At 40.3% G+C, this 72089-nt stretch overlaps 1 protein-coding gene and 1 long non-coding RNA gene across 2 annotated transcripts; both read left to right on the top strand.

The window, feature by feature from the left end:
- Positions 1-26031: 26031 nt before the first annotated feature.
- On the top strand, positions 26032-43158 carry LOC306652624. The gene is made up of 4 exons (XR_013761498.1): positions 26032-26246; positions 39899-40013; positions 40176-40349; positions 43126-43158. It is a non-coding gene; the product is annotated as an uncharacterized lncRNA (long non-coding RNA).
- Positions 43159-44090: 932 nt separating this feature from the next.
- On the top strand, positions 44091-50553 carry LOC306652623 (spastin-like; the record flags this gene model as incomplete). Its single annotated transcript, XM_079125415.1, is given in 4 exon segments — positions 44091-44164; positions 44530-44667; positions 47800-47934; positions 47936-50553. Coding segments are annotated over 4 exon segments (1707 nt in total). The 3' UTR covers positions 49296-50553.
- Positions 50554-72089: the final 21536 nt, after the last annotated feature.

The following is a 72089-nucleotide window of genomic DNA, read 5'->3' as shown; positions in this document are numbered from 1 at the left end:
CCAAAACCAGGTGAAAGATGCACAGTGGAAGAAGGTTGTGAAGAATTATTCACATAAGCATCCTCATGAGAGACCTGTGATCTCTGTCCTAAGGACAGTAGAGTGAGGTCGTGGAAATAGTACTCCAAAGAAATGCAGGTGAGTGGGCATGAAAGCTCTCTTGGAGCACATTTGTAAATTGAAATGTTTCAGTGGAAATGGGTTGCATGTGAAGCAGGTGCTGTTTTCCAGTGTTGATTCATTTTGTGAGGAGAGAAGAGAAAAGAAAGAGTGGAGAGGATTCTGAATTTGTTTCTTTCATTTGCTTGGAATTTCCACAATCCACCAGTACTGTGGACTCAAACCTGTGTCCCCAGCTTGAGAAGCAGGCACTCTACTTGATCGGCTATATTGCCACTACAGGACCGACCTCTGAGTTACAACACTTGATCACCTACAGTCCTACTTTGTGAAAATGTATGCAGGCAAGCAATCATGACCAAGCCAAACAATGCCTAAGAAATTCTTAATTCTCTTGTTCACAAAAATCCAGCAGGATCTTTTTTGAACGTCAATACCCAAGGCTAGGTGTATGTCGTTCGGGAAACATGATTTTCTTCTTCACTTAAGTAGGAAAACGGATGTATCTGATCTCTGAACAGAAAATTTTAGCAGGTTTCCAAAAATGCCAGCTGCAGGGGCTGAGGCAGGACTATTTGGGATTGAGTATATGCTCAATTGGTAATATGAATGTAGATTTTGGGGATCATTCACACATGCATACCTAGCCATTATATTCGCAATCTACTGACAGTTTCCTCTATCCTATTTTTTTCTTATTTTTCCTTTTGTCATTTTTTTTAAAAATTCTAAACAGCATAGTGCTGTGATTAATAGACAAGTCAGTTCAGGTGATAGATCTTGCAACATTCTCTCAGGAAAGGGTGAGGCAGAGGTAGTTGTTCCCCCTGTGTTATGCCTGTTTCCATCAGTGAGGGAGTGATTCAGTAATTTAGCCACATGCTGTTAGGGATATAAACAGGCAAAGGCAAGTGGTGATGCCTCATTGGGACTGGGGTCCCAGAAGGGAAATGTCAAGTCAAAAAAGAAAATATTCCTCAACCAATTTCAATCTTCTGATTATTATTATTTCAGTTATTTCTCTCAAGATACATTACAGAGTGATAAGTGGCAGAAAGTCATATCCTTGATCCTTCATTCATTCAGGTGCAATCCATTCCACTCAGAAAAACGCATCAATTGCTTACCAGTTCTCCTGTGAAATGAGAACCATTCATGGGAGATCTCCTCTAAGCAAAGGGAGGGAGCAGGCATTGGGCAGCTAGGTTGTGAGGGGTGCGGGGCTTCTAGGCTCCAGTAGTAGAAAGCACTTGGTTGCACTCCACAGAGGGTTTGTAAAGCATTGGGCAATATGAATTTTGAGGAGTGGCTCACGTGACATGGCCAGCACCACAGATTTCAGATGAGGTCACAGAAGAGCGGCCTGAGAACACAGTGGTGTCATGGTTCCCATGGTAACCAGAGACCATTCCGCAACCAGCGGCTTGAGGCCAAAATTCAAGACAAGCACCGGTTCAGCTGTGAGGGTAAGAGGATAGACGAAGGGAGCGGCTGCCAGGGTCCTGAATTTTTAAAGAAGTAATACTATCCTTGTTGCCTCATCAATGAGAAACTAGGCTGTAATCCTTAAGCAGCCCCATGGGCGATAAATCCCTCCATGTCCAGGCAATACAAGTGTTCCCACTGAAGCCTGACAACTCGCACTTCCACCCGGGCCCTCTAGGTGGCTCTGTGCTCCGTGGCTGGCACCATTCATGCTGAGAGCCCTCTGACTGGCTCCTGCTGCAGGCTATAAGCCCTCACAAGTTCCAGTGGAACAGGCTGGGACCAAGCGGTGCCTGAGAGGACATAGCTCAACAAGCTTAGCACCAGCAACAGTGGATTTGCTCTCTACCACACTCCTCCAGGACTGGGAAAACCCGGGTCTTCTTCAGAGTCAGGAAATTAGCCTATAGACCTAGCAGACAAACAGAGTGATGGGTGGTGAATGCTCAGCTCAGAACACCTTGCAGTGCTGCGCCCTGGCTTAAGTAATCATTGAATTGGGACATACCACATTCCATCTATCGGGTTTCCCCTTCTAACCTACAATGTCTGGAAAGGAGACAGCTGTTACGTGGGATGTCCATGTTCCATGTGAAGGTGTGTGGCTCCTCAGGTGGCTCATGTAGAAAGGAGGGAATCATTCACTCAGCATGTCGGATGGAGGACAGGACGAAGCTAATAAGTAAAGAGAGTAGTTGCATGCTCACCCCAACTGCCAGGCCCCTCCTTCTTGGCTGCTGCATTAAGAATAGGCTGTACCCAGATGCTTACTGGCTGGGATCTCTCCAGGGGCACATCAAAACTCCTCAAGTTTCAGAAAAGTCTTGCCAATCTGTATTCATACAATGCTTCCTCCTCTTGACCAGACAAATGCCCCTCTGTCTCAAGGGCCTGTGGGGTATTGTCAGGAGTCCTCTCAACAGCCCCAGGAGGGAGCACACTACAAGCCAGTGAATGAAATAACAGCCTGGTGAAGGCATGATGATCACAGTTTCACAGGGCATAACACCAGGTTTGAACATAGACTACGCTGAACGTTGAATGGTGCAAAGCTTCCAAGCTGAATATACAAAAGGGGACAGTAAGGACGTTTGGGGGGCAAGAAAAGCTGGAGGTTGTTCATGCTGGAAAACTACTTCAGAGAAGAGACACTATGAAACTGACCATTGTTCATGGTCAACCCACAAACTCCACGACATATATTCTGACTCATCATTCACTACAAATACAGGAACTAGTTACTGCCCTTTCACTCTTTATGCAACCATGAACACCGACCCTAATTTCCCTTGAAAGTACATCAATGCCCTTGCAAATTCCTGTCTCTTTTCTGTAGATCCCACAGGACAGCCGCATATATGTATGCTGATTTCTAATTTTTTTTCTGTCACAAGAACCATGAGCAAAGGCTTTCCTAACATCCCAGCACCTACCCCAGGACCTACAATTTGAACCCGTTGATCCTTGTATATGCAACTCTAATCCCCATCTCTGTGAATGAAGAGTGCACCACAATCTCAGAAACTTAATCCCCAAAAAGTATATGAATATTCAAGTTTGAGCACCCTACATCTGCACAACCTGAATATTAAAATGAAGTGGTTCCATAATGACCAACATTTTAATGTAATTACTGAGAAGGAAAGCTTTCCTCAAGCAGTTGCAAATTGTCAAATCCGTTTTCTTTCTTCACTTGTTTCTATCTACTGCCAACGTGCTTATGTCTAATGTCTCTGATTTTCTTCTTCCATTGTGAGTTCTTGCTAAGAGTGGTTCTTGTGTCATTCCTTACCATCCAATGCACAATGCATTAATTCCCAGATACCCAGTAAACATGAGAGCAACTCCCAAACCGAGTTGTTATGCTTCACCCAAATCTGCACTGCATCTCTTGAGGGGGTCCATCAACATTAACAAGAGTCTCAAAAAGGGCTCCATTCCTCCTGACACTTCAGCTCCAATGATTTTTGTTGAGTGGGTTGTGAATCCCCTGTGATGCTCATGAATGCTCTCCACAGAGGCTAACATTGATTCAGCCCCAAATCCTCACTTCATTCCTCAAGAAGTCACATGCAAGCCACTGCAAAGCGGACTGTCAGAGAAAGTCCAGGGACAAGAGCGGCGGTCTTTTGTGTTCACTACTTGGTTTTCCAGTTTATATTGAGGTTCACGTGGAAAGTGCTCAGGTGTGGAAGTCCCCTTCATTGGCAGAGAGAATGTGAGTGTTTCCAAGAAGTCTGGAGAGTTCCAGGTCCATGTGCTGTTGTCATTTTGAATTTCCTGCCATGGAAACCTGGTGAAAGATGCGCAGTCAGAGAAGTTTGTGAAGAATTATTCACATAAGCATCCTCATGAGAGACCCGTGATCTCTGTCCTAAGGAGAGCAGAGTGAGGTCGTGGAAGTAATACTCTGAAGAAATGCAGGTGAGTGGGCATGACTGCTCTCTTGTAGCACATTTGCAAACTGAAAAATTTCAGTGGAAATTGGTTGCATGTGAAACGGGTGCTGTTTTACAGTGTTCATTCATATTGTTAGGAGAGGAGAGGAGAAAAGAAAGAGGGGAGAGATGTTGAATCGGTTTCTTTTGTTTGTTTGGAATTTCTGCAATCAACCAGTGCTGGGGACTCAAACCCAGGTCGCCAGCTTGAGAGACAGGCACTCTACTTGATGGGCTATATTGCCACTACAGAACTGACCTCTGAGTTACAACAGTTGATCACCTACTGTCCTACTTTGTGAAAATGTATGCAGGCAATCATCACCAACCGAAACAATGCCTAAGGAATTCTTAAATCACTTGTTCACAACAATCCAGCAAGGATCTTTTTTGCCTGTCAATACCCAAGGCTAGTGGTGTGTCCTTAGGGAAACGTGTTTTTCCTCTTCACTTAAGGAGGAAAACGGATGTAGCTGATCCCTGAACAGAAAATTTTCAGCAGGGATCCAGGACTGCAGGTGCAGGGGCTGAGGCAGGACTGTTTGGGATTGAGAATGTGCTCAATTGGTGAATATGAATGTAGATTTTGGGGATCATTCACACATGCATACCTAGCCAATATATTTGCAATCTAATGACAGTTTCCTCGATCCTATTTTTTTCTTATTTTTCCTTTTGTCATTTTTTTTTTTTTGAAAAATTCTAAACAGCAGAGAGCTGTGCATGACAGAAAAGCCAGTTCAGGTGTTCAATCTTGCCCATCCTCTCAGGAAAGGGTGAGGCAGAGGAAGTTGTTCCCCCTGTGTTATGCCTGTTTCCATCAGTGAGGGAGTGCTTCAGTAATTTAGTCAGATGCTGTTGGGGATATAAACAGCAAATGCAAGTGGTGATGCCTCATTGGTTCTGGGGTCCCAGAAGAGAAACGTGGTGCCAAAAAGAAAATATTCCTTACACAGTTTCAAACTTCTGCTCATTATGATTTCAGTTATTCCTCTCAAGATTCATTACACAGAGATAAGTGGCAGAAAGTCATATCCTTGATCCTTCATTCATTCAGGTGCATTCCATTCCACTCAGAAAAATGCATCAATTGCTTACCAGTTCTCCTGTGACCTGAGAATCATTCATGGGAAATCTCCTCTAATCAAAGGGGAGGGAGGAGGCATTGGGCAGCTAGGTTGTAAAGTGTGCAGGCCTTCTAGGCTCCGGTAGAAGGCACTTGGTTGCACTCCACAGAGGGTTTGTAAAGCATTGGGCAATATGAATTTTGAGGAGTGGCTCACGTGACATGGCCAGCACCACAGATTCCAGCTGAGGTCACAGAAGAGCAGCCTGAGAACACAGTGGCCTCTTGGTTCCCATGGAACCAGAGACCATTCCGCAACAGGGTGCTAGAAGCCAACATTCAAGACAAGTACTGGTTCAGCTGTGAGGGTAAGAGGATAGACGAAGGGAGTGGCTGCAGGGATCCTGCATTTTTAAAGAAGTAATACTTATCCTTGTTGCCTGGTCAACGAAAAACCAGGCTGTAAGCAGTAACCAGCCCCTTGGGCGATAAATCCCTCCATGTCCAGGCAAGATAAGGGTTCCCACTGAAGCCTGATCTCGCACTTCCACCCTCGTCCTCTAGGTGGCGATGTGCTCTGTGGCCAGCACCATTCATGCTGAGAGCCCTCTGACTGGCTCCTGCTGCAGGCTATAAGCCCTCACAAGATCCAGAGGAACAGGCTGGGACCAAGCGGTGCCTGAGAGGACATAGCTCAACAAGCTTAGCACCAGCAACAGTGGATTTGCCCTCTGACCACACTCCTCCAGGACTGGGAAAACTCAGGTCTTCTTCAGAGTCAGGAAATTAGCCTATAGGCCTAGCAGACAAACAGAGTGATGGGTGGTGAGCGCTCAGCTGAAAAGAGCTTGCACTGCTGTGCCCCGGTTTAAGTGATCATTGAATTGGGACATGTCATATTCCATCTGTCGGGTTTCCCCTCCTAACCTACAATGTCTGCAAAGGAGACAGCTGTTACGTGGGATGTCTGTGTTCTATGTGAAGGTGTGTGGCTCCTCAGTTGGCTCATGTAGAGAGGAGGGAATCATTCACTCAGCATGGAGGACAGGACTAACCTAACAAGCAAGGAGAGTTGTTGTATGCTCACTCCTCCTTGGCTGCTGCTTTAGGAGTAGGCTGTACCCAGATACTTACCTGCTAGGATCTCTTCAGGGGCACATCAAATCTCCTCAAGTTTCAGAAAAGTCTTGCCAATCTGTATTCATACAATGCTTCCTCCTCTTGACCAGACAAATGCCCCTCTGTCCCAAAGGCCTGTGGGGTATTGTCAGGAGTCCTCTAAACAGCCCGGGAGGGAGCAGACTACAAGTCAGTGAATGAAATAACAGCCTGGTGAAGGCATGATGATCACAGTTTCACAGGGCATAACACCAGGTTTGAACATAGACTACACTGAACGTGGAATGGTGCAAAGCTTCCAAGCTGAATATACAAAAGGGGACAGTAAGGACGTTTGGGGGGCAAGAAAAGCTGGAGGTTGTTCATGCTGGAAAACTACTTCAGAGAAGAGACACTATGAAACTGACCATTGTTCATGGTCAACTCACAAACTCCTCGACATATATTCAGACTCATCATTCACTACAAATACAGGAAGTATTTATTGCCCTTTCATTCTTTATGCAACCATGAACACCAACCCTAATTTTCCTTCAAAGTACATCAATGCCCTTGCAACTTTGTGTCTCTTTTTTGTAACTCCCAAGGACACCCGAATATACGTTTGCTGATTCCTATTTTTTCTGGCACAAGAACCATGAGCAAATGCTTTCCTAACATCACAGCACCTACCCCACGACCTATAATTTAAACCAGTTGATCCTGGGATATGCAACTCTAATTCCTGGCTCTCCGGATGAACAGTGCACCACAATCTCAGAAAATTAATCCCCAAAATTTCTACAAATATTCAAGTTTGAAGACCCTCATCAGCAAAACCTTAGTATCAAACCCAGAGGTTCCATAATAACAAACATCTTAATACAATTACTGAGAAGGAAAAGCCTTCCTCAAGCATTTGAAAATTGTCAAATCTATTTTCTTTCTTGACTTGTTTCTATCCACTGCCAATGTGCCATATGCATAATGTCTCTGAAATTCTTCTTCTGGTGTGAGTTCTTGCAAAGAGTGGTACTTGTGTCATTGGTCACCATTCAAAGCACAATGCATTTCTTCCCAGATACCCAGTAAATATGAGAGCAACTCCCAAACCGAGTTGTTATGCTTCACCCAAATCTACACTGCATCTCTTGCAGAGGTCCATCAACATTAACAAGAGTCTCAAAAAGTGGTCCATTCCTCCTGACACTTCAGCTCCAATGATTTTTGTTGAGTGGGTTGTGAATCCCCCATGACCCTCCTGAATGCTCTCCATAGAGGCTAACATTGATTCAGCCCCAAATCCTCAATTTAGTCTTCAAGAAATCACATGCAAGCCACTGCAAAGCAGACTCCCAGAGAAAGTCCAGGGACTAGAGCCGCGGTCTTTTGTGTTCACTACTTGGTTTTCCAGTTTATATTGAGGTTCACGTGGAAAGTGCTCAGGTGTGGAAGTCCCCTTCATTGGCAGAGAGAATGCGAGTGTTTCCAAGAAGCCTGGAGAGTTCCAGGTCCATGTGCTGTTGTCATTTTGAATTTCCTGCCATGGAAACCTGGTGAACAATGCTCAGTCAAAGAAGGTTGTGAAGAATTATTCGCCTAAGCATCCTCATGAGAGACCCCTGATCTCTGTCCTAAGGAGAGTAGAGTGAGGTCGTGGATGTAGTTCTCTGAAGAAATGCAGGTGAGTGGGCATGACTGCTCTCTTGGAGCACATTTGCAAACTGAGTAGTGTCAGGGAAAATTGGTTGCATGTGAAAGGGGTGCTGTTTTGCAGTGTTGCTTCATTTTATGAGGAGTGGAGGAGAGAAAAGAAAGAGGGGAGAGGATTCTGAATTGGTTTCTTTTGTTTGTTTTGAATTTCTGCAATCAACCAGTGCTGGGGACTGGAACCCGGTCTTGCACTTGAGTGGCAGGCCCAGTATGCAGTGGGCTATATCGCCAGCACAGGGCAGGTCTCTGAGTTACAACACTAGATCACCTGCAGTCCTACTTTTTGAAAATGTATGCAGGCAAGCAATCATTACCAAGCCAAACAATGCCTAAGGAATTCTTAATTCTCTTGTTCACAAAAATCCAGCAAAGAACTTTTTTGCATGTCAATACACAAGGCTAAGGTGTATCCTAAGGGAAACATTTTTTCCCTCTTCACTTAAGGAGGAAAATGGATGTAGCTGAACAGAAAATTTTTATCAGGGATGCAAGGATACCAGGTGCAGGGGCTGAGGCAGGACTATTTGGGAATGAGAATATGCTCAATTGGTGACTATGGAAGTAGATATTGAGGTTCATTTCCACATGCATACCTAGCCATTATATTCGCAATCTACTGACATTTTCCTCGATCCGATTTTTTCTTATTTTTCATTTTGTCATTTTTTTTTAAAAAAAAAAGTCTAGACAGCATAGAGCTGGGCATAATGGACAAGCCAGTTCAGGTGATGGATCTTGCCCATCCTCTCAGGAATTGGTGAGGCAGAGGAAGTTGTTCCTCCTGAGTTATGCCTTTTTCCATCAGTGAGGGAGTGCTTCAGTAATTTAGCCACATGCTGTTAGGGATATAAACAGGCAAAGTCAAGTAGTGATGCCTCATGTGGTCTGGGGTCCCAGAAGCAAAACGTGGCATCAAAAATAAAACATTCCTCATCCAATTTCAATCTCCTGCTCATTATGATTTCAGTTATTCCTCTCAAAACTCATTACAGAGGGATAAGTTGCAGAAAGTCATATCCTTGTGCCTTTCTTCATTCCAGTGCATTCCATTCCACTCAGAAAAATACATCAATTGCTCAGCAGTTGTCCTGTGACATGAGAACCATTCATGGGAGATCTTCTCTAATCAAAAGGGAGAGAGCAGGCAGCTAGGTTGTGAAGGGCACGGGGCTTCTAGGCTCCAGTAGGAGAAAGCACTCGGTTGCAATCCCCAGAGTGTTTGTGAAGCCTTGGGCAACATGAACTTTGACAAGTGGCTCACATGATATGACCAGCATTGCAGATTCCACCTGAGCCATAGAGGAGTGGCCTGAAATCACATTGGCTTCACGGTTCCCATGGCAACCAGAGACCATTCCACTCCTGGCTGCTTCAAGCCAACATTCAAGACAAGCACCGGTTCAGCTGTGAGGGTAAGAGGATAGACAAAGGGAGTGGCTGCCAGGGTCCTGTGTTTTTAAAGAAGTAATAGTATCCTTGTTGCCTAGTCAATGGGAAACCAGGCTAAGCAGTAAGCGGTAAGCAGCCCTGTGGGCAATAAATCTCTCCAAGTCGAGGCATGACAAGCGTTCCCACTGAAGCCTGACAGCTCGCACTTCCACCAGGGAATGCTAGGTGGCGCTGTGCTCCGTCAGCCGCATCATTCATGCTGACAGCCTGCTCACCTGGCTTTGGCTGCAGGCTATTAGCCCCCACAAGTTCCAGTGGAACAGTCTAGGATGGAGCGATTCCTGAGGGGATGTAACTCAAAAAGCTTAGCACTGGCACCAGTGGATTTGCCCTCTGACCACACTACTACAGGACTGGTAAAACCCGGGCATTCTTCAGAGTCAGATAACTAGCCTAGAGCCCTAGCACCCACACAGAGTGATGGGTGGTGAGCACTCAGCTCACTAGAGCTTGCAGTGCTACGCCGTGGCATATGTGATCATTAAATTGGAACATATCACATTCCATCTGTCGGGTTTCCCCTCCTAACCTACAAAGTCTGGAAAGGAGACAGCTGTTATGTGGGATGTCCATCTTCCATTTGAAGGTGTGTGGTTCCTCTGGTGGCTCATGAAGTGAAGAGGGAATTATTCACTCAGCATGTTGGACAGAGGACTGGACGGACCTAACGAGAAGGAGAGTTGTTGTGTGCTCATTCCAAGTGCCAGGCCCCTCCTCCATGGCTTCTGCCTTAAGATTAGGCTGTACCCAGTTACTTACCTGCTGGGATTTCTCCAGGGGCACATGAAAACTCCTCAAGTTGCAGAAATGTCTTGCCAAACTGTATTCATACAATGGTTCATCTTCTTGACAAGACAAATGCCACTCTGTCACAAGGGCCTGTGGGATATTGCCAGGAGAACTGTATGCAGCCCTGGGAAGGAGCAGACTACAAGTCGGTGAATGAAATAACAGCCTGGTGATGGCATGATAAGCACAGTTTCACGGGGCATTACAGGAGCATTAACATATACCATGGTAAACGTGGAATGGTGAAAAGCTTCCAAGCTGAATATTCTAAAGGGGACAGTAAGGACGTTTTGGGGGGCAAGAAACCTGGAGGTTGTTCATGTTGGAAATCAACTTCAGAGAAGAGACACTATGAAATTCGCCATGAACTTACTGGAAGTGGCCAGTAGTTGAATGGTCTCCTGCCTGCAGCAGGAGTAGGGTGAGCAGGATCTCAGCATGAATGGTGCAGGCAATGGAGCACAGAAACACCATGCGGGCCCAGGTGGAAGAGCGAGCTGTCAGGATTCAGTGGGAATCCTTGTCTTGCCTGGACATGGAGGTATTTATCGCCCATGGGGCTGCATACGGCTTACAGCCTGGCTTTTAGTTGACCAGGCAACAAGGAAAGTATTACTTCTTTAAAAACGCAGGACCTTGGCAGTCGCTCCCTTCATCTATCCTCTTACTCTCGTAGCTGAGCCAGTACTCATCTTGAATGTTGGCTTCAAGCAGCCTGTGGTGGAATGGTCTCTGGTTGCAAAGGAAACCAAGACGCCTCTGTGTTCTCAGGCCACTCCTCTGTGACCTCAGGTGGAATCTATGGTGCAAGCCCTGTCACGTGAGCCACTCGTCAAAGTTCATTTTCCACAAGGCTTCACAAACAGTCTGGGGAGTGCAACCAAGTGCCATCTCCTACCAGAGCCTAGAAGCTCCGCACCTTTCATAACCTAGATGCCCAATGACTGCTCCCTCCCCTTTGATTAGAGGAGATCTCCCATGAATGGTTCTCATGTCACAGGAGAACTGGTAAGCAATTGATGCATTTTCCTGAGTGGAATGGAATGCACCTAAATGAATGAAAGACCAAGGATTTAACTTTCTGCCACTTATCTCTCTGTCATGAATCTTGAGAGGAATAACTGAAGTCATGACGAGCAGATGATTGAAATTGGTTGAGGTAAGATTTCTTTTTGACACCACGTTTCACTTCTGGGACCCCAAACCCCATGAGGCATCACCACTTGCCTTTGCCTGTTTATATCCCTAACAGCATGTGGCTAAATTACTGAAGCACTCCCTCACTGATAGAAACAGGCATAACACAGGAGGAACATGTCCTCTACCCCTCCCTCCTCTGAGAGGATGGGGAAGATCCATCACCTGAACTGGCTTGTCCATTATGCACAGCTCTCTGTGGTTTAGAATTTTACAAAATAAAAAATTACAAAAGGAAAAATGAGAAAAAAATCGGATTGAAGAAAGTGTCAGTAGATTGTGAATATAATGGATAGGTATGCATGTGTGAATGATCCCCAAATCTACATAGTCACCAACTGAGCTTATTCTCAATCCCAAATAGTCCTGCCTCTGCCACTGCTCCTGGCATACTTGGATCCCTGACAAATATTTTCTGCTCAGGGATCAGCTACTTCCATTTTCCTCCTTCAGTGAAGAGGGACAAAATCTTTCCCTCAGGACACATCACTAGTCTTGGGTATTGACATGCAAAAAAGTCCCTTGCTGGATTGTTGTGAACAAGAGAATTAAGAATTCCTTAGGCATTTCTTGGCTTGGTTATGATTGCTTGTCTGCATAAATTTTCAGAAAGTAGGACTGAAGGTAATAATGTGCTGTATCTCAGAGGCCCTTACTGTGCTGGCAATATAGCCCAGCAGTAGAGTGCCTGGCTCTCAAACTCAAGACCTGAGTTCCAGTCCCCAGCACTGGTAGATTGCAGAAATTCCAAATGATCAAAAGAAACCAATTCAGAATCCTCTCCCCTCTTTCTTTTCTCCTCTCCACTCCCCACAAAATGAATCAACACTTGAAAACGACACCCATTTCATATGCAACCCATTTACAGTGACACCTTTCTATTTGCATATGTGCTCCAAGGGAGCAGTGATGCATACTCACCTGCATTTCTTCAGAGTATTACTTCCACGACCTCACTCTACTCTCCTTAGGACACAGATCACGGGTCTCTCATGAGGATGCTTATGCGAATAATTCTTCACAACCTTCTTCCACTGCACATTGTTCACCAGGTTTTGCTGGCAGGAAATTCAAAATGACAACAGCACATGGACCTGGAACTCTCCAGACTTCTTGGAAACACTCCCATTCTCTCTGCCAATGAAGGGGACTTCCACACCTGAGCAGTTTTCTTGTGAACCTCAATGTCAAGTGGAAAACCAAGAGGTGAACACAATAGACTGCTGCTCTTGTCCCTGGACTTTCTCTGAGAGTCTGTTGGCAGTGGCTTGCATGTGACTTCTTGATGAATAAAGTTAGGATGGGGCTGAATCGACGTTAGCCTATCTGGAGTGCATTTAGGAGGGTCACTGGGCATTCACAACCCACTCAACCAATGTCATTGAATCTCCAGTGTCAAGAGGAATGGAGCCCTTTTTTAGACTCTTGTTACTATTGATGGACCCCCTCAAGAGATTCAGTGTAGAATTGGGTGAAGCATAACAGCAACTCGGTTGCCAGTTGCTCTCATGTTTACCGGGGATGAGAGAATTAATGCATTGTGCTTTGGATGGTAATGAATGACACTGGAACCACTCTTTGCAAGAACTCACACCGGAAGTGGAAAACCAGAGACATTAGGCATATGGCACGTTGGCAGTGTAGAGAAACAAGTCAAGTAAGAGAATGGATTTGACACTTTGCAAATGTTTGAGGAACGCTTTTCTTTCTCAATAATTATATTCAAATGTTGGTTATTATGGAAACACTTCTGTTTTGAAATTCAGGTTTTGCCAATGTAGGGTCTTCAAACTTGAATATTCGCAGACTTTTGGGAATTAAACTTCTGAGATTGTGGTGCACTCTTCATTTGGAGAGCTGGCGATTAGAGTTGCATATCCCAAGATCAACTGGTTTTAAATGTAGGTCGTGGGGTAGGTGCTGTGATTTTAGGAAAGCCTTTGCTCATGGTTCTTGTGCCAGAAAAAATAGGAATCACATACGTATATGTGACTGTCCCTTGGGAGCTACAGAAAAGAGACAGGAATTTGCAAGGGCTTTGAGGTACTTTCAAGGGAAAATAGTGTCGGTGTTCATGGTTCCATACAGAATGAAAGTGCAATAACTACTTCCTGTATTTGTAGTTTATGACCAGTCTGAATATATGTCATGTAGTTTGTGTGTTAGCCATGATCAATGGCGAGTTTCATAGTGTCTGTTCTCTGAAGATGTATTCCAGCGTGAACAACCTCCAGCTTTTCTTGCCCCCCAAAGTCCTTAACCTCCCCTTTTGAATGTTCAGTTTGGAAGCTTTGCACCATTCCACGTTCAGCATGGTCTATGTTCAAACCTGGTGTTATGCCCTGTGGAACTGTGCTGATAATGCCATCACCAAGCTGTTATTTCATTCACTACCTTGTAGTCTGCACCTTCCCTGGCTGCTTAGAGGACTCCTGGCAATATCACACAGGCCCTTGAGATAGAGGGGCATTTGTCTGGTCAAGAAGAGGAACCATTGTGTGAATACAGATTGGCAAGACATTTCAGCATATTGAGAAGATTTGATGTGCCCCTGGAGAAATCCCAGCAGCTAAGTAACTGGGTACAGCCTTGTCTTAATGCAGCAGCCAAGAAGGCGGGGCCTTGCTGTTGGAGTGAGCACACAAAAACTCTCCTTGCTTGTTAGGTCCGTCCTGTCCTCTGTCCAACATGCTGAGTGAATAATTCCCTCCTCTCTTCATGAGCCACCAGTGGAGCCACATGCCTTCACATGGAAGATGGACATCCCATGTAACAGCTGTCTCATTCCAGACACCGTAAGTAAGGAGGGGAAACCAGACAGATGGAATGTGATGTGTCCCAATGCAATGATCACTTAAGCCACAGCGCTGCACTGCATGATCTATTGAGCTGAGCGCTCAGCACCCATCACTCTGTGTGGCTGCTAGGCCTCTAGACTAGTTTCTGGACACTGAAGAATGCCCGGGTTATCCCAGTCCTGAAGGAGTGTAGTCAGAGGGCAAATCCACTGTTGCTGGTGCTAAGCTTGTTGAGCTATGTGTTCTCAGGCACCCCTGGGTCCCAGCCTGTTCCCCTGGAAATTGTTTGGGTTTATAGCCTGCAGTAGGAGCCAGTTGAGCTGGCTCTCAGCATGAATGTTGGGGGCAAAGGACCACAGAGCCACCTAGTGATGGCAGGTGAAATTGCGAGATGTCAATGGATGCATCAGTGGTAACCCTTATCTTTTCTGGACATGGAATGATTTTTGGACCACGGTGCTGCACACCACTTACAGCCTGGTTTCTCGTTATCGAGGCAAAAAGGATAGTATTACTTCTTTAAAAACACAGGACCCTGGCAGCCTCTCCCTTCATCTATCCACTTACCCTCACAGCTGAGAGGGTGCTTGTCTTGAATGTTGGCTTGGAGCAGCCAGGAATGGAATGGTCTCTGGTGGCCATGGGAACCGTGATGCCACTGTGTTCTCAGGCTGCTCCTCTGTGACCTCAGGTGGAATTTGAGGCGCAGGCCTAGTCACGTGAGCCACTCATAAAAGTTTACATTGCCCAAGGCTTCACACACTCTATGAGGAGTGCAACCAAGTGCCTTCTCCTTCCAGATCCTAGAAGCCCCATGCCCTTCACATCTAGCTGCCCAATGCCTGCTCCCTCCCCTTTGATGAGAGGAGATCTCTCATGAATGGTTCTCATGTCACAGGAGAACTGGTAAGCAAATGATATGTTTTTCTGCATGGAATTGAATGCACCCAAATCAATGAAGGATCAAGGATATGTCTTTCTGCCACTTATCTCTCTGTAATGAATCTTGAGAGGAGTAACTGAAATCATAAGGAGCAGAAGATTGAAATTGGATGAGGAATGTTTTCTTCTTGACATCACACTTTGCTCCTGGGACCCCAGACACCATGAGGCATCACCACTTGCCTTTGCCTGATTATATCCCCAAGAGCATCGGGCTAAATTACTGAATCACTCCCTCACTGATGGTAGAAGGCATATCTCAGGAGGAACAATTTCCTCTGCCTCACACTTTCCTGAGATGATGGGCAAGATCCATCACCTGAACTGTCTTTACCATTATGCACAGCTCTCTGCTGTACAGATTTTTTCAAAAAAAAAAAAAAAAAAAGACAAAAGGAAAAAAAAAAGAAAAAATAGGATTGAGGAAACTGTCAGTAGATTGTGAATATAATGGATAGGTATGCATGTGTGAATGATCCCCAATATCTACATTCATAGTCACCAATTGAGCATATTCTCAATCCCAAATAGTCCTGCCTCTGCCCCTGCTCCTGGCGTCCTTCGATCCTTGATAAAAATTTTCTGCTCAGGGATCACCTACATCCATTTTCCTCCTTAAGTGAAGAGGGAAAATATCTTTCCTTCAGGACACATCACTAGTCTTGGGTATTGACATGCAAAAAAGGTCCTTGCTGAATTGTTGTGAACAAGAGAATTAGGATTTCCTTAGGCATTGTTTGGCTTGGCTATGAATACTTGCCTGCATACATTTTCACAAATTAGGACTGTAGGTGATAATGTGTTGTAACTCAGAGGGTGTCCCTGTACTAGCGATATAGCACTTCATGTAGAGTTCCTGCCTCTCAAGCTCAAGACCTGGGTTCTAGTCCCCAGCACTGGTAGATTGCAGAAATTCCAAACAGAGAAAAGAAACCAATTCAGAATCCTCTCCCCTCTTTCTTTTCTCTTCTCCACTCCTCATAAAATGAAACAACACTGGAAAACAGCAACCATTTCACATGCAACGCATTTCAACTGAAACCTTTCAGTTTGCAAATGTGCTCCAAGAGAGCAGTTATGCCCACTCACTTGCATTTCTTCAGAGTGCTACTTCCACAACCTCACTCTACTCTCCTTAGGACAGAGAACACAGGTCTCTCATGAGGATGCTTATGTGAATAATTCTTCACAACCTTCTTCCACTGTACATTCTTCATCATGTTTTGGTGGCAACAAATTCAAAATGACAACCACACTTGTACCTGGAAATCTCCAGGCTTCGTGGAAACACTCCCATTCTCTCTGCCAATGAAGGGGACTTCCACTCCTGAGCACTTTCCACGTGAACCTCAATGTCAACTCAAAAACCAAGAGGTGAACACAAAAGACCGCTGATCTTGTCCCTGGACTTTCTCTGACAGTCTGCTTCGCAGTGGCTTGCATGTGACTTCTTGATGAATAATGATAGGATTTGTGGCTGCATCAATGTGAACCTCTATGGAGTGCATCAGGAGGGTCACGGGGACTTAACAACCCACCCAACCAATATCATCGGAGCCCCAGTGACAAGAGGAATGGAGCCCTTTTTTAGATACTTGTTAATATTGATGGAACCCCTAAAGAGATGCAGTGTAGTACTGGGTGAAGCATAACCAGAACTCCGGTTGTGAGTTGCTCTCATGTTTACTGGGGATCTGGGAATTAATGCATTGTGCTTTGTTGGTAAGGATTGACACAAAACCATTCCTTGCAAGAACTCACACCAGAAGAAGGAAATCAGAGACATTAGGCATATGGCACATTGGCGGTGGATAGAAACAAGTCAAGAAAGAAAACGGATTTGACAATTTGCAAATGCTTTAGGAATGCTTTTTCTTCTCTTTAATTCTAATAAAATGTTGGTTATTATGGAGCCACTTCTCTTTTGATATTCACGTTTTGACAATCTAGGGTCTACAAACTTGAATATTTGTAGACTTTTTGGGGTTTAAATTTCTGAGATTGTGGAGCAATCTTCATTCAGAGAGCCGGGATTAGAGTTGCATAAGCCAGGATAAACTGGTTTAAATTATAGGTCATGGGGTAAGTGCTGTGATGTAAGGACAGACTTTGAACATGATTTTGTGCTAGAAAAAATAGGAATCAGCATACGTTTATGCAGCTGTCCCTTGGGAGCTGCAGAAAAAAGACAGGAATTTGCAAGGGCATTGATGTTCTTTCAAGGGAAATTAGGGTCGGTGTTCATGGTTGCATACAGAATGAAAGGGCAATAACTACTTCCTGTACTTGTAGTGTATGATGAGTCTGAATATATGTCATGGAGTTTATGGGTGGACTGTGAACAATGGCGAGTTTCATACTGTCTCTTCTCTGATGTAGTTTACTGTTGGAGGCCGCTGCCCTGTAGGGCCCGCAGTGGTAGCTGGCCTTGCCCTAAGATGGCGCCGAGAATCCCAACTGCAAAGAAAAACAACTTTAAGGAAGTGCTTTCTATTGGCTGACTGATTTCCTCCACATTTTTGCTTAGCTCATGATCAGTACATGTCCTCATTACCCACCATTAAGTGTCCATGAGCCAAATGCCTGACCCATTAGGTGATTGGCTGTTACATCCCATAAAGCTGCATACTTTTCACAGTGAACAGCAGCAGCAGCTGCATGAGAGAGAAGAAGAGAGAGAGCTGTGAGGCGAGGAGAGGAAGAAGTAGAAGAAGACGGTGGTGGTGGAGGAAGAAGAACCAGGCACTCGGCTCAGAAGCTTTCCCATAAAAATAAAGACCTTAAAACTCCATCTGAGAGCTGAGTCTTCATTGTACTCGCTGAACGTGACAAGTGGTGCTGAGACCCAGGAACCCTCGCACCGCCACAGAAAGAGGGTGAAAAAACACCAGTCTGGATCCCAGAGAGATTAACAAGACCCACATCTAAGATGTCATCATCACTCCAACAAGATGAAGACAAACAAGATGAAGACATTCATCATGTTCATCATCATAATGACTATGACTCAGACAACAACTGCTGAGACAAGAAAATTATGGGCTATTGTTAAAACATGGCCATATCCTTTACCATTAACTAATACCTCTTCTATTCTTCCACCTATTTTTAGTACCAATGCCTCGACAGGATTGCCTGCAGTTCCCTTTGATTCACAGACCATTCCTTTTAATGCTACATCTTTTTCTTTACCAGGAACTTTGTGCTTTCAAATATGGTCCAACAATAGTGCTGAGAATACAACTGAAGACCCATGTATTTCTCTACATTAACAAACCTTAGGATTATTTTATAATGCCTTAGAATCCCCAAACTTCCAAGCTGTAGGGATGATAGCTTTGCAGCATGACAACAATGATTCCATAACAACAGAATCTTTAAAAATGTTAAAAGGTGATGATGTCGTTATGAGAGCATGGACACCACACAAACACCATGCCAACAGAAACGACTTTGTAAATCCTCGAATCCATCCCCCTTGCAATCCTAAGTATTCTTCTCCCCCCATATGGTCTAATTGCCAACATGCTGGAGCTGCTGCTCCTGTTCAATATGGTTTCTTCTTTTCACCCAATATGACTTCCTACGGAGATAATTTTACCAATAATGATGTTCAGTTAGGAATGAAACGTGTCAATCCCTATGATAACTGGCTTCTGCTTTCTAACACAAAAGGATATACTAATATACAGTCATTTTTCAGCCTTCTGGGAGTGGAACATAAATTGTGCCAGTGGAACTCCTCTAATTAGGACAATTCTTCTTTCCTACCTGCTACTCAGTCTCTTACCTGTAATAGAAGCATAATCTTTCCTCCCACTCCAGTTTATGTGTCACCCCCTTTCATGTTTCTATTAACTAACCATAGTACTACCATCCTAAATTGTTCTGATGCTAACATAACTTGTTTCCTTTCACAATGTTGAAATGCCTCCCAGTTTGCTGTTGCAGTGATTATGCATGTTCCTACTTTCTTGCCTCTACCAATCTCCTTAACTGATGAAGAGCTGCCTGTGATTTTGTCCAGAAACAAAAGAGAGTTCAGCATTACAGCAGCAGTGGTTACAGCGTTGGCTGTGTCTGCCACTGCAGCTGCAGCAGCAGTGACAACATTAGCTACTACAATACCAAGAGCACAAGCTGTCAATAATATAGCTGAAAGAGCCACCTCAGCTTTACAAACACAAAAGGTTATCAATGCCCACTTAAAGGCTGACATAACTGGTCTTATACTCTTGATAACCTTACCACTCAATTAGGATTAGAGACCAAAGCATGGGCAGGCATCATGGCTCTTGGAATACTTATGGTACTGGGATTTGGACTAATGATCTGATGCCTTATGCACATAAGACGCCAACAAAAGGGAGAACCTCAGACCACCAAAATGACACTTATGGCACTTGAAACTGGCACATATCCCCAGGTGTGGCTAAATATGCTGGATCGGTAGCCAATGATGGGTAAACAAACCAAGACATATATCAACCTAAGACAGGTCCTCATCCCAAGATGGGTGAGATACCAATGATGGGTAAGAATATGTTCTGCTATTATGCAACCTAAGACAGGCAGGATCCCAGGGATCCAGAGTCACAGATAGGCTCATGGGGGCCCATACCATCCTAAGACAGGGTTCTGATGCCTGGAGGTCAGAATTCCGATGACGGGTAAGGATGGCGCTTGCCACTTGAGCTATTATGATGACCTGATCCTAAGCCCATTAATAAAACAGAAAGGGGGAGATGTTGGAGGCCACTGCCCTGTAGGGCCTGCAGTGGTAGCTGGCCTTGCCCTAAGATGGCACCGAGACTCCCAACCGCAAAGAAAAACAACTTTAAGGAAGTGCTCTCTATTGGCTGACTGATCTCCTGCATGTTTGTGCTTAGCTCGTGATCAGTACATGTCCTCATTACCCACCATTAATTGTCCACGAGCTAAACACCTGACCTGTTAGGTGATTGGCTGTTACATCCCATAAAGCTGCATACTTTTCACGGCGGAGAGCAGCAGCAGCTGCGTGAGAGAGAAGAAGAAGAGAGAGAGCTGCATGGTGAGGAGCGGAAGAAGAAGAAGAAGACAGCGGCGGTGGAGGAAGAAGAACCAGGCACTCGGCTCAGGAGCTCTCCCATAAAAATAAAGACCTTAAAACTCCATCTGAGAGCCGAGTCTTCATTTTACTCACTGGATGAGACAGTTTCCCAGCATGAACAACCTCCAGCTTTTCTTACCCACCAAATATCCCTACTGTCCCCTTTTGAATATTCACCTTGGAAGCTTTGCACCATTCCACGTTCAGCATGGTCTATGTTCAAACATGGAGTTATGCCCTGTGAAACTGTGCTCATCATGCCATCACCAGGCTGTTATTTTATTCACTGGCTTGTAGTCTGTTCCCTCCTGGGGTAGCTTGGAGGACTCCTGGCAATATCCCACAGGCCTTTGGGACAGAGGGGCATTTGTCTGTTCAAGTAGATGAACCATTGTGTGAATACAGATTGGCAAGACATTTCTGCTTCTTGAGGAGTTTTGATGTGCCCTGGAGAAATCCCAGCAGGTAAGTATCTGGGTACAGACTAGCCTTAATAGAGCAGCCAAGGAGGAGGGGCCTGGCAGTTGGAGTGAACATACAACTCTCCTTGCTTGTTAGGTTCATGCTTTCCTCTGTCCAACATGCTGAGCTAATGATTCCCTCCTCTCTTCATGAGCCACCAGAGGATCCACATACCTTCACATGGAACACGGACATCCCACATAACAACTGTCTCCTTTCCAGACTTTGTATATTAGGAGGGGAAACCCGACAGATGGAATGTGATGTGTACCAATTCAATGATTACTTAAGTCACGGCTCAGCACTGCATGCTCTACTGAGCTGAGTGCTCACCAACCATCTCTCTGTGTGGCTGCTAGTCCTCTAGGCTAGTTTCCTGACTCTGAAGAAGAGCCAGGTTTTCCCAGTCCTGGAGGAATGTGGTCAGAGGGCAAATCCACTGGTGCCAGTGCTAAGCTTGTTGAGCTACATTTTCTGAGGCACCGCTCGGTTCCAGCCTGTTCCACTGGAACTTGTGGGGGCTTACACCTGCAGCAGGAGCCAAGTGAGAAGGCTCTCAGCATGAATGGTGCGTACAAGGGAGCACAGCGTCACCTAGCAGGCCTGGGAGGAAGTGGGAGCTGTCAGGCTTCAGTGGGAACCCTTGTCTTGCCTGGACATGGAGGGATTTATTGTCCGTGGGGCTGCATACCGCTTGCAGCCTGGTTTCTCATTGACCAGACAACAAGGAAAGTATTACTTCTTTAAAAACGCAGGACCCTGTCAGCCACTCCCTTCATCTATCCTCTTACCCTCACAGGTGAGCCAGTTCTTGTTTTGAATGTTGGCTGGAAGCAGCCAGGAGGGGAATAATCTCTGGTTGCCATGGGAACCGTAACACCACTGTGTTCTTAGTCTGCTCCTCTGTGACCTCAGGTGGAATCTGCATTGCAGGCCATGTCACGGGAACCACTCGTCAAATTTTATGTTGCCCAAGGCTTCACAAATCCTCTTGGGAGTGCAAACAAGTGCCTTCTCCTACTGGATCCTAGAACCCCACACTCGTCACAACCTAGCAGCCCAATTCCTGCTCCCTCCCATTTGATTAGAGGACATCACCCATGAATGGTTCTCATGCCACAGGAGAACTGGTAAGCATTTGATGGGTTTTCTGAGTGGAATTTAATGCACCTGAATGAATGAGGAATTGAGGATATGACTTTCAGCCACTTATCTCTCTAATGAATCTTGAGAGGAATAACTGAAATCATACCGAGCAGAAGATTGAATTGGATGAGGAATGTTTTCATTTTGACACCTTGTTTCACTTCTGACACCCCAGACCACATGAGGCATCACCACTTGCCTTTTCCTGTTTATATCCCCAACAGCATCTGTCTAAATTACTGAAGCACTCCCTCACTTATGGAAAGAGGTATAATGCAAAAGGAAAAACTTCCTATGCCTCACCCTTTCCTGAGATGATGTGCAAGATCCATCACCTTTACTGACTTGCCCATTATGCACAGCACTCTGTTGTTTAGAATTTTTCAAAAAAAAAAATGACAAAAGGAAAAGTAAAAAAAAAAATAGGATCGAGAAAAATGTCATTAGATTGGCAATATAATGGGTAGGTATGCCTGTGTGAATGATCCCCAAAATCTACATTCATAGTCACCAATTGAGCATATTCTCAATCTCAAATAGTACTTCCTCTGCCCCTGACCCTGGCCTCCTTGGATCTCTGATAAAAATTTTCTGATCTGGGATCAGCTACATCCGTTTTCCTACTTAAGTGAAGAGGGAAAAAAATCTTTCCCTCAGGACACACCACTAGCCTTCAAGCAAAAATGTTCCTTGCTAGATTGTTGTGAACAAGAGAATTAAGAATTTTTAGGCATTGTTTGGCTTGGTCATGATTGCTTGCCTGCATGCATTTTCACAAAGTAGGACTGTAGGTGATCAAGTGTTGTAACTCAGAGGCCCTTCTTGTGTTGGCGATATAGCCCATCACTTAGAGTGCTTGCCTCTCAAGATCCAGACCCAAGTTCGAGTCCCCAGCTTTGATGGAATGTTGGAAATTCCAAAAAAAAAAGAAAAAAAAAACCAAAAAACAGAAGAAACCAATTCAGAAACCTCTCCCATCTTTCTTTTCTCTTCTCCTCTCCTCACAAAATGAATCAACACTGAAAAACAGCACCAGTTTCACATGCAACCCATTTCCACTGACACCTTACAGTTTGCAAATGTGCTCCAAGGGAACAGTGATGCCCACTCACCTGCATTTCTTCAGAGTACTACTTCCACAACCTCACTCTACTCTCCTTAGGACAAAGATCACAGGTCTCTCATGAGGATGCTTATGCAAATAATTCTTCACAAACTTCTTCCACTGCACATTGTTCACCAGGTTTTGGTGGCAGGAAATTTAAAATGACAACCGCACTTGTACTTGGAACTCTCCAGGCTTCTTGGAAACACTCCAAGTCTCTCTTCCAATGAAGGGGACTTCCACTTCTGAGCGCTTTCCATGGGAACCTCAATGTCAACTGGAAAACCAAGAGGTGAACACAAAAGATCGCCGTTCTTGTCCTTGGACTTTGTCTGACAGTCTACTTTGCAGTGGCTTGCATGTGACTTCTTGATAAATAAATTTAGGGTTTGGGGCTGAATTGATGTTAGCCTCTATGAAGTGCATCAGGAGGTCATGGGGACTTCACAACCCACTCAATATCATTGGAGCTCCAATGTCAAGAGGAATGGAGCCCTTTTTTAGATACTTGTTAATATTGATGGCACCCCTCAAGAGATGCAGTGTAGTATTGGGTGAAGCATAACCACAACTCGGGTTGCAAGTTGCTCTCATGTTTACTGGGGATCTGGGAATTAATGCATTGTGCTTTGGATGGTAAGGATTGACACAAAACCACTCTTTGCAAGACCTCACACCGGAAGAAGGACATCAGAGACATTAGGCATATGGCACATTGGCAGTGGATAGAAACAAGTCAAGGATGAAAACGGATTTGACATTTTGCAAATGCTTGAGGAACGCTCTTCCTTCTCATTAACTGTATTAAAATGTTGGTTATTATGGAACCACTTCTCTTTTGATATTAAGGTTTTGACAATTTAACATCTTCAAACTTGAATATTCGAAGACCTTTTGGTGATTAGATTTCTGAGACTGTGGTGCACTCTTAATTCAGATAGCCAGGGATTAGAGTTGCATATGTCAGGATCAACTGGTTTAAATTGTAGGTCGTGGGGTAGGTGCTGTGATGTTAGGACAGCCTTTGCTCATGGTTATTGTGCCACAAAAAATAGGAATCAGCATACGTATATGTGGCTGTCCCTTGGGAGCTACAGAAAAGAGACAGGAATTTGCAAGGGCATTGATGTACTTTCAAGGGAAATTAGGGTCAGTGTTCATGGTTGCATACAGAATGAAAGGGAAATAGCTACTTCCTGTATTTGTAGTTTATGATGAGTCTGAATATATGTCGTGGAGTTTGTGGGTTGACCATGAACAATGGCGAGTTTCATTGTAGCAAGTATTCTACTTCCAGTCTGGCCCATGGTCTAATTGACAAGACTTCAGAGGAAAGTCGGGAGTTTTCTGGAAAATGGTGGATCCCAATGAGCAGTGCAACCCGAGGTACAGGGAAGTGAGTAACACCCCTGGCCATCTGATGCTGTCACAGGAACCCTGGGAAGGTCCAGGAAAACATCCAGAGCATAAATCAGGAGGGAAGTGGCCTGGATAAGTTCAGCTCTGCTCTCCCATGCCCTCACCTGCCATGGTGGCCCTCACTGAGGTGAGGAGAAGAAAACAGACCTTGCCCAGTGAATCCAACCCACTGCAGGACAGGAAGCAGGGGGTTGGGAACAGGCAGTGAGCAGAGCTGAGACACACTCAGACATGTGGGGCACCCCTTCTCTCACTCCCCAACCCAGGCACAGCATGGACCCTCCACCTCCTCCACCTCCTCCCACTCCCATGGAGAGCAAAGGCAGTAGCCACCTCCCATCACCTCCACCACCTCACACACCTGGGCATAGTGTGTACCCTCACCACCTCCATCACCTCACACCCCGGTACAGCAGGTGACCCTCCACCTCCAACACCTCCCACTAACAGGCACAGCATGGACCCTCACTTCCTCCATCACCTCACACCCAGGTACAGTAGGGGACACTCCATCACCTCCACCTCCCAATCCCAGGCATAGCGTGGTCCCTCACTGCCTCCATCACCTCACACCCAGGTACAGCAGGGGACCCTCCGACACTTCCCTGGACCCAGGTTTCAGAGGTCTCAGTCCATGGTAGGCTGACTCCATTGCTCTGGACCCAAGATGAGACTAGACATCATGCAGAAGGGAGTGATGAAGAAGAGCCACTGAGCTCCTGATGGAGTTAGAAAGCAGAGAGGAAGGGGCCATGGCAGGACACACCCTTCCAGGACACATCTGTGACCCACCTCCGGGCAGGCCCCACCCACCCCAGTGACTGCCCAGTCCATTGGATGAGGATGGAAGGATTAGGTCACAGCTGTCACAGTCCAATCATGGCACCTCCAACATGTCTGCATTAACAGGAGCATTGTGGGGACACCTCACATCCAAGTCATGACACAGCCACTGACAATATGTAAATGAGTGGACCTGGCTGTGTTCCAATAAAGCTTTTCATGGATGCCATTTTTATTTACTTACTGGAGTAGGGATGACCCGGGCCTTGTGCATGCTAGATAAGCATTCTACCACTGAGCTCAGTCCTCAATTTCCCAAATTGGAATTTCATCAAATGTGTCAAATGAAAGGCCCCCACACCATTAAAAAAGGGGGGCATTCTTAGCTGTGGATGGTAAAAAAAAAGAGCCTGTGTCTGGATGTGGCCCACAGGCAGCAGTCTGCTCTCCCCTGACCATGCCCAAGAGGCCCTGAGGGAACCTGGGTTAGGGCCAGTTCTGGCATGATTTCTGGATTCTGGTCCCCCATGAGGACTCAGTCAAGCCAGGGCTGCTCAGCAACAGGCAAGAAGGGCATGGCCTCTCTGCACCGGCTGCATGGACACCACCTGTCCCAGTGTTGAGGGCTCTGTGCTAGAATTCGCTCACACCTGCAAGGTCAGTGCTGGAGGGCCTTCACAGTCATTTTCTGACTGGTACTGAGCAGTGGAAACTGGGTGCCTCCTGCCAGGTGGATCTGGCTGGAGCAGGAGGGGGTGCCTCTGCACTGCTTTATCTCTCCTGCCCCTGTGGATCCTTCCACGGTCTGCTTCTTGCATGTTTTTCACACCTTCATGCTGTTCATCAGTGACTCTGCTGTTTAAAATGTAGCACACTGCAGAGGTATGAGTCAGCTACCACTTGAATCTGTGTCCCCCAATCACAGGGGCAGCTAACACCACAGGGAGGATGACACTGACTGCAGCAGCAATCAGGCCTGGGGCGGGGCCCTCGTGAGTGTGAGTAGCCACCGTCTAAGGGACCAAGATCTGCCTGGCCCTGCACCAGAGGCCGCCCAGCCAGGGAGCTCCTCCCACTGTGGGCTCTGTCACACCCCAGCTGTCGGCGCCTTGGACCTCAGTCTCCAGAACTGTGGAAAAGAAAGGTCTGTGCTTTATAAGCCATCCTGCCTGTGGCGCTTCATCACAGCACTGCAAACACGCAGGTCAGCTCCTGACCCCAAGGTCATGGTGAGCTAGATAAGCTTCAGACAGGCTTGAGTCTGAGTCAGTTGCAAAGGTGTCTCTAAACCTCAAATTGAGGTAGGTGTTCACTGGCTAAGGGGAAGGTTGTGAGCACAGACCACCGAAAACTGACCTGCTTTCCCTGGGAGCAGGTATCCACATTAGCTTATGTGATGTTTGGGGGGCTGGGTAGTTGTCTACTGGGAGAGTCAGCTACCTGTATTTTTAATGACATCAACAGGAGTGACCATGACATGCCGGACATACCCTTCCTCCCCTTGTTGGTCACATTGAAGGTTTGGCAGGTAAGACTAAACCCTGTGCCAAGAGGTGCTCAGATCAATCTGTGGTGTTGGTTTCCATCATTCCCCGCTCGGGTTACTCACATAACTGTCTGGTATGGGGCATAGAAAACTGCTTCCAAAAGATTCTTCACTTCAAGGGAACACATTTGCCAGCTCACAAACTCTGCTCCAGGTAGCAGCAAAACACCTCAGGCCTAAAACACCCACAGGACTCTGCTGGAAACTGGGCAGATGAACATTCTGTGCTGCTGGAAATATTCAAAGGGTTTGGAGCTCCAGACACACCCGACAGTGGTGGACACCAGGGTAACTCATCAGCCACAACACCAAATGCAGGCCCAGGCAGCCCTGAGGGTCAAGACATTTTCATTTCTGTTTCTGAGACAAGCTCTCATCTGAAGGAGAAGGGAGAAATACTAGTGTAATGATACTGAGTATCAGTCCATGGTCCCTCTTTTCATGGAAATATGTTCTTTGAATGGAAGCAGTTTCCCACCGGATACTAAGTTGTAAATATTAAAATCAGTATGCACTTTTGAATTCTTGTTTATTACACACAATAACACAAATAACTCATGAGGGAAGAGTAACAGAAATATATGAAACCTTTCACCAGTACCTAAGAATTGTAGACTGTTGGAAACTATGTCAAATTGTGAAAAATATATTTTATTCAATATATTTTTAATACCATTTAATAAAATAAAAGAAATTTCATGGGCAATCAATCACGGTGTGAGATCTTGAGGCTTTTAGTATATGATTCCTGAGTATATCAAGGGGGTAGAAAATTTTTTTATAATTTTTGAAAATTAACAGACCCAAAAATTGTGTTTCCTGTTAATATTGAGAAATACTGTTGACTTGATTAATTTCTCTTAATTCTTTAAAAGTATGTCTTATTGCTTCTACCAAAAGAAAAATTAAAGATGAATTACTAATTACTTACTTGTCTTCACCAACAAATGGAAGGTGATTGCAAAGGTATATACTCAAGTATCAAATTAGATATTATATGCCTTATTTAATGGGGTCAAGGTTACTCAGGTTTTTATACTTAAATAGGAGAAATATAGAGAAATAATATTAAATTGATTCAATGCATACAACTTTTGCAATATTTTGCAAAAACTGATGAGGTTAATTTATTTGAACATATTAAATATAACTCAGAATTTACACATACAACTGCTGTCAATAAAACTTGTAAGCGTGAATGCAAGTCCTGTAAATAGGCAGACCATTGTTAATGAAGATAAGAATTTCAGAAATAAACATTAAATGCTCAGTAAAAATGAAATACATTTTTTAGTGTGGAATATTGTTAAAATAGAAAATACATTGTTAAAATAAATATATATACCTATTCATGAAAACTGTTGTAAATCTTAATATCCACTATCTAGATATTTAACAAATTACAAAAGAACAGACACTAGAACAGATAATGAATTATTAATACTATTAACCTACATAGTTAGGGAGAATATATGGCCTGGGTGGGAAATATGTACACTGTCTTCAGTGTAGTGATTATATCTGGAAATATGGATTTTTAAGTTGTATCAAATGAAAAGATTTGACAATGTTTAAAAATTTAATAATAATTATTACCTCTTTTAAAATTATGCATACACACTATGCATGCTGACACCCATCCTGTTATTCTCTATGCTTTTTTTTATCTTTTTTGGCTGGGGGTGGGCACCAGGGTTTGAACCCAGGGCACTCTTCACTGAGCCACGCCCCCAGCTCTGTTTTGTATTTTATTTAGAGACAGGGTCTCACTGAGTTGCTTAGCATCTTGCTGTTGCTGAGGCTGACTTTGAACTCATGATCCTCCTGCCTCAGCCTCTCTAGCTGCTGAGATTACAGGCATGTGTCAGCATGCACCAGCTTGCATGAGTCTTTTTTGGACATATGCTTTGATATTATTTATTTTTTGTGAAATAAACAATGGAATGCCTAATGGGGTGGCTAGTTGGCTAGTGGATGGTAGGTATATGTGTAACTTATGCTTTTTTCAATATTGAATTATTTTAAATCTAGATGTACATATATATAATGCATCATTTATAACATGTTTTGTATCATACATATTGCACATACATTGCAAAAGGCAGATTAATTGCTCCCAAAAGATGTCTGAATAATTTAGGGTTCTCCAAAGAAACAGATTTAGAGTGGTGAATTGCCTCATATGAGTAGGAAGCTTGAGCGTTTCCTTGATCTGATGTCTGCAAGTGGAGACACAGGGCCATCAGTGGTATAATTCAAAGTCTTGGAGCTGCAGAGCCAAAAGTAGACTGTTGGCTTGGAAGACCTAAAACCAAGAGTGGAGGAGACAACTTTCTTACCTCAAGCAATCAGGCAGAGTTATTTGAACCTTACTTCAACTTTTTGTCCTACAGCAGTCCACACTTACCCACCATTTTACTTTCCATTGTTTCAATTACCCACAATCCACCAAAGTAGTGTGAGTACAGAGCAATTGTGATACTTTGAGAGGGGCAGAGAAAATCTACACTTGCACAAATTTTATCACAGTACATAACTATAATTGATCTATACTAGTGAATTAGAGCCTCTTACTCTGCTTATTATAGTAATTAAAATTTATTATATAGATGTATGTGTGCAAAACTACATTGAAAATAGCTAGGATTTGTTATTGTCAGCAGTCCCAGACATGTGCTGGGGATCTTGAAGCATATTCCCTGTAGATAACAGGGACTATTATATTGGTCTTCATTGGGTTGGATGATACTCTCTAACCCTGTGGAGCACCATAAAAAATTGACCTGCTTGGAAGTATAACATGAATAATGTATTTTGCCTAACTTCTTTTCTCAAAATTCCATCTGTTTATAAGAATTACTGCCATTTGTTATCCATTGACAAAGAAATTCACTTTGTTGTCAGTACCACATGGAACATTTTGTAAAATAGACCATATTCTAGGGCACAATGAAAATTTTAGCAAATAAAAACAAATTAGAATTATTTTCTTCCTATCAAATTGTCATTGATTGAAATCTAAAATCAACAAGGTTTTTAAAGAGAAAATACTCTATCACCTGAAGATTAAATGATGCACTTTTAAAGAAGACCAGAATTTGCAGAAGAAATCAGGGGAGAAATAAGGTCTTAGACAAAAGTGATAACACAGAGAGAGAATATATCAACATCTGTGAGACAGTGTGAAGGCAGTTCCAAGAGGAAAGTTTATAGCACCAGGTTCCTATATTTAAACACAATAGAAAAATACAAAATTAATGTTCTAATATACACCTCAAAGCTGTAGAAAAAGAACAAGTTAACACCAGAATCAGTAGAAGACATAACACCAATCAATAAGTACTATTCACTACCTAAATAGAGTTAAGGTCAAGAATCACAGGAATACATCATGAATGTACAAAATGTATCTGATAAAATGAAGCACCCACTCATGTTTAAAATACTAGAGAAACGAGGGAGTGAAGAAACATTTCTCATCATTGTAAAGTGAAAAACCCATACCAACATCATACTGAATGGAGAAAAACTAAAAGAATTTCCTCTGAAATGAGGAACATGTCCAGCAAGTCTGCTCTCCCATTTCTATTCAATAAAGTCCTTAAAGCTCTCTTTCATCAGGAAAGAGAATAAAATTAAAGGGATACAGAATAAGAAAAGGAGAAGTTAAATTATTTATTTGCTAATGGCATAATCCTCTATTTAAGAATACACCAAAAATTCCAACAGAAGACTTCTAGAACTGATCAATTAAGCAACATTAGCAGGATATGAGAGCAGGACAAATCAAGCACGTTCCTTTATTCCAATAATGAATCTGTGGAAAAAGAATTAGATAAACTATTCTACTCAAAATGAGGTCAAAATAACAAAAAATAAAGGAACTTAGGAATAAATGAAACCAAAGGGGTGAAAGACTTCTACAGTGAAAACTATAGAGGCATACATTTTTTTAATGTGTTCATTTCTGACCACTCTGGGGAAGATCAGTAAGAAGCTGCCAGACCAGCTCTGGGGTTGCAACCCTGTGGAGATGTCAGGGATGGAAGGTACCCAAAGCCTCCCCTCCTGATTATCCTGACCATTTCTTACTCATTCCTTCTGTGCACTACAAAACTCATTGTTAATAGAATCCAAAGATAAGAGCAATTCTACGTTGGTGCAGTTTACTTTTATGTAACTAGTACGAGATGGTTTGACATTTCCAAGTCCCAAATCCCATGTGCTCCTTCTCTACTTTGTTCAGCAGAAACCATGAGGAGATTTGAGGTGTGTAGGCAGGTGGTAGTGCAGCCAGCCACTGCTGCAGGCTAGCCATGTCTCACTTCCCTACACGTGGAGTTTGGAGATGATATGTGCTCCAGTATCTTCTCAGATATGACTTTTCCAACAGCTGCCACCTGCCCTCTCCACATATTTCAGGGAAGGGCCTGATGACTGGGAGAGGGATTCCTTCAATGTTACCAGTTCACAGTAAGTCATGTCTACACTGGCTCAAGGGGAGAATCTCCACCCACACTAGAAGAAGCGGAGTGAATCTCTGGTCACACTAGGTCAAGCCAATTGAGTGCTCATCTACAGTGGCTCAAGGGAAGTATCTACCCTGAATAGGAGAGAGAGGCTCAGTGGTCCAAGATGTGCAGAGGATGGCTCCCATGCCCCTGCTCTTACCCTGAGGCACTCTCTGTATGTTTTAAGCAAACTTTTATATTTTTTAGTCTTTGAACATCAATTTTATTATATAAAAAAGGAAGCAATATTTAAAGAAACATTGCTATCATCCTTGGAGCATGGGGGAAAGGACAGAGAAGTGTAGGGCAGGGGCAGTGTCTCAGGGGAAACAGATTCTTATTTCTCTCACAGGTGGGGGCAGAGGATACTCCTGATGTCCAGGTGGATCCAGAGATGATCCTGGCTGAAACCCATGTGGAGAAGCCTGAGCCAATATGCACACCTGGCTCCTGCAGTTGTTTAGAGTCTATGTGACTCATGCTCATCTTGTGATGTAAGAATCTACAGAACATAGGCTCTCTGACTGGCCGCCCATTGGTTTTATCTGTCTCAGGTCTGCATTTATACTGGAATTGCCCAGTGTCTGAATCTAGCACATTCAGTTCTCCCTGGATAAGAGTCACTTTTACTGACACACAGCATATAAAACACAGTTGTTAAATGCAGGCAGTGGTCTACCTTGTCACACTCCTGCAGACTTTGCTGTTGTCCTGAGTTTGCCTTTTGATGGAATATCAGGAGAAATTCCTGCTATCTGCTGGTGCAATGTCCCTGAGGATCATCCTGGATTTGAGCATGTAGGACTCAGGTCAGACAGGAAGGTAATCCAGGGAGCAGAGGTCTTTGCATGCAGGGAGTGGACATCAATGAGTCAGGCTTAACCTTCTGATAATCTTCTGCCCTGACTGCTTGGATTCCACAAGGAGTTGTTGTTCATAGGACACGGAGAAGGTATGGAGTGCACAGTCACTGGCACACTTATTTGGTAGAACTGGGAAATTGGAATGATCCATAGGTCATAGTTGAGGCCCAACACTCTGATCCACAGGCTAACCCTGGAAAATGCAGTCTTGCCTCTGGTGCATGTGGGACTGGAGTATCATCTGATAACCATTGCATCATCGAACTTTCTATTGGCTGGACACTCAGGTGTCGTGTGAGTTATAACCCATGTCAAACAGGACTGTTATTATTCTGGGGTCTGGGTGTTTGGGGAGTTGTTCAATAAGTTGATGGGCTGAATACTCCTCACCCTCACTCAGACATAGGTGCTGAAGGATTTAATCTAATGCAGTCAACTTCATGGAGGTTCTTGGTCAGAATTTTGTGGATGAGCCATCATTTTTGGATGGGAGCATGATCAGGAATGTGGTATCTTGCTTCCTTGATCTGTGTCACCAGCTCCCAAAGATCTTCATAAATGGGTGTCTCCATGACTATAGAAAGTACAGAATGACACTTAGACTCCAAACATCCTTTGGGGTAGGTTGAGTCTTATATTCTTCCTGCTGGATGATATCAGGTATATGGTATAGGAGAGTGACCTGGAACCAGATCAGTTGCTGCTCAGGTGTGAACTTCATGCATATGCCAATATTAAGGAGTTTGAGGTTTTCTCTAGCATCCACCATGATGTTCTTGACTTCAGGTCTCAGAGCATGATGCCCTTGTGGCAGTTGCCTATTGCACACAAGATCTGCCTGAACATTCTCCAGGCATCCTCCTCTTGCATGCCATCAAGCTGGATGTGGTTAAATAGCTGTCCTCCATCACCAGCATGCTCCATCATGATATAGATATGTTTACCTATTTCAGTAACCTGAAATAGCTGGGTCACATGGGATGCTCCAGGTCCATCACCATATTCAGTTCAGAGTGGACTGAGATGTTTCCTTTATCCTTTGACAGGTCTTTTACCACCACCTCTGTCCCAGTGAGGAAATGGTGGGCTAGTTTCACCTGGAAACACCCACCACACCCAATGACCCTCAGAACCTCATAACAATCCCTGAAGGCTATCTCATCACAGAAGATGGTCCCCTGCAACACTACAATAGACTGCTCTTTCTACCCATCCTAAGCAGGAGCACCAACTAAGGATGCTACATGAAAAGAAAATACAAGCCAAAACAACATTGTAATTACCTTGTAGCACCATGTAGAGCAGATGCCATCTACTCTGAGTAAGGAGATACCTAGCAAACACCTTGGGGCCACTAGGATTAAGTTCATACACCTTGAGTTCCCATTGGTCTCTGCAGTAAAGGGAGTTATGGTGATGGGGGAGGAGTTTGAGATTTGGAGAAATGGGAGAGAGAAATGGGGTTTGGAGTCCCTGCCAGTTAGTTTTGTACTAATTTTTCTTTTGTGTTAGCAAACTGCAGTGGTATTGTTTATAGAATATCAGGATCAAAGCAAATGCCATGCAAAGGATTCTTATTTACAGTCAGTGTGAATATAGAGCTATGATATTTATTTCCTGTCACTTTTGCTTATTTCTAATGCTTAATTTAGACTTGATTCTCCTTGGTTGAGTATCCTTTTAGTGAGTTTCATCCCTCTGCTGGCTCTGATTCTTATTTTTTCTTCAGGCATAAAATATTTCATTGAGTAAGCTTTGTAGTGCACTCTTCCTGGTTATATAAATTATTTTATATTTGACATGGAAGGTTTTTATTTCATTTTCAATTCTGAAAAATAATTTTGCTGGATATGTTATAAATAATTCCAAGCCCTCCCTGCTTTTATGGCTTGGACTATGAAATCATTTGAAATTCTAACTGGTTTATCTCAAAATGTGACTACCTTTTTTTATCTTGAGGCTTTTAACATTCTAACCTTCGTCTGTATATAAGGCAGTTAATTATAACATGTCTTGGAGAGGATCTTTAGTGATATTGCCTATGAGGGGTTCTATGAGAATCTTGAATTTGGATTTCCATCTAATTCTTAATGTTCTTAAAATTTTCTGATATTTATTGAAAAGTTTGTACATTCTTGTATTGTGTATTTTGGTGCCTTCCTGTGTGACAGTTATTCTTACCTTTGTTATTTAAGATTTCTTGAATATTCTGGTTTGGTCTCTTAACATCTTTACTGTTGCCTTTATTTTTAAGATTGTATAGTATGAAAAAATCTTCAGCATCTCTAACAGTTAGAGATATACAGATCAAAACTAATCTAAGATTTCATTTCAATCCAATCAGTATGAGAATTATCAAGAAGACAAGCAGCAATAAATGTTGGCAAGGAAGTGGGGATAAAGGTATACTCATACATTGCTGGGGGGATGCAAATTAGTGAAACCATTATGGAAAGCAGAATAGAGATTCCTCCAAAAACTTGGAATGGAACCACCATTTTATCCAGTTATCCCACTCCTTGCTTTATACCCAAAGCACTTAAAATCAACACACTAGAGTGACACAGCCATTTCAATGTTCATAGCAGTTCAATTCACAACAGCTCAACTATGGTATCAAACTAGATGGCCTTCAATAGAAGAATGGCCATTCTTCTATTTAAGGTCATCTAGTTTGATACCATATATATATATATGTATATATATATATATATGATGGAATATTACTCAACTTTAAAGAAAAAGGAAATAATGACACTTACCATTAAATGGATGGAGTTAGAGAATATCATGCTAAGAGAAATAAGCCAAACCCAAAAAACCAAAGGCTGAATGTTTTCTCTGATTTGTGGAAGTTAATTCACAATAAGGGGGTGATAGGGTAGAATAGAGTTAGTTTTTATGAGGTAGAGGAAATGAAGGGGGAAGGGCTATGGGGGAAAGAATGATAGCAGAGGTGATCCTGCAATATGTATAATCAGAAAAATGAGAGATTACACACTATTTATTATGTATGATCTATCAAAATGTATAAATGCATTCTATTGCCATGTACAACTATTTAGAACAAACAAAAGATGAAAAAAGCCTATTACTTAAAAAACAGATTATATACTTTGTCTTCCAGGTCTGAGAATCTGTCTTCAAAGTGGTCTAGTTTACTGGTGATGTTTTCCACTAAATTTTTGGTTTAATTTACTGATTCTTGCCAGAATTTCTGTTTGGTTCTTTTTTAGAATTTCTCTTTTTAAAAATCTTCTTTCACTTCCTGTATTTTCTAATTCCTTACATCATCTTTTAGTTCACTGAATATTTTAGCTATAAACTTTCAAAATTCTCAACATTTCCTTTACTGTGGTGTCAACAGGATCAGTTGTTGATGTGTTGTGGACTGCTTGGGGTGGTTGGTTTACTTGCTTTTTCATACTATTTTTGTGTGTACCCATCTTCTGGAATGATTATTACTTTTACAGGTCTTTTCTTTTCTTTTCTTTTTTTTAGTACCAAGGATTGAACCCATGAGTGCTTAAGCAACAGTGAGACTCATCCCAGGCCTGCTTTTTTTTTAATTTTGAGACAGAGTCTCCCTAAGTTGCTTATGGTCTCAGTATGTTGTTTAGGCTGGGCAGGAACTTGTGATCCTCCTGCTAAACCTCCTGAGCCACTGACCTTCCAGGCATGAGGTTCCTTTTATACAAGAGATAATTTAGTTAGCTTTTTTGTGTAAGTGCCCTGGACTGGGCGAATATCCATGTATTGTTACTTCCACTCACCATGTGTCATCTGCTTTTCCCAATTTCAGCATTACTGACAGAAGATACTAAACTCGATTTACTACAATTGATTCAGAGCAAACTCATGCACTAGTAAAAGTTACAGCACAGGGGATGAAGAAAAAATTATCTGCTCTTTCCATACACTTGGAATAAAACTGTAGTAACATTATGGAATAGATTGAGAAATGAATTATTAACAATAGTAAAATTACTCTTACATTATGTAAGTGATGAAAATAATAGACTTAAAAAGGGCATGAAAAAATGAAAGAGAAAAGGAAAAATAGAAATGAATAATCCAAACCAAATTAAAAAGTAGAAAAAGATGGATGGAAGGATTTGTTGGTAGCAGTTAATATTAGAAGGAAAAGAGTGACTAAGAGGAGCAAGTGTAAATCTGACCTAGAAAAGCAAAAATAGAATGGTTTCCAGTTACTCTTTTAAAATATTACAAGAATACAGTCAAATGAGTTGAGGATGTAATATTGATGAAAGGTGAACATTTATTGATTTGAAATAAAAAGTAAAAAAAAAGATCAAAATTGACATTAGAGCTACATATAATAATCCAGGCCAAAGTGAAAAAAAATGTTCTTATTGAGTCTTGCTTGTGTGGATTTCATCAGGATTTGGGACCTTTAGAACATGCCCACCAACATTCAGCTTTAAGTCTATGTTTCTCTGGGCATGGCAATAGTGATCACACCAGCTCACTCTAAAACAATTCTAGGAAAGTCCCTCCAATCTTTGCTATATCTAGGTACCTATGAGCTTCCTGTCAGTTTGGAAAAGAGGATGTGTAATTTTCTGTGACTAAGCTGCCCGATTATACCCTGTTAGGAGGTGGTGTCTTCTGTGCCCTCCTGAAGAGAACTCCATGTATCCAGTGCTGTCAAATCCAGGGTGTGGTACCCAGTGGATATTTTGAAAACTATAAGGTGTGGCAGTGTAAGGTGGAGGTATTTTGCTTGATGTGATGCTGGGTGGCCCATGGGGTGGGGCGGTATATGGCTGCTGCCCTGTGGGGTGCACAGGTCACCACTCAGTACACTTGAGCCTGGGCACAGTGGGAAGTGGATGGTGTTCATGGGGTGGTGCAATGTAATTCCCTTTGTGACATGGAGTGTCCAATATGCATGAGGTTTTCCACTGTCTGGTGTGGTTATCCTCAGAAATGACCTTTTCTGCGTCCTTGATGGTGCTGAATCTGGGTGGCAGCTGATACTGGCAGTCAAGGAGCTCAGAAAGGACTTCTTGCACTTCACAGAGGATTCTTGGACTTGTATCAGAAGGCATCTGATCTGGTTTCATTCAACTTTACCTGAGACAACACTGCAAACCCCCCTAGAGGAGGAACTCTCCTACAATGGGACGTGGAGGCTTGCACCTTGATTTCAGCTTCTAGAGCCTTCCCCACCACCTCATTTCCTAAACCTCCACCAACTCCTGGGTGGAGGAACCTGGGGCTGACTGAACACCTGTGGCCACATAGGTGCTGTCCATCACCCAGGTAGGTGGAGGTTTCCTGATCTGCCCAGTCAGCAACCATCCAGCCTGCTCTTCCATAACCTGAGCAAGGTAGCTGAAACTGTCTGCATAGGTTCCAAGCGAGCTGCGCATGCGCACTGCACTCAAGGCACTGTCACGAAGGGTTGCTAGGTAACCATTCTTCCATTGTTGATGGATAACTGAGACTGAGTGGTTCAGCCCCCACTCATAACTGACTGCTGAGCGGTTCAGCCTCTACTTGATGGCCACTCATTGGCGACACTAGGTGAACTCTTCTGGGTTTCAGAAGTGTTGAATCACCCCAGTGCAATGAATGGGGCCTTGGAGGCCTAGCCATGGCCTCTAAATTAATCAGAGATTCCCAAAAACTATCCTCAGGTATAAAGTTCCCTCCAGGATCCACAGGGCTGCATGTTTGGGCAATGTGGACAAAGTGAACTGTATCCTTGCTTATGGGAAAGAAGTGGATAAAAGAGACAAGAAGAACAGGTAATAGGGTGGGGGTGGCAGGGGCCCTAGGGACAGGGTGCCTACCTGGGAAGATGTAACAGAAGCCACCTCCTTCCTGACTGGGACCAGGGGGAAGGAGGGAAAGGGAGGCCAGCTCTCATTTCACCAGGATGGTTGACTTTCCCACCCTCACAGGCACCTCAGCACCTGGGATCTAGAGACCTTGGTGATATCTGGCAGTCTTATTGAGTAGCAAAACAAACTGTTAGTCTTCCTTCTGGTCACTTAAAATTGTCCTAGAGAGCACTTGATTGACTATTTAAAAGTGATTTAAATCATAAAATTATGTACACAGAATTTTATTTTTAATGTAAACATTTTTAAAAGCATGTTATGTACAGTGTAGTAAAGTATAGCAGGAGGCAAAAACATTTCCCATAATATAGCAACTTAAGGGCAAAAATAATTCTTTGAATACAATCTGCAGTCCATTCACATCAATGTAAACCTATGGATATGTGTTCTCTACTGAGGCCCTTACAAGGACATTTTGAAATGGCAAGATGGCTCCTTGTCCTTTCTGGTTTTTGTTTCTAATGTTATTTCACCCTAGCATATATAGGGGTGCCAATTTCACTCCTCAATAGATTTTCCTTATTTCTTTTATGCTCCACTTGTACTCATTCATCAACTTCTGAACGGTTACTCAGTGTTGTCTTGCAACCAAACATCTTCATAACCAGATTTGTCAACATGTCTGAATTACCTGCAAGCCCTGCACTAATTACTGTTAGTTCCCCTGAGAGAGACTAGAATTCACTGGAAGCTTTCACACTTAATGAAGGAGCAAACACATTGAGATTTTTCAATGCAGTCATGGGTTTCTGTTGTGCAAAGGGTGGCATGGTGGCTGCCCTAGCCAAAGCTAGGCACTGAACCCCCTCCTAGGGCCTCCTCTCAGTGTCCTTTGACCTCAAGGAGGTCAGGACTACACCCTGGAAGAGGAAACCCTTACCTGAGTGGGGGCCATTACTAGGGCAAAATGGACTGCAGTGGTGACACAGCCTGTCTCCTGGACCTTGAGGCCAACACAGGTGCAGAAATGGTATACCTGTCATTCCACACCTAGTTCCACCTGGATGGAGCATTGCTAACTGCAACTCTAAAATGCCTAGGATGCTAGAATCCAGGGACTCTCAACATTAGCCCAACTCAGTAGGACCAGAAGGCCCGGGTACTGCATGGTAAAGAACAGGCCCCTGGCAAAGGCCACCCATGATTGTGGGGTGTGGCAAGGAAGCCTAATGCTGCTGACTTTGGTAGGTGCCTGGCAGTGTTTGTTCACAACCCCAGGAAGGACTTCTTGCACTTCACTGAGGAATTCTTGGATTGGCACCAGGAGGCTTTTGTATTCATTCAGCTCTACCTGGGTGGTAGGTGCAAGCACTGCTTGACTTTGCACAGCAAGGGGAACTCGCCTGCAAAGGAATGGTCTAATGGGCCTGCAGGCTTACACCTCCAGTTTTACTTCCAGTTCAACCTTACCTCCCAAACCTCTGCCTACTCCTGGAGTGGAGGAGCCCAGTGCTGACTGGAATGCAGGTGGCAGGCCTTCCAGGAAATGTTGACCATACTGGCTACACCAATACTGGTCATTCTGCATAGCGGGTATGGGGGTTTCTTCATCATGTGCTGTAGCATGCTGCTGGACTGGCAGCCTGGAAAATCATGAGTGGAGGAGAATCACTGAACAGTTGTACAGGGACCTCTTTTAGGCTCACTGTAAATCCTGAGGTTCTCTTGAAAAATAGTTGAGCTTTTCAAGACCTCCCTGAATGTCACTGATTTCCAGTCGATCATGATGTGTTATATCTCAGAGATATTCATAGTATTTACAGGGAGGCTGGAGTCACTTTGAGCACTAAGGTTGAGCACATACAGTGTCATTGCCCTCTGAGTTCTACAAGCTCACTTGTGTTCAGCAGTATTATTTGTGAATGACCATTCTGCCCTTGAAAGATAGGAGACCTCAGAGCTGCCTTGTTGGGATGCTGTGGCAGACTAGGTTGGCTCACCTATTGGATTCTTTAGGTGGGGAAAAGTGCTCTCTGATGTCCTAATGAATCTTCTTACTTTCCTAGGACCCCACTCCATTATGCCAGTGCCTATGGACACTCAGAAGTGGTGGCCCTGTTAATAAAGAAGCAATGCAACATTGAAATTTCTGATAAGAACTACAAAACACCACTTATTAAGGTACATACACTAGTCGCCTAGGGTTTCTGCAGGAGGTAGGCTTGAAATGCTTGAATAAAAAGTGTTTAATATATTTTAAATATAACTAATTTGTGAACCTTGTGAAATGTTTGGCTTGCATATCTTGAATTTATCGTACATTTCTTGTTATAATGTCAACAGGCAGTAGAACACCAGCATGATGAATATGTAGAAATTCTTCTAAATAATGGCGCCAATCCAAATGTTCAGGACATTGATGGACACTCTCCTCTCCACTGTGCCGTCTTTTGTCAGACCACAGCAATGGCTGAAAACCTGCTTTTACACAACACCAATATGGAATTACAAAACAAGGTACACATCTTCTGATTTTATTTCTAGATTGTTTGAAATATTTATTTTAATAGTGAGATATGTAGTGTCCATTTCCATATTTAGAAACTTAAGCACTCACTGCAGGAAAATGTGTTGAAAACAATGAGCTGTGGAAGACTTCACTTTAAGTACTAAAACTATAAGAGAAGGATTAGAAGGCACAGCTTTCTTGTATACACCAATTGCAAATATTTGTGAAAACACTGAATTTTTAAAGGTAAAACATTTCCTGTTTCCAAATTATGTTTTGCACCCAAGCTTTTTTCTAAGTAGTGCAAAAACAAAATAGGGAAGCAAATTTTGCTCTGGAAATAAGCTGTATCTTAAAACTCAAACAAAAGTATTTCACAATAAATAGTGATCTCATTGCTGTGGAAAAAGGTACATAAGAGTTAATTATCCCACTGTGGTAAGGCTTGAGCAGGAACAATGGAAAAGTGGAGAATGTAAACCATATTCAGGCCAATGTGGAAATTAGATAATTAAGGGAAAATAGTAGGATGAGTTTATTTTTTGTAAATCTTCTCCCAGTTACTGTATATGGATGAGGTGCTAGTCAATTTGGGGAATAACAATGATTAATTTAGGAAAGGAAGATGCAGAGTTGCAAACATGTCCAAAGAGCAGTTTTAGGAGGGTTGCATATGAAACCAAGCTGCATTTTGAATTTACTGGTCCATATTCTCTCACTGCCTAGGAAACTTACATAGAATCTTTGATAAATGCCTGTCTCTTGGTTTTGTTTTTGTTTTGCAACTGCCCAAATCATAAAGGGATTCATCCCTGTAAATGAGAGATTAGATGAAGAGATGATTATCTGCTCCTCTAGTTCTTTACTAGAATAGTATCTCAAAGTGACCTGGGGAAGATTTTAACAATTTAGAAACCTACACTCTTCTTTGGAGGTTTACACTCAGTAAATCCAGTAGGTTCTAGTCATAGATATTGACAAATAAATCCTGAGATTCCCACCCAACTCCTAGATACTTATCACTAAATCGAGAAGTGTAATATAGAAATTCCCAGATCTCTGAAACTGAAGAAATATCTGGGAGAATTGGAGTTTGACTTTCTTCCAATCTCCGCTTTTTGACAATATTAGTTTAACTGACAGTTTTTTGTTCTCTATTTCCATGACTGGGAAATTAAAATAAGTAGGATTAGTGATACATTTTTGGCTTACAGAATACATTTTTCCTTCCAACAACAGTAATCATTCACCATTATTTAAAATGTGTTGAGAAATTTTTGATGGCTAGTCTTTCAATAAGCAAAGACTGACCTTTTAAGAATTTTATGTTTCTGTTACCATTTAGGTTATTGGGTCAACAAATGCTGACTTTACGAGTGATTTTCTTTGTTAGAATAATAGCAAGTATTGAACAATTTTAGTAGCGGCTGGATGGTAGACTGTCTCAGTAGATCTGTTGTGTTTCTGGAGCTGCAGCTTCATCAGCTTAGCAGCTTTAAAAACAAAACCATGTACTAAGACCATAGAGGGGGATCCTCTTAATAACTTAGTATCAGCATTCCTATGCAACTAAATCTTATTAAAATAATAGTCTGGGAAAACAGTAAACAAATGGAGTATTAGGTCATAGATGGTGCTGGAAAAAATTTTTAAATGAAGATATGAATTTTTTGTATTACATTTTAAGACATCATTTTTGGCTGAAAAAATTGTATTCAAGAAAGGAAAGATTTTGCATGCAAATACTTGCATTGTACGTGACGATTTGGAATATCCACATCAAAGATAAAATCAAGAGCTTCAGACTCAATGTAACCCATGGATATATTTAATTTGTCTTCATTCATTGAATCAATATTTAAAATGCAAGTGAGTTAGTGTTTTTCTTGATGGTAAAATCAATCCACATATATCAATATAAATTTTTGTTCATTCATAATATTTTTGAAATAATAACTTTAACTTGCAATTAAAATGGAACCAGAGTAAAACAGAACCTAAAATGTACATGTGCATTCTGATAGTGATAATAATGATAAACCACGGTTATCATTATAAGTGAGAATATATTTTGTGTTGAGCTTTCTAACAGGTAATAAAGTCAGCTTTCATTTAATAATGGAAGTAAATGCAGGGAACAATTAGAAATGAAATGAAAGGTATTTGAAGCCTCCTTCAATTCAAAACCCATTTCCTTAGTGACCCACTTGTATGAGGAGTGCCTGATATTGGTATCTGGGATCCTAACACCATAAATAAAATCAAGAGGGTTAGTACTACATGGAGGAAGATTTCTCCTTATTGGAAAGCTTTTAGAGCTGTCCTCATTCAACTCTTATTTCCTCCAGTGTGAATGTTTGAGGCACAAAAATTGGTCCAATTCGTATTAATAATGGCAAAGGACTTTGTTAAATATTATACTTCATTATAATATTTCCCTGAGAATGGATCAAGGAATCTTCATGATGAGGTTTGGTATTTCTTGAAAAGTACACATTTTTTGAAAAACAGGTGGATAATCTGCACACTAAGAAAGAGTATTTAGCTCATTAATTCCAACAATACTTAAATCCTTTACCTCTTATGTTTTGGTGTTGGGGTTATGGAGATCAAAGACATAGTTCCTGTCCTCAAGAAGTTCTTGGTTTAGATGGAAGCTGCAAACACACAAATTTAAGGTCCTATGATACTATGATAGAGGCCAAGATTTCTGGAACCTGGTAGGTCTTTTATAAGATTTCTGCTTCAGTTGAGAAATTAGGTGAATAATTTGTTGTTTCCTAGGATGGGCACACACCACTGTTACTTGCGATGAAGCACAATAAACAAGTGGCAGAACTTCTCATTCAGAATAAAGCAAATATACACATAGTCAACAAGGAAAACAGGTAAAATGGTGATATTTTTTGAAATTTAATGGAATGATAATAATCATTGAAGTAAATAATATTAGATTAATGGGAAGAAGAACATTAACTTATAAATATTGGGATGAAGTGAATCATATGAACACAAATCACCTTTTAGAAAAGTAATTATTGGGATAAGGTAATACAAATAACATTATGTAGTACAATTTAGATTTTATTATAATATTGGTTGATGTTTTTCATTTGTAATTTGAGTTTATTGGTCATAACCTCAATCCATTAGCCAAAGGAGTTTCACATTAGTTTCATCAGTTTTATATAGTATGGGCTTTTATTTTACTTTTTCATTCAATACAGAAATGCTTAACCCTTCAGCATATTTCAACTTCTACTCCTTTGTATATTTTCTTTAATAGTGTGCTCTATTGAACATAAGTAGGCATTGAAAATCATTTACTTTTGGATGACCCTTTGCTTTAAACTTTTTTTGAAGAAAGTGGATTTTTGGTTATTTCTGAGTATTAAGTGCTATTGCCAGATTATGCTCAATTCCTCCTTTTGATTTCTAACATATTTTGATGAACCTGAGCAAAGGGAAATAAAATAGCTTTAGTGTTATAAATATTTGCTAATAAACATAAGTCATAAGTGGGTGAGAAGGACTCAAGTGATAGGTATGGATTCAGACATGACTGATTTGGATTCCTACCTTTGCTAATTGTGAGCTGTGTCACCTTGAAAGAATTACTCATCACTAAATATGTTTCTTGACATGAAAATGTGGAAAATATAAGCTTGAAGAATGGTTGGAAGACTGTGTAAATTACATCAGTTTCAGTGCTTAGCAGATGCTTATCATCATCAATATCTGAAACTGTGATGACTATTATCATCACCATATTTATTCCTATTGTTAAGCCAGCAAATAACTTTTACATATTTGACCTTTTTAGGTAACTGAGTTATAACATATTACATTAGACTAGGGAAAAATGGATTATCCTTCAGTTAAATCTTTACCTATTTTAGTTAAATGACCTTTTCATAGTTATTGTCCATCAAAGGACTTTAAATTTGCAACTTCTGCCATCTAATACCCCATTGGGACAAGAGATTTCCTGTTTGGGTTTTCTATTTGACTTGAAGGCAATATGTAAAGATGAATACTTTAAGATACTTATGTGTGTTAATATATGTAAAGATTTAGTTCTACACAACCAAATTCAAAAAATATATCAAATTATCTGTTTAAATAACTTTTAAAGACAATTCATCATTTAAAGTATTTAAGGGTGTAATTATCTCTTTCTTATTTTAGAACAGCCCTCATGCTGGCTGCAAAATATGAAGCAAAACATGTAATTGAGATGCTTTTTCATGGAGGTATTGATGGCTTAGCAGAAGATCATTCTGGAAAGAAAGCATTATCCTATGCCCTTGCTAGTGGTTCCAATGTGTAAGTGTCTACATTAAATTACTAATTAAATCGAGGTTCAAAATTTTTACAATTATATTACATCTTACACATCAATGAGATTTCATAGTTCAGATATGTTTGGAATGCAGTGACTTTGTCCTCTTCCTCAGTCTGGACCCCTACAAATGTCTAGACTAGTTAGAAGGAGAAATGTGTGCAGGGTGTATTTTAGGACCTCTCTCTCTCTCTTTCTTTTTCTTTTTTTTTTTTCTTTTCTTTTTTTTTTTTTTTTTTTTTTTTTTTTTTTTTTTTTTGTTGCTAGAGGTTGAACCCAGGGTCTCAGGCATGGGAGACAAGAACTCTAGCACTGAGCTACAGCAACCAGTCCCTGTCTCAAGATTTTTAAATTCTTTATCCTTAGGAATCCCAGCAATATCCATTACATTCCAAGTATAACCCCTGCATGTGGGGCACAAATAGCATCATATCTTTGATTTTTATTTTTGACTATTTGGGTCTTGCAATGTCAGTTTACCAGAAGATATCCTAATTTTTGCTGGGAAGTAGCAATTTGAATTTCTCTGAGGAGTTTATTATGTTTAAGAAAGAAAATTTTCTTTCACCAGAGGGTGGGAAAAAAGAACTTTTCAATCATTCTTTTGTTTCTGTTAATTCTGTTGCTACAGTGTTGCAATTAGAAGTAGTCCTGCAGTCTGATAATGATTAACTTTACTACTACATTGTCCTGACTGACCCAGATCCCTGAGTCTTCATGGTAATACCCAATTACAATTAAAAGTTATATTTTTTTCCTTTCACATACAGCCATTGTTTCTTAATGGGCACTCTGTTTTTGTTCAAGATTCCTAGCTTTATCCACCCCACAGTGAGCACACTGATCCTGCCCTTCAGTTTTACAACCTTATGTGGAGCTCACATGCTGGCCTAGACCTTCATGATGAGTGCTCCTTTGAGGCTTTTGTTTGTCATTTGGCCAACACATATCATTTGGCAATATTCAAAACTATGGGATATCCTCAAAAAATGTTACAGGAAGAGTTGAGAGTTCCCTTTTATCTTTTCTAACAGATGTGTACCACAAAGCATCATTATATCTTATGAAGCACAGTTTCTTTGGTTGTGGGAGGCCCCAGGTTAAAGTTTTCCAGTGAGGTTGCCAACTTTTGATTGATACCTCATGTGATTTTTATCCCTGCGAATGAAAATTTACCCAGGTACTAGGATCTGTTTCTCATTTTACAGAATATTTCAATTCTTTCTCAAAAGGAAGACATTAAACAGAATTCTCAGAAATTAAAGTAGATTCATTGCATTTAAAAGAGCTAAGCCTCATTATGACACATCAGTATCCATGTATAAAAAAGGGTTGCTTCTTTCAAGTTAGCTAGAAATCGACATGGAATTTAAGCCTCACTCTGAACAAAGATCTGCTGTAATAGTAATAGTCCAAGTGCAGTGATTGATTAGTTTCATTATAGAGGATATTTATGTCTTTCAATTATATTTAAAAATAAATTGAGTTATAAATTTTTAAATAGGTGATTTGTCCTAAATAAGACAGGACAGAGAATTTCACAGCCCATGGCCCAAATTAAGACTCATTAGCATTTGTTAACAATTGTAATATTTGATCATTAGAATCTGTGAAAAATTGGATTTTACTCAGGTTTCAAACAGAGTTCAGCATTAATGTACAAATTATTCCATTACTTTACTGTTGGGACTAATGACACGTTAACTAACTCAGGCTGACTCCTTACTCCCTGGTGAGTGAGCAAGATCAAAGCTTCAAAGGCGGTTTCAATAGTTAATGATGATAAATGGTACCACCATTAGGGATTGGTTAACAACAGTTCCGTGAACATGATCAGCTTGCGCTTGCCATATAGTCCTATGAGACTCTTGCCTGCGTGAACACCCCATTCCTTGCTGACCTTTAAAGTGGTTTCTGCCTAGCCTCCACCCTACATAAAAGCTGTGTGACTTCCACAATAAATGAGTTCCTGCTGTGATGAGTCTCCCTGACATGTCTGATTATCCCCTGCCAGGAGGGCTGGGAGTGGGTGGTCAGTCAGCCCTACCTATCCCGGTCTGACCTTGTTGGGGAGTGTCCCCTTCCCTTGTCACTAGTCGAGAAGAGCAAGGGGGCTTAAGACCCCAACACTTTACTATTTCTCTCAGCATGGTTCATATTCTCTCATTAAATCTTCATAACAACCTGGTGAACTAAAGCAGTACAATCCTTATATTTTAGGAGGATAATTTGAGTTAAGTGAAATGATTTGTGTAAGAACAAAGAGCTATTGGTTGTAGAGAGAGGACATCTTCTGAATTAAGCATACTTTCCTTTATGTCAGGCTATTCTAGGTAATGTCTTGAGTCTTGAGTAGGTGAAATTCACTTCACCTTACTTCTTTCTTCTTTGGTTACAACTTATGGGTACAGTGACTGTGCTTCAACCCCAGCTACTTGGGATGCTGAGGCAGTTGGATCACATGAGCCCAGGATTTCAAGATTAGCCTGGGCAATGTGGTGAAACCTTATTCCCAAAACAAAACCAACACCCCCTCTCCAAACAACATAAAAATAACTGTAAGGTTAATAACCTGTAGAGAAAACTTGCTCATTTGAAATATATGGGGTCAAGTACTGATATTAGGTTTGATGCTATCTAAAATACTTTTCACAATATGTTTGATTAGTATTTCTCTTATTAGCATTGATACTAATTTCATTACTTTTTCATAAACTGTAATAGGAAATTAATTTTGGATCTTACTAAGGAAGTATATGAACATATTAAAACCAGGAAAGCAGGTAAGATGTTTTAAAAAATATATTTTTACTTGTAGATGAACACAATATTTTTTTTTTAATCTGGTGAAGAGTATGGAACATAGTTTCTCTTGATAGTGAATTACTCTGAGTGTTCCTACCCTGTATAAGAAAGTATGATCACAAAGGAGTGTCAACAAATCAATATGTATATGGCATTCATATTTTTCTTAATTTTCTTCTTAATATCCTGTAATTTAGAATTATTTTATTGTAGAAAATTTAAAAGCTGAAACTTATAATCTAAAATTTAAATCTGTTTTCTGAAAAAATATTTCATTAATTAAAATTTAGCCTCAGAAATATTACCTTTAGGCTCTTCGTAGGCTTCGCGCTGCTGCGTCTGGTGGCCTTCCACCTGGGGCTCCTCTTCGTGTGGCTCTGCCAGCGCTTCTTCCGCGCCCTCATGGCTGCCAAGAGGAGCTCCCGGGCCGCCAAGAGGAGCTCCAGCGCCGGGCGGCGAGGCCGAGCACGTCCGGGCCTTCCACAAACAGGCCTTCGAGTACATCTCCATTGCCCTGCGCATCGATGAGGACGAGAAAGGACAGAAGGAGCAAGCTGTGGAATGGTATAAGAAAGGTATTGAAGAACTAGAAAAAGGAATAGCTGTTATAGTTACAGGACAAGGTGAACAGTGTGAAAGAGCTAGACGACTTCAAGCTAAAATGATGACTAATTTGGTTATGGCCAAGGATCGTTTACAACTTCTAGAGAAGCTGCAACCAGTTTTGCAATTTTCCAAGTCACAAACGGATGTTTTTAATGACAATACTAACTTGACATGCCGAAATGGACATCTTCAGTCAGGTCTTTCAGGTCACCACAGAACACCGAGTTGCAGTGGTTTGTCAATGGTTTCTGGAGGAAGACAGGGTCCTGGTCCTGCAGCTGCCATTCATAAGGGTACTCCTAAAACAAATAGAACAAATAAGCCTTCTACCCCTACAACTGCTCCTCGTAAAAAGAAAGACTTAAAGAATTTTAGGAATGTGGACAGCAACCTTGCTAATCTTATTATGAATGAAATTGTGGACAATGGAACAGCTGTTAAATTTGATGATATAGCTGGTCAAGAGTTGGCAAAACAAGCCTTGCAAGAAATTGTTATTCTTCCTTCTCTGAGACCTGAGTTGTTTACAGGGCTTAGAGCTCCTGCCAGAGGATTGCTACTCTTTGGTCCACCTGGAAATGGCAAGACAATGTTGGTGGGGGAAGGTGAAAAATTGGTGAGAGCTCTTTTTGCTGTGGCTCGAGAACTTCAGCCTTCTATAATTTTCATAGATGAAGTTGATAGCCTTTTGTGTGAAAGAAGAGAAGGGGAGCATGATGCTAGTAGACGTCTAAAAACTGAATTTCTAATAGAATTTGATGGAGTACAGTCTGCTGGAGATGACAGAGTACTTGTAATGGGTGCCACTAACAGGCCACAAGAGCTTGATGAGGCTGTTCTCAGGCGTTTCATCAAACGGGTATATGTGTCTTTACCAAATGAGGAGACCAGACTACTTTTACTCAAAAATCTGTTGTGTAAACAAGGAAGCCCATTGACACAAAAAGAACTAGCACAACTTGCTAGAATGACTGATGGATACTCAGGAAGTGATCTCACAGCTCTGGCAAAAGATGCAGCACTGGGTCCTATTCGAGAACTGAAACCAGAACAGGTGAAGAATATGTCTGCCAGTGAGATGAGAAATATTCGATTGTCTGACTTCACGGAATCCTTGAAAAAGATAAAACGCAGTGTGAGTCTTCAAACCTTAGAAGCATACATACGGTGGAACAAGGACTTTGGAGATACCACCGTTTAAAGAAATGTATTTGTAAGCCTGCAGAACATTTTACTTAGCAAGAAAGAAACACATGATCTTCAATGAACAGTTACCAACTACTACAGAAACTCTTAAGTTTACAAACTCTTCAAAGTCTTAAAATTATTTGTGCTCCAGACTTGAAGATGAATGTGACAACAAATAAAGTACACAACATGAATGGAATATTTTGTTGTTTAAGGCCTTCTTGCCTTGGATGTTCATGGTTATTTCAATGGGCACTGTAAGGTAGAGCACAAGAAAAGCTGATTCTGGTCTTCTTTACCAATATAATTGTAATGTAAATAATAATTTGTATATTGTGTTGCAGATGAAAGTATTCCAGAGACAGTGAATGGTAGAAGACACAGAGCCTTTGGTTGTTTGTCTTGTTTTTTTCTTACAGTAGTAATTTTTCCTATTTTTCTTTTCCTAATGTCTTAACTACCAGTGATTGGAATATCAAACATTCTTGTTTCTTTTTTTGTTTGTTTGTTCCTTGTTCTTTTCTTCTTAAAAATCCAGTGTGCCAAATGAAACTTTTCCTAACAGCAATAGGGAAAAGCTAGTTTGAGGCTTTTTTCCTTCACAAATCTACAAACATTACACAGTTGTTCTATTCTTTTTTACTTTTTATTTTTCTATTACATTACTGCCAAACAATTTAGAAAGCAATAGAGCAACAAAGGAAATCTGGTAAAATAGAGGTTTGGCTTACTCTGTCATGTAACATGTAGATCAGTCTTCATATATCTACAGGTTTTTTCCTAAAAGGTCAAAAATTTATTGTGGACTGTTACCTTATTCCAGATGAAATTTATTTTCTGGTTGAATTATTCTGATACTTAAGAGAGCCAATTTTAACTGCTATAAAAGTGGCTCCAGTGAGAAAGAAGGGAAATACTGGGAGCTAAGATGTTTCTAATTTATTGCTTATTACTTACTGTTTACAGAATAATTATAAACCTGTAGAACTATCATCTTTTATTCTTAATAATTATGACTCCCTTCACTGAAACTTACAATACTGAATTTTTATACACTGCATACATTTTATAGGTTTCTTGTGCTTACTTTATTAAGAAGTTCTGGTCTGTTGATTAACTTGTTTCCCCAAAATGTACAGTAATTGTTCTTGTTCGTATAAATATGCCTGGACTTTTATTATATGTCATTGTAGAAAGTAGAGACTCATATCATGGCCTTTTAAATATTAAAATAAAGGCAAATGGGTGTTTGCCCTTAGTTTACTGGTTAAGTTTGTTTACAGAATTTTTCTTTGGTGCTTAAAGGATGCTATGTAGAATGTCATGGTGAAAAGAGTAATTTTGTAGTAGTAAAAAGACTTTTCATTTAGGAAAGCCATTTTGAAAGAATACATAAAAATACAATTGCCCCTACTAGACAAGAATTTTATAATGAAGATTATACATTCTCCTTAATTTTATTCTTCAATTTGTTAAAGATTTGTATAGCTATAGATGTATGGTTTCTTAGGATTGAATGCTGTTTGTACCCATAACTTTAATCATGATTTTAGAATTCCCTGGATGATAAAAATGAGTTGCGATAAATAGAAGAAAAAAACTTAAGCCACAGCTGTGCTCTTTTAGGTCATGAGTAAAGTGCATCTTTTTAAGGTATCAAATGTTAAAGCATCAAATATAAAATACCAATAATGAAAAGTAGCGATAAACATATATATGAGAAGAATTGGGAAATCTCAAAATCTTTTCAATAAAGCTCATAAAACTCTTTTTTATTTAGAAAGGGATATACATTAAAGGACTATGGTTCCAGCCCAACTTTAATCTCCTTTAAAATTATCACGATTTATAATTCTATTGGGAAAGTTTTTAGATAGCAAAGATTTCAGGTGTTAAACTTATAAGTCAAGTTAATATAAAAATTGAGTCAGTTATATTACTGACCATCCATGTATAAAAATTGCTTTGCTGATTAAGTCTGAATAATGGTAGTGCTATGATGTACTACAACCAAATTTTAAGCTGTGTTTCTTGCATAGAAGGGCCATGAAAGTAGAATAATTATGTAGTAGGAGATAAGTGATTGGTTTGGTCATTTTCAATAAAAATAGAAGTTGTGGATATTTTCTGAATTAATATTAGTCATAGATTGTAACCTTTTATATTTCATGTTGAACTCCGTGTTATATTTCTTAAAAGATAATGCTTGAATATGAAGCTTTGGTGTGCTCTTCATGTTAATATGGCAGAGTTTTGTAAACTAAATTGAAACTATTGATGTTCTGAACTTTGAGCCAAAAAAAAAAAAGAAATATTACCTTTATTTAAATAATATTTTAAAATTTGTATGTTGCATGTTGTTTCTGTTACATTATAGTAAATTGGGCTTGCTATAAAAATGGACAGTGTTTTTATTGTAAAAATGACTGCATTCCACTCTAACATTTCCAAGCAGGGATATCATACTTGAATCCTATCTATCTCCCTACTTTCTTTCTCTACCTTCTCTCTCCCTCTCCCAGTCTTCTTCCTCTTCCCTAGTCATCACTTCTCTTTTCAGAGTATCATTTTATTTATTTATTTTTCAGACTGAACCTCTAAGGGAAAATACATGATATTTGACTTTCTGGTTTATTCTGCATTATATGATAAATGCCTTTTCATTTTCCATTTCTCCCCCTCTTGTGCTTGAAATACATCATTGTATACTGATTTGGTTCTTTAAATTTCCAGTTTAAAAAACTGTGCTCTTCTTATAGGTTTGCCTGTATAAGTGGTTTGACTATTCCCTCTTATAACTTTCAATATTCTTTCTGGTTTTGTGTTTTTGACAATTGTGTATAATAATATGATGTGGAGAGTTTCTTTTGTGGTCAGGTTCAATTGGGGTTCTAAATGCTTTCTGAATTTGGATGTCAATATCTTTCTGAAGACATGGTACATTTTCTGGTATTGTTTTACAGAAAAAGTTTGCTATGCCTACGGTCTACACCTGTGCTCCTTTGTATGTAACCTTGATTCCTATTGCATTAATTGCCTATCAGTAATATAATTGATATCCAGTGTAGGATAATCTTCAGGACTGGTCCCAAAGGATTGTTTTTAAAAAAATAATCAGTCATTATTTCTACTATTTTATATTTTCTGTTGTTAATAACATGTTTATTTCACCCTTTTCTTTTTTAGAGAGCGATGACTCTTTATCTAGGTATGATTTTTACAATTAGAAAAGATAACTAATGAAACTAATAAAGTTAATGAGGGAATGCAGACAAAAGCAAATAAAATTTGTTGGATGTTCTAGTCCTATCCAGACACCATACTATGTGCTTAAAACTTCCTTATAGTCATCATAGTATCTTTGAAAAAAGCTGTGCTCTTACAACCTATTAATCAGTGATTAAGCAACTGTCATTCAAACAAGTTGACTAATGAGCCCATGATGTCATAATTTATAAGTAGCTGGCCTATGATTTGATCATGAGCCTGACTGACAAATTCATTCTCTTGCCCTTTTCCATAGATTGATAGGGATGTGTGTGGCACAAAGGATCAAGATGCCGGTCCATATCAGATGAATTCATGAATTCAAACTTAGTTGTCTTTTAACTGTTAAATTAGACATTTCCTGAAAAACATATTTATATTTGAAGAATTTGTGCTAATATTTTTGAAATTTGCAGTGACACACCATACATTTTTAAACTTCAAACATTTCGGGGCAAATCTCACATAGCTAGGGTCATAGGAGCAAGGGTTTTATATAAGCAAAGTTAAGTAATTATTAGTGAAGAATACCTATGACTTAACTGTGATATATATGAATACATAGTATTAATTGCATTAATATTCTTAAACACATATTTAGAAAATAGTTTAATTGATTTTTCTAGTTCTTGACTTTCCAGTTTCATTTTCTCATCAGGCTGCAACTACTGTCTAGTTCCATAAACATTTTTATTTTTTTATCATTTTTGCTTATTCTATGGCTATAATCTTTTCTTGAATTTTTAAAATTTTCTATTCTGCTTTTCTTGGTGTTTCTTTTAGACTTTTAAAATGTTACTATCAGCTCTGTACCTCTTTTTTTCTTTATATATAATCAAAATAACAGAGAATAAAAGAAATTTAAAGAATATTAGTAATTAGTCAAAAAGTCTCTAATACTTTAAAATATTTTCTGTATTCTGCCTAATTGGTTGTTTTGATGGTTTACATGAAACTTAAATATATTAAAGGATATTAACTGGTTGTAGAAAGTAACAGCAATGAGATTTGAACATGTTTCTTAATGGGAGGCCAAAACTCTCCTATATTGTCTTAGATCATGTGAGAGTTTCAACAATAAAATGGGAGAGTGAGTCTAGTGAACCCAAATATAGATGATGAGAAGAGAATTATTAAGTGAACCTGGAGTTAGAGAATCACAATAGAACTAACAAAAGGAGGGCATGTTTGAAGAAGAAAAATACTGAATCGTGTAGAAATCATTGTTTTTTCCAAAAGAGATCAACATATTGGGGTTTTCACCTTGTCTGATGAAAATAAAATGAGAATTTGGGACATGGATGTTGGGAACTATGTAAAAAATCATATTAAAAGGAGTTTGCAGGAGTCCAAAACATGTTGTTGCTTTCATATTTTTAGGAATGACAGACTTCAGGGTTTCTGTTGAAAGGTGTTAAAACTTTTAAGCTACTGAGAAGAATCTGTAGAGTATATAAGAATGTGATGGTAGTATATCAAACTTCAAGCACCAAAGACTAGAAATTGCTAAACCACAAGATCTGTGGCCCAGAGCAGGCATAGACTCACTTCCAACACTTTTGCCAACTCTCTCATGTTCTTCCTATGTACAGGTAGGGTAGGACAGTTTACAATTTGACAGAGCTATTGTGGAGTGTCAGTTGGATGGTTGGTAACGTGCTTATGATGAGACCAGAGGCTGAGACTCCATTTAACTTGTTTTCTTGGAGTATGGAAAGAGTCACACCAACTCATGGTCCTTGAAGCCAACCTTGTTTCAGGAAACTGCATCTTCATAGGATGAAGATTTAGATGTCCTGCTGAAGATGGCCATGGGAGTGCAAACTCACAGGAAGGAAGATATTTAGATAGTACTTGGGGAAACAGAAGTCCAAGTAGCATTCCTCTACTTCATAGGCAATCATTTCCATTGAGTGAGTGTCCATGAGTGTTTTAAAGTGCTTGATATTTTTTGTGGCCCTGAATAAGGCAGGAGCTGTACTGGGAAATTAATTGAATTTTAAAATTCGTAATGTTTCAATCTCTTGAAGAATAGGATTCCCAGTAACAGCATATATATTTGTTGTTTTTTTCTTTGGGTCTTCATTTTTCAAACCATTAAAATGTTTCAGGGAAATCTCTGTGCTATTTTTGAGTAAAGGGAATCAAGAGGGATATTTTAGCAGGTGGTTTCCAGGCTGAAGCACCAAGGCTGAAATTTCAAGATAGCCATCTTAGTCTCTGATCCAGGGAGATACAATGAAGCAAAAGCAGTATATCTTTCTACCTCATGTGATATTATTAAGTTTGTTTCAATTCAGGCCACAAAGTTTATGTTGGCCACTGAGTGGATTTTTCAGTTCAGCCTTCAGGACAGAGAGGTTTGAAAAATAAATTATTCTCAGTCCTCTGTCATTGTATTGGACATCACTCTTTGAAATGGAACCAAGTGTGACTTCACTGAATGATTTATGGAATGGAAAAAGCAGAGGCAGAAAGAAGTAAACAAAAGTTTTCTTATAATGGGAGTCATATTTTAATCCTATGAGTCTAAACCCTAATTTAATATAGTGATATCCAAACATTCACCAGGTTTTATTACTTTAAAAACTGGAATGGACTCACCATTTTTGTTATGTATTTTTGCTCAGAAGTTCTGCAGAGAGACCTGATCCTGATGATATCAAGCCTACTTCAGAAAAGGGCAATAATAAATCTGATATCAAGGTAAATGTCCTCTTGTCAAATTAATTTTCTTGCTCTGAATTCTGTTTGTGAAGTGCTTAGTCTTACAGTTCAACAATGCTTTCCTTATCATCTTATTTGGAAATTTTCTCAGGAAAAATTATTTTGCACAATTGTGTTGAATTTTTATTTTTACCTTTGTAAATATCAACATTCCATCTACTACTTCAGGGAAGTAGGGACTTTTGAAAATCCATAACAGGAACAAAATTATATTTGGAAAAGCATTCTTTTTGAAAAAAAAATATTTAAAATGTAGATGAACACAATACATTTATTTTATCTTCTGCAGTCTGGGGAGTGAACCCAATGCCTCACAGGTAGGCAAGTGCTCCACCACTGAACCACAACCCCAGCCCAGGAGAAACATTCTAATAGCACAGGAAATATGAGATTTGGGAAGGATTATTTGGGTAAATTCACTGTGAATTGTAAGTGAACTTAATTAATTATATTCAGGACTAAATAAATCTTTAATGGTTTGGATAAGTATTTATGAGTCATGTAATTTTCCTGATGCCTTAGTTTGAATACTATAGAGAACACTGCATATATTTTTTTTTTCCCTCTGGGATGCTTTAAGTTTTAGTTCATAAACATTTTGGATAACTTTTCTCTATTTCCATGCTGGGTTCCATATTTCATTTAAACCATGAGAACTTGTTAAAAAGGAGAAATTTAAACCTGTTTCTCAACATTTCTATAGTAAAGATATTGTACTTTACTGGACCTGCCTCTTAAAAGTGCATATAAATTTCTTTTTTTTTTTTTTAAATAGCATTTATTTTTTAAATGTTAATGTGTGCATTACAGGAAAAACAAAAACACAAGCAAAGAACAAAGTCATCCAGTCACAAGCAGCTTAGTTGGACGTGTCCCTCCAGGTCGTGCATATACATACACAATATCCCATTTTGTGATTGAGATTATAGTGTGTATCATGCTTTTTCACACATCATGAATATTCACCAATTCAAAATCCCAAAGCTACATGAGTATTTTTGATAACCAAGAATACACTATACCAACTCAATCTGTTATCCTTTCTTGGGGACAAAAATTTCACTTAAGACAGAAATGGCAACAGGCCTCTAGGATAGACATATTTGCAGAGTTACAACTAAAATAATGCATTCCCTTAATGCATTTAAAATGAGACAAAGCAACAGGATACACCAAGCTTGTTTCATTACCAGATTTCTACTAAAGTATTAGCAAGAATGCATGTTCCCAGTGAATTAAAGTATTCCTATAGTACAGCCAGAAGATGCACACCAGTGGCTCACATGGAAATGTCAATCCTTGAGCACTTGCTCCTGTCTTTCCCTGTGTGCGCCCCTGTGCCCCTTTGCTGCCAGCCTAACGAGCAAGTCCTGATACACATAGCCCAGAGACAAAGCAATTCCATGTCCCAGATGCATCTTTTCTATCAATTATAAGTTATTTACAAATTGGCTAATTGACTAGCTCTACTTTTTATGATTCACTGTTACCCTAAGGACATCTAGAAAGCTTAGATGTTGTGAAATAAAGTATGAACTTTGTGCACAATAAACACAAGGACTTTACCAAAATGCATATAGATCTATGGTTATAATCTAAACCTGCCTTCCAGATATGGAGCTACTAGCAAAGAGCACGTCCCCTCACCCTTCCTCTTCTCCCTCAGCACCATTTCAGTGACTAAATTCAGGACTACCCCTAGCTCCAAGAGGTGGATTAACAAGGGTCATTCCCAGAAGACAGTTCTTCCTACAAACTAACAAGGATATTTATATAGGGATTATTTTGCTACTTCTAACAAACTTTGGGCATTAGGACTTATCCTTTAATACCCAGCAATACTAACTAAAATGCATATATAACAATGGCTAGACAATCGGAACTAATCTAAGGGCACAGAGTGCTTCTCTATGCATACTTTCTCATTCCCCCACCCACCACCCAGTGAATCTTCCACGTATTCTCCAAGACATCAAATTCAACAATTCCATTCTCCTACATGGCAACCATTCCTATATAGTAACAAAAAATACTTAAAAGGCATTACTTTAGTCCTCAACTTTCACCATGTGTTGTACACCTTTAAACATCTAGAAACACTAGATGTTTCCAACAAGGACCTAAGTTTTAAACTATACATACAGTAGCACTGAATAAACTGCAACTTACTGAACAAAGGCTACACTCTGAAGCAAAACTCCTCTTTTTAAAGGCTAGAATTTGAAAGTGTCTTCCAAACAAGAACATTCTGGCCTAGAACCCTTCCCCTTCTAGTCTCTTATCAACACAGGGGTCAGATATATGCATCTGTAATGCTGAGAGATGACTAACAATTTCACTTCCTAAGTGGTTTTAAGAACAGTCTTTCCTATGAATTTAACATGAAGTGTACTCAATGTGTTAGTTTACTAACTCTACTTGTCATACACTGGCAACCTCTTTAACATCTAGATAGACTAGATTTAAATTAGGACTTGTGTCCCTTATATACACTATTTACATAGTAAAACAAAACTCAGATATAAGAGACAATGGTCAATCTTGCTTTACAAAAAATACGTTGGTATAAAGCCCTTTGCATTTTCTTTTCCTTCTTCTTCCCTGAACAGCACAAATACAATGTGTACTGCTCAGAGAACTGTTTTGATCTTTCCATTTCTAAAAGACAGTTTATTTCATTATGGATTTTAACAAAAAGATACCTACAAAATGTTTTATTCACTACCTCTACTTTTAACATACTTTGTGCACTTCTAAACATCTAGAAAGACTAGATGTTTCAAATAAGGACTTAAGTTTGTCCACTATGTACATAGTAGTGTTAAATAAACTACACACATGTAACAATGGTTATATCTGAAAGTGTCTTCTAAGTAGGATCACTCTGGCCTAGTATCCTTCATTTCTTCCACTTCTTTCTCCTATGTCACATGTGCCACATGAGTGTCACATGATATGTTACAATTTCACTTCCAAAAGTCCTTTTCAGAAGACTGCCTTTCTATGAATTTTAACACAAAGTATACAAAATGTGTTAGTTTACTAACTCTACTTTTGTCATACATTGGCAACCTCTTTAATATCTAGAGACTAGATATTATAAAATTAGGACTCCTTTGTCCAGTATATATACAATATATACAGCATGGCAAAGTTAAATGAAATGCACATCACAGGGCAATGGGTAAGCTGAAGTTTTCTAGCACACTCTTACCAAAACACCCTTGCAACTTCTTCCCTCCCACCTCCCTCAACCCAGTGAACAAGTACAGACAGTATTCTGTTCAGAGGTGGCTTAACAATCCCAAACAGTATTTCCCATCACTTTTTAAAAGCTATTTACAAAGTTTTAATTCTACCACTTCTACTTTTAAATATATCAAGCACTTCCAAATAAATAGAAGGACTAGATATTCCACATAATAACCTGTCCACTATGCACACAGCAGTGGTAAATGAAATTGCACACGTAGCAATGGTTAGAATCTGAGGTATTTTCTAATATGACCATTTTGTCCTTGAACCTTTCTATCCTCACATCCCTCTATCTTTCAGTCCAGTGGACAATTACAGGCATATGTAACGCTTAGAGATGGCTGAACAAATTCATATTTAAAAGTCATTTACAGAGGACAAGCTTCCCTATGAATTTCAACACAAAGTGTACAAAATGTGCTAATTTTACTAACTACTTGGTCATACACTGGCAACCTCTTTAACATCTAGAGACTAGATGTTGCAAAACTGGGACTCATTTGCCCATTATATACACTATATACACAGCAAAACGAAATGCACGAAACAAAGAAAATTGATGTCTGAAAATGTCCCAAGTATGAACACACTAACATATTACCTTTTGCAATTGCTTCCCTCCCACCTCCTCCACATCACCGAACAGGTGCACACAGTACTATACTGCTCACAGAGATGGTTTAACAGTTCCCTTCCCCAAAAGACTATTTCATATGAATTTTAGCAAAAAGATATTTACAAAGTGATATTTTACTATCTCTACATTTAACATACATCGGGCACTTCTAAACATCTAGCCAGGCTAGATGTTTCAAGTAAGGACTCAGTTTGTCCACTATGTACAGGACAGTCTTGAATAAACTGCACACATGTAACAACAGTTCTAATTTTAAAATGTCTTCAAAATATGAGCATTCTGGCCTGTCACTGACCCAGTGGGCTATAATGCTCAAAATTTTCAGAAGACAATCCTTCCTAGGAATTTTAACACAAAACATACAAAATTTGTTTACTAATTCTACTTTTGTCATACACTGGCAACCTCTTTAACATCTAGACAGACTAGATGCAGATTAGGATTCATTTGTCCTTTATATACACTATATACACAGCAAAGTAAAACAAAACCCATAGACATAAGGTACAAGTCTTAGCTCACCGTAGGCACACCCAAGGACCAGCACACAACTCTGTATGACTCAAAAGGGGGTTTGGCTACTGCCCCCCCAAAAAAAATTTCATAAGAATTTTAACAAAAAGAAATGTACAAAACGTGTTGTATGTTACCACTTCTACTTTTACCATATATCAGGCACTTTAGAACATCTAGAAAGCCTAGGTATTTCCAAAAAAGTACTCATCATTTTCAACTATCTACACAGTAATGAGGAATAAAATGCACACACAAAACAATGGTTACAAGAGGAAAATGTCTTTTACATAAAACCAGTCTGCACAGGACCTCCTCCGCCTCACGGTCAGTCTTCTACACGTCCTTGAACCCCCTTAACAAGCGTGGACACGCGCAGCTCCAGAGATGGGCTAAGGAATCCATTCCAAAGCCACTTGCAGGAGACATTTCCGATTTTTAAAAACAAAAGGCCATTTGTAAGACGTTACTTTCTAACCATCAGACCTCGGCAACCTCTTCACGTGGAGATGTCCAGACGCAGCACACGTTGTAACAGGATGGGGCAAGTTGAGAGCAGCTTTTTCATATTATATACACAGGCCTTCTACGCACGCCAGAACATCTCCCCAGGGTGGCGGCCACGCGCCCACGACCGCTTCTCTCGGGGAGAACGCACACCAACCACCGAGGCCGCTCACAGTTCCACCCGTCGTCGTCTTCGGGGCTTCGCTCACCTTCCGGGGCGGTTAAGGCCTTTGTTCGTCTGTCCCAACCAGGCGCGGTCTCGAGGAGCCGCCCCGCGCGGTCGCGGACGGCCCTGGTCTGCGCGGCTCCTCTGTCCAACGCGTGGCCGAGCTTTCGGGTGTCCACTCTCCTCAGAGGGCCCTCGAAGCCCGGGGCGGCCGCCATTCTTCTCGCCCCGCCACGCCCGCCGCCACCCAAAGGCGCCATGAGCTCTGCGGCGGCTTCGGCTGGGATGAACAGGGCTGGGCCCCGAGACCCGACCGCCCATGGGGTCCGGGGTCCGGGATCCGACAGGTCGCCGCCGCCATCGGGTCATCCAGCCAGGGGAAGAGGCTCGCAGGTCCTTCACAGGCAGGGCCAGCCAGTGGGCAGTCGCAGCGGGAGCTCTGAAGTCTGCAGGAAAGAGGCCGCGGCCTGTCCCCGGGCCCCCCAGCTCACCCGCCGGCCTAAGGCTGGAGGGCCCCAGAGGGCCCGGAGAGCAGGCCGCACTCCGTTTCTCACCACGCTCTCGGCTGGAACTCTAAATTTCTTAATCTAAATGAAGACTAGATATTTTCTGCAAATGAAAACTAGTTGTTGAAGCAGAAAGTCTTAAAAACCACAAGGCATAATTTGAATTTCAGAAAACTTTTTGCATTGTAGCATTTAAAAATATATACTCTGAATCTTTATGTCATACTCAGATTTCAGGTTTAGAAATTTGTGTACCTAGTGACTTAAATATTTATTTTAAAAGTCTTTTGTCCCTCTGTGCTACTGCAAGATAGGAAACATGCAGGTATTCCTTGGAAAACTGAGAAGAGTGTTTTGATGTGAAAGACTTTTACATACATTGTGAACATGAATCAATGGGAAGAAAATAAGATAGCTATATAATGAAGTGTTTTAAGTAATAAACCTGAGGTAGCTAAATATTAAGGCTGTTGGATTTCTGAAAATATGGCTTAAGTTTGCATTCTCTTTTAAAGTTCAAGAGGTAAAAGTTCTGGTGAGTTAACATAAACTAATGTCCTAAATAAGAAACAAATAAGAACATGTAGCAAATATAAAATTAGATAGTAGAATATCCCTCACTTTTTTCCAGTTTTGTGCTAAGATTGGAGTTTAGATCAAAATTTGTAAAACTTTTTTTTGAGGCCCAACCCATGTGCTATTAAATATATCTTTTTTACTTTTATGTAGTTTTTTAGCATTCTGATATTAGTTTTTTCTTTCAGAGGGAAATTGGGGAAAATTATTTTCTATACTAATAATGTTACAGATTTCAGAGAGTGGTTCATAACTACAGTTAACAAATTGAATTCCTTTTATATTGATAAAACTAAATGCTTTTTTATACAATTTTATGCAAAAATGATAAAGTAATAGAAATGAATATTATCAGTATTAATATTTTGGTCAAAACTCTATGTTGTATTTCTTTCCATGCTTTGCCCTTCCTTCCTTTCCTTTCTTCTTTGGCTTAAATGCATGTTACTGATCATGTCTCTATCTTTCTCCTTGTTTCTTCCTCCTCCATTACCTTTCTAAAAATGTTTTACCCCTAGACTCATTATTTCTTTTTAGAATACATTTCTTTAGAGTCTATTCTTTTCAGTCAACTGTGCCTCCATGATGACTTCATTACTTAGTCTTCCTGCTTTCAGTTTACTGTGTGTGGCTTTCATTCATCCATCATTGTCCTACAGAATTTATTCTTGCCTTTCTGGGGTGGACCAACTATATGTAATTATATGTCTTTAGCTGTCTGACATACAGGGTAAAAGGAACTTACATACTGTTTGTGACCCTATCCCATCTTATTTACAAATTGTCCTCAAAACTCAGCTTTTGTGTTTTCCCTCCAAGAGGTAGTTTGTGCAAAAGAAAAAAAATAAAACCATGGAAATATTCAGAACATCACAAGTAATTACTTCATATTTCTTAAAATATCAGATTTTTACAAGTATGCTCAGGTACTTTGATGGATCAAAGTTTTACCCCATGTTATTGTGCTCAAGAAAATAATCCATTGGGTATCACAGTATTTGTGTAATAACTAACTAGAGGTAAGGAGAGTAATATTTGGAATTGTCTCTCTCATTTCTTATAATTCTCAAGCCATGTAAAAATGCAGGTCATTACAAGGCAGAATTGGGATTTGAATGTACATAGGAATGATTCAGAAACGTGTATTCTTTCCAATGTGTCTTGCAGTAATGCTGAATATTACAATCATTTTATCAAATGTTATGTTTGTTACACATAAAGCTTTTTCATCCTCCCCAGAATGTTCCTGAAAAAAAAAAGTATGTGGAGATTTTCAGCCATCTGAGAATGCTGGTAATGTACTTGAAGTCTGCTCATTCTTGTGCAGTTTATTGAGTTGCAATTATCAACATTTTCACATATTCTTTATTTTGTTTTAATTTAGATAGAAGCAAAATGTGACATTGAGAAACCAACAAATGTCATAATTTTTACTTAATCAATTGGAGGCAATTTTAGTAGCAGTATACACACATGTCATATAATCATATAAATGGTTCTGAAAGTTTCATGAATGACATATCCTGTTACATTCTATCATCAGCTTTGACATTTTGTCCCACAACTCCTAGGGCTGTGAGTCCCTCCTCTGACTACAGAGCAGTTTATGCTACACTCATCTGCATTTTTACTTTGGTAAATGCACACTTTCCTATATGTATATATTTTTAAGTAATGTGGATTGACCTCAGGGGCACTTAACCACTGAGCCACATCCCTGCCCATTCTTAATATTTTATTTAGAGACAGGGCATCACTGATTTGTTTAGGTCCTTGCTAAGTTGCTGAGGCTTATTTTGAACTTGTAGTCCTGCTGCCTCAGCCTCCTGAGCTGGGATTATATGTGTGTTCCACCAAGTGAAGATCCTATAATATTGTCAGTGGATAAATAAACTTGCATTTGGAATCTTAACTTCATATTTCATTAAACCTATATCCCTGGTTTTTCTGCAGTATGTCTCTCATGTTTTTTCTCCTAAACATAAAGAATAAGCCAAAAGCTAAAGTAATCATCATTAAACCATGCATAAACATTCTTTTCTGTACAAACTCTGCATGAATTTATGGTTGTTTTTGATACATTGTTGTATAATTGATTATATGTCCCTTTTGCTTTTCAGTATTTCAAAAGAAATGTCCTCAAGACAGGGTAAAATATTTCCATTTTTATATAGAATTGTTAACTATATAATGTATGATATATACAATTTTAATATAATATCTTGTTTCTGAACCCATCAAGCCTGCCATTGAAGAGACAAATGAAGCAAGTAAGGCATTGGAAGTGAATGCTGTAAGGACATTCAAACCAGGTAAATTTTGCTATACAAATTTTCTGGGAAGAACTACATTAAGCTATTGAATTATAAGCAATATTTCAGTCCTTGTTTTCTTTCCAAATTCTATGGTATGATTTCACCAAAAAATTCAAGTGTTAAAGTCAGTGTCCATGATTGAATATGATATTTTTGAGCATGGGAAAATGATTTTTTATATATTTAACCTTTGTCTTAGAAACATCTACATTTAAACCTTTGTTAAAATTATTTTTCAGCACATTATAACTCTATATTGTATTGGGATTTATTTTTGTCATAACTATTCATGTGTGGAATATAATTTGCTCCCCTTAAGATTTTAGTACCATTTTCCCTCCCCTAGTCCCTTTTATTGTTCCTCCTCCTCAAATCTGCTGGCCATCCATCTCTTTATTTAACATAATTGAAATTTGTGTTTGTACATAAGACACAGAGGTAAATTTTTTGTGGTGTATTCATATATGTGCCTAGCATAATTTAATCAACTTCTTTTCTTTCAGATTTGCTCGCTTTTCCTGTGCCTCTTTTCTTCCCATATATCCTCTTCTTCTATCCCACTGATATTCCTTCCATTTTCATAGACTTCTCCCCATTTTCTTAATTTGGCTCTAGCTTCTGCATATTAGAGAAAAACATTCTGCCCTTGACTTTCTGAGTCTGACTTATTTCACTTAGCATTATCTTCTCCAGATCCATCCATTTACAAGCAATGCCATAATTTGTTCGTATGGCTGAGTAAAAATCTGTTGTCTATATACTACCTTTTCTTCATCTGTTCATCTACTGATGTACACTTAGGCCTGTTCCATATCTTAGTCTTGTGAATTGCAGTGTTCAAAAATCGATGAGTCTGTATCTTTGTAGTATGCTGACTTAGATCTTTTGAACAAAGAGTGAGGAGTGGGATAGCTGGGTGGTTCCATTCCCAGCTTCTGAGAAGTCTCCATACTGCTTTCCAGAATGATTTTATTAATTTGAAGTCCCCATAACAATGTTTGAGTGTACAGTTTTTCCCTTGACTTCTCCAGTATTATTATTGTTTGTATTCCTGAAATTTGCCAGTTTAATTGAAGTGAGATGAAATTTCAATGTGGTTTTCACTTGGATTTCCCTGATTACTAGAGATGTTGAAATTCTTCAATGTGTTTCTTGGTCATTTGTGTTTTTCTTTTGAGAAGTGCCCGTTTAGTTTTTTGGCCCATTTATTCATTGGTTTATTTGTTTATTTTTCAGTGTTAGGCTTTTGGGGTTCTTTAAATATTCTGGATATTATTCCCCTGTTGGAGGAGCAGCTGGGAAAAGTTTTCTCCTATTCTGTATGCTCAGTCTTCATGATCTAATTGTTTGCTTTGCATGCTGAATTTGATGTCATCCTACTTGTTGATTCTTGATTTTCTTTCTTGAGTTTAAGGTTTTCTTAAGTCATTTGGTAACTGAGTAAATAACTTTTATTTGTATTGATGCTGTCTTTTCTTTCAGCAGTTGCTAAGTTTCTGGTCTAATTCCTATCTTTGATTCACTTTGATTTATTTCTATCCAGGTCAACAGATATTTCTTCTGGATATGGACATAGAGTTTTCTCAGCACCATAAGAGATGGTTATAAGGTTATAAGGTTATCTCTTCTCTAATGTATATTTTTTTCACCTTTGTCAAGTATCAGGTGACTATGTGGATTTCTCCATATGTTCTATGCTTTGTCAAGTATCAGGTGACTATGTGGATTTCTCCATATGTTCTATGCTATTCCATTGGTCTCATGCATGTTTTGATGCAATATCCTGATGGTTTACTTTTTTTTTTTTTACCTAGGTCTGTAGTCTAATTTGATATCAGGTATCGCAATGCCTTTATCTTCTCCCATTATGTTTTAGTATTAATTTGAGTATTCTGAATCTTTTGTTCTTCCAAATGAAGTTTAGAGCTGTTATTTTCCAGTTTTGTGAAGAATGTCATTGGTTCTTGATGAAATTGAATTGAATCTGTGTAATATTCTTGTAGTATGTCCATTTTGACAATATTAAAACTACCCTTTCAAGAACAAGAAAATTACTTCCTATTCCATGTCCTTTCCTTCCTTCTCCTTCACTTCCTCCTTTTCTTTTATTCATCTTCTCCTCTTCCTTCTCCTTGAGTTTATTAATGGTTCTATTTAAAGATTATTAACATATCAAGTATTCCTCCTTGAAAACTTGCTACTGCCTCCTCAGTAGTTCCTTGTAATCTTCTGTAAGACAATTACATATGAATCAGAGTAATTAAACTTATACGTTATCTTTCCAGTGTTCCCCCCCCCCCGTGGAAGAAAAAGCCTTGTTTGCATCACAGAGAGAGAGGAAAAAAATAGGTGGGACTAAGATACTTGCAAAAGAGGATTAGTGAGAATAACTTCATCAACTTCTATCAAGCACTTCTCAATGGAAAACTGAATTTTCTTTGTAAGTAATTGTCCCTGGTCTGCTTCCTGCATTTTGTCACTCTACCTAGTATACTGCTCACAGAACTAGCTTCCTTGTGGTGAGGTGTTTCATCCTAACAAGTTTTGACTGAAAACCTGAGGATACTTTTGTACCATGGCCCAATAAGTATACTCCTTATAATTGTTCTACTGACAGTATTCCAGAAAATTCCTGATATTTGTCTGGCACTGTCAGTTATATACTAATGATTTTTCATGTTGGTCTTTCAGCATTCACTTAGGATTATGGGCATGAACACATCAGTTTATAAATCAAACACTGAGAAATGTTCTTTCTCCTTCATTTGATAAATCCAATAAGAGGGTACATAAAAGTTTTTGATGCCTTAATTGCCTGCCACTAAAATAAATAATATTCATTCAAGAAGAATATTCAGGAATCATCCCAAAGGAATACTTTGTAAGAAATATCAGTGTTGAGGGGGTTTCAAGATGGCAGACTAGAGGGTGGCTGCATTTCATGTTGCTCCAGGACTCAGGATTCAAAAGAGAAGATATTGAGAGACTTGGGACCAACTCAAAGAGGCCGGGTGAGTCTCTCCCATAGGGGAGGCATCCCAGATGGGGCGGTAGTCCTGGAACGCAGGGAACTTTGTGAAGTAGAGCTGCCTGGTGAGACACCCCACCCCCTGCTGGAGCAGTGTGCTCAGACAACTGGGAGATTCGTAGAGGAGGCTGCTCATCACAGCGCTGGGACTCGGAGCAACCACTGGGGCTCCGGGTGGCAGCCCAGAGGAGGGGCTGTGAGGAGAGCTGTTTGGACTCAGAGTGACCACTCCTGACACTGGGACCTGCCCAGAGGAGGAGGAGGAGGAGGAGGAGGAGGAGCAGCATGGCAAGGCGCTTGGACTCGGAGCAGCTGCACCAGAGCTACAGGTGGTTGCCAGAGGAGGAGCTGCATGGCAAGCTGTTTGGACTCAAAGCGACTGCTCCTGAACACCGGAGGGCAGCCTGGAGGAGGAGGAGGAGGAGTGCAGTGGGTTGAATGGACTCGCAGTGACTGTGTTGGAGCTCCAGGTGGCTGCTCAGAGGAGAAGGTGAGTGGTGAGTTGTTTGGACGCAAAGCGACTGCTCCTAAACACCGGGGTACTACCTGGAGGAGGAGAACGGTGGGTCGCTTGGTCTCGAGTGGCCACACCAGAGCTCTGGGCGACTGCATGGTGGAGGCGTGCAGTGGGTCACGTGGACTCAGAGCGACTCAGAGTGACTCAGAGTGACTGCTCCTGAACACCCAGGGGGCTACCTGGAGGAGGAGGAGTAATGGGGTGGGTCACTTGGAATCGGAGTGACTGCCCAGGGCTATGGGCGGTTGGCAGGAGGAGGAGGCATGCATTGAGTTTCTTGGACTCCTGGTGACCCCACCAGAACACCAAGCGGCTGTATGGAGGAAGAGGTGAGCGGTGGGTCTCTGGGACTCATAGCAATTTTACAGGGCTCCAGGTGGCTGCTCAGAGGAGGGTCCACATAGCCAGGTGATTAGGTGCAGAGCAGGGTCCCAGGACCTAGGAGGCTTCTTGGTGGAAGAGTCGGACAGAGATATGCTTAGGGGCGGAGCAAAGGTTCCAGGACTGCAGGCAGATTCTCTGAGGAGAGGCAGCCTAAGGAGACTCACTGAAAAAGGTGAAGCTCCCAGGGCCAGGAGGTAGGTCTGGGCCCCTAGGAACATTGCAGAGGAAGGCAGCCCAGCCCAGGTGGTAGCTGTAGATTGAGGGGAACCTCTAGGAGGGGAACAGACCAGCGAGACTTTCCCACCAGGTGAGTCTTCCCTGGCAGGTGAGGTATTCCCACAAGGACGGTAAAATCAGAGAAAAAGGCCCAAACAGGCCTTGCCTCAGCCCACAGCCTAGTTTTCCTTTGGATGACCATTGGTCAACAAGTGGAGGTACCTCTGCCCACTAGCAGGAAATATACCCCACCTGATGGGCACCACCCTTAGAGAGGCAGCTTCCTTGGGGAGCACTGCACTATCAACTTCCTCCAAGACTTCAGCCTACTGAAGGCTAAGAGTGTATATACTAGAAATCTTCAGGGACATTATAAGTCAATAGAGGAAATCTGCAATATCTCAGTGGTCCACTGATACCTGAACAATATGAGGAAAGGAAAGAGAATGCCCCAAACAAATCTAGATGTATAATCAATAAAATCCAATGACAGCATGGCAGAAGAAATGACAGAAAAGGAGTTCAGAATGTATATAATTAAAATGATCAGGGAGGTAAACGATGAGATTAAAGAGCAAATGCAGGCACTGAATGATGAGATGAAAGAGCAAATGCAGGCATTGAATGATCGCACCACTCGACAGTTAAAAAAGCAAATACAGGAAGCAAAAGATAAGTTCAATAAAGAGTTAGAGATATTGAAAAAAACCAAACAGAAATCCTTGACATGAAGGAAACAATAAACCAAATTAAGAACTCCATAGAAAGCATATCCAATAGGATAGAATACCTGGAAGACAGAACCTCAGACATTGAAGACAAAATATTTAACCTTGAAAACAAAGTTGAACAAACAGAGAAGATGGTAAGAAATCATGAACAGAATCTACAAGAACTATGGGGTATCTTGAAAAGGCCAAATTTAAGAATTATTGGGATTGAGGAAGGCATAGAGAAACAAACCAAAGGAATTAACAATCTATTCAATGAAATAATATCAGAAAATTTCCCAAATCTGAAGAATGAAATGGAAAACCAAGTACAAGAGGCTTATAGGACTCCAAATATACAAAATTACAACAGACCCACACCAAGTCACATTATTATGAAAATACATAACATACAAAATAAACACAGAATTTTAAAGGCCATGAGAGAAAAGAATCAAATTACATTCAGGGTGAAACCAATAGGGATATCAGCAGAATTTTCAATCCAGACCCTAAAAGCTAGAAGGGCCTGGAACAACATTTACCAAGCCCTGAAAGAAAACGGATACCAACCAAGAATCTTATACCCAGAAAAACTTACTTTCAGATTTGACGATGAAATAAGATACTTCCATGATAAACAAAAGCTAAAAGAATTTACAAAAAGAAAGCCAGCATTACAGAACCTTCTCAGCAAAATATTCCATGAGGAAGAGATGAAAAACAAAGAAGTAAATCAGCAAAGGGAGGAATTATCCTAAAGGAATTGTCAAATAAAGGAGGAACCAAGTCGTGTCAAATAAATAACTAACTAAAAAAATAAAATATGAAAAATGAACCAAATGACTGGGAAATCAAATCATATCTCAATAATAACCCTGAATGTTAATGACCTGAATTCATCAATTAAAATACACAGACTGGCAGATTGGATAACAAAGAAAAATCCAACAATATGTTGCCTGCAAGAGACTGACCTCACAGAAAAACATATTCATAGACTAAAGGTGAAAGGATGAGGAAAACATACCATGCACATGGACTCAGTAAAAAAGCTGGAGTGTCCATCCTCATTTCAGATAATGTGGACTTCAAGCCAAAGTTAGTCAGAAAGGATAAAGAAGGACATTTCATACTGCTTAAGGGAAGCATAAATCAGCAAGATATAACAATCATAAACATCTATGCCCAAAACAATGGCTCACCCATGTATGTCAAACATATCCTTCTCAATTTCAGAAACCAAATAGACGATAACACAATAATAGTAGGTGATTTCAACACACCTCTCTCACCACTGGACAGATCTTCCAAACAAAAATTGAACAAAGAAACCATAGATCTCTATAACACAATCAATAATTTAGACTTAACAGACATTTATAGAATATACCATCCAACCAAGAGCGAATACATTTTCTTCTCAGCAGCACATGGATCCTTCTCTAAAATAGACCATATATTATGTCACAAAGCTAATGTTAGAAAATACAAGAAGATAGAGACACTACCTTGTATTCTATCAGATCATAATGGATTGAAGTTAGAAATAAATGAAAGAGTAAAAAACAAACTATTCCAACACCTGGAGATTAAACAATATGGTATTATATGATGAATGGATAACAGAAGACGTTAGGAAGGAAATTAAAAAAAATTTTAGAGGTAAATGAGAACAAAGAAACATCATATCAAAATCTCTGGGACACTATGAAAGCAGTACTTAGAGGGAAATTTATTTCATGGAGCGCATTTAATAAAAGAAGTAATACTCAACAAATAAATGACCTAATACTACAGCTCAAAGCCCTAGAAAAAGAAGAGCAGACCACCACCAAAAGTAGTAGAAGACAGGAAATAGTTAAACTCAGAGCTGAAAACAACGAAATTGAAACAAAAGAAACAATACAAAAATTGACAAAATAAATAGTTGGTTCTTTGAAAAAATAAACAAAATTGATAAACCATTAGCCACAGTAACAAAGAGAGGACGAGATAAAACCCAAATCACTAAAATTCAGAATAAACAAGGAAATATCACAACAAATACGATTGAAATACAAAACATAATTAGAAGCTATTTTGAAAATCTATACTCCAACAAAATAAAAAATTTTGAAGACATAAATAAGTTTCTAGAGACATATGAATTGCCTAAACTGAACGAGGAGGACATACACAATTTAAATAGACCAATTTCAAGTAATGAAATAGAAGAAGTCATCAAAAGCCTACCAACAAAGAAAAGTCCAGGACCAGATGGGATCTCAGCCAAGTTCTACAAAACCTTTAAAGAAGAGTTCATTCCAATACTTCTCAAAGTATTCCATAAAGTAGAAGAGGAGGGAACCCTCCCAAACTCATTCTATGAAGCCAATATCACACTGATACCTAAACCAGACAGAGACTCATCAAGGAAAGAAAATTTCAGACCAATATCCTTAATGAACATCAACGCAAAAATTCTCAACAAAATTTTAGCAAATCGCATACAAAAACATAGTAAAAAGTTAGTGCACCATGATCAAGTAGGTTTCATCCCAGGGATGCTAGGTTGGTTCAACAACAGAAATCAATAAATGCATTCACCATATCAATAGACTTAAAGTCAAGATTCACATTATTATTTCAATAGATGCAGAAAAAGCATTTGATAAAATACAGCACCCCTTCATGCTCAAAACACTATAAAAAATAGGGATAGTGGGAACATTCCTTAACATTGTAAAGGCCATTTATGCTAATCCCATGGCTAATATCATTCTAAATGGTGAAAAACTGAAAGCATTCCCCCTAAAAACTGGAACAAGGCAGGGATGCCCTCTTTCACCACTTCTATTCAATATCATCCTTGAAAGTCTAGCCAGAGCAATTAGACAGACCAAAGAATTTAAAGGGATACGAAAAGGAAAAGAAGAACTCAAACTATCCCTATTTGCTGATGATATGACTATATACTTAGAGGAACCAGGAAATTCCACCAGAAAACTCTTAGAGCTCATAAGTGAATATAAATCTAATGCATTTTTATACATACATGATGAATCTTTGGAAAGAACAATCAGGAAAACTACCCCTTCACAATAGCCTTGAAAAAAATAAAATACTTGGGAATCAATCTCACAAAAGAGGTGAAAGTCCTCTACAATGAGAACTACAGTACACTAAAGAAAGGAATTAAAGAACACCTTAGAAGATGGAAAGATCTCCCATGTTCTTGGATAGGAAAAATTAATATTGTCAAAATGGCCATACTACCTAAAGTGCTATACAGATTCAATGCAATTCCAATTAAAATCCCAATGACGTACCTTACAGAATTAGAGCAAGCAATTATGAAATTCATATGGAAGAATAAAAAACCCAGAATAGCTAAAGCAATCCTTAGCAGGAAAAGTGAAATAGGGGATAACGCAATACCAGATCTTCAACTCTACTACAAAGCAATAGTAACAAAAACGGCATGGTATTGGTACCAAAATA

Source organism: Sciurus vulgaris, assembly GCF_902686455.1.
Source record: "Sciurus vulgaris genome assembly, contig: HiC_scaffold_340_arrow_ctg1, whole genome shotgun sequence".
Taxonomy (NCBI): Eukaryota; Metazoa; Chordata; class Mammalia; order Rodentia; family Sciuridae; genus Sciurus; species Sciurus vulgaris.
Note: the sequence above shows the minus strand (reverse complement) of the source record. Positions and strands in the feature narration are given on the sequence as shown.